Below are 63,991 nucleotides of genomic sequence, written 5' to 3'. Positions count from 1 at the left end.
TAATGTGCTGCGTATGTTCATCAGGTGGATTGGCGGCACATTTACTGTACATAGGCCCGATAATTGGGAAATTAGCGTTCTTAGCAATGTTCGTTCCCGATAGTCAAGCTGAAAATTGAGTGTAGAAAGCAGCCATTTAACCTAATAGACCTCCTGGGGGGGTATGGGCAAGGCAAGATTTTTGGAGCAAACGCTGCTCACATCTAGAGGAACCAACATCACTGCTGCTAATTGTGTTGGCCATTAAAAGGTATCGCACCTGCACGCCTCTTGTATCTCTTAAAGGGGCATTAATCTAGTTTTCTACGGGCTACATGGCACCAGACCTTTTCCTTTTAATCTAGAGGAACATCACTCATTAAATCTGCAGGAGGTTTAATAGAAGAGATCGGTTTCAACGTTCACTATGGGAGACTCTTCAATATCAGAACTGAGGTGAGACACTCAGAACTTTAACTGGAATGGCAGAACTGGCGGCCTCATTAAGAATAGCAGAAATAGGATACAAGTCCTATATTCCTCAACATAGGAGCAGTATTATAGTAGTTATATTCTTGTATATAGAAGGCAGTATTATAGTAGTTATATTCTTCAACATAGGAGCAGTATTATAGTAGTGATATTCCTGTATATAGGAGCAGTATTATAGTAGTTATATTCTTGTACATAGGAGGTAGTATTATAGTAGTTATAGTCTTGTACATAGGAGGCAGTATTATAGTAGTTATATTCTTCAACATAGGAGCAGTATTATAGTAGTGATATTCCTGTATATAGGAGCAGTATTATAGTAGTTATATTCTTGTACATAGAAGGCAGTATTATAGTAGTTATATTCCTGTACATAGGAGCAGTATTATAGCAGTTATATTCTTGTACATAGGAGCAGTATTATATTAGTTATATTCTTGTACATAGGAGGCAGTATTATAGTAGTTATATTCTTGTACATAGAAGGCAGTATTATAGTAGTTATATTCCTGTACATAGGAGCAGTATTATAGTAGTATATTCGTGTACATAGGAGCAGTATTCTATTAGTTATATTCTTGTACATAGGAGGCAGTATTATAGTAGTTATATTCTTGTACATAGAAGGCAGTATTATAGTAGTTATATTCCTGTACATAGGAGCAGTATTATAGTAGTTATATTCTTGTACATAGGAGCAGTATTATATTAGTTATATTCTTGTACATAGGAGGCAGTATTATAGTAGTTATATTCTTGTACATAGAAGGCAGTATTATAGTAGTTATATTCCTGTACATAGGAGCAGTATTATAGTAGTTATATTCTTGTACATAGGAAGCAGTATTATATTAGTTATATTCTTGTACATAGGAGGCAGTATTATAGTAGTTATATTCTTGTACATAGGAGGGCAGTATTATAGTAGTTATATTTCTTGTACATAGGAGCAGTATTATAGTAGTTATATTCCTGTACATAGGAGCAGTATTATAGTAGTTATATTCTTGTACATAGGAAGCAGTATTATATAGTTATATTCTTGTACATAGGAGCAGTACTTATATTATTATATTGTACATAGGAGCAGTATTATATTAGTTATATTCTTGTACATAGGAGGCAGTATTATAGTAGTTATATTCTTGTACATAGGAGCAGTATTATAGTGGTTATATTCTTGTACATAGGAGCAGTATTATAGTGGTTATATTCTTGTACATAGGAGCAGTATTATAGCGGTTATATTCTTGTACATAGGAGCAGTATTATAGCAGTTATATTCTTGTACATAGGAGCAGTATTATAGCAGTTATATTCCTGTACATAGGAGCAGTATTATAGCAGTTATATTCCTGTACATAGGAGGCAGTATTATAGTAGTTATATTCTTGTACATAGGAGCAGTATTATAGCAGTTATATTCTTGTACATAGGAGCAGTATTATAGCAGTTATATTCTTGTACATAGGAGCAGTATTATAGTAGTTATATTCTTGTACATAGGAGCAGTATTATAGTAGTTATATTCTTGTACATAGGAGCAGTATTATAGCAGTGATATTCCTGTATATAGGAGCAGTATTATAGTAGTTATATTCTTGTACATAGAAGGCAGTATTATAGTAGTTATATTCTTGTACATAGGAGCAGTATTATAGTAGTTATATTCTTGTACATAGGAGCAGTATTATAGTAGTTATATTCTTGTACATAGGAGCAGTATTATAGCAGTGATATTCCTGTATATAGGAGCAGTATTATAGCAGTTATATTCTTGTACATAGGAGCAGTATTATAGTAGTTATATTCTTGTACATAGGAGCAGTATTATAGTAGTTATATTCTTGTACATAGGAGCAGTATTATAGCAGTTATATTCTTGTACATAGGAGCAGTATTATAGTGGTTATATTCTTGTACATAGGAGGCAGTATTATAGTAGTTATATTCTTGTACATAGGAGCAGTATTATAGCAGTTATATTCTTGTACATAGGAGCAGTATTATAGTAGTTATATTCTTGTACATAGGAGCAGTATTATAGTAGTTATATTCTTGTACATAGGAGCAGTATTATAGTAGTTATATTCTTGTACATAGGAGCAGTATTATAGTAGTTATATTATTGTACATAGCAGTATTATAGCAGTTATATTCTTGTACATAGGAGCAGTATTATAGGAGTTATATTCTTGTACATAGGAGCAGTATTATAGTGGTTATATTCTTGTACTAGAGCAGTAATTATAGTGGTATTCTTGAGCATAGGATCAGTATTATAGCGGTTATATTCTTGTACATAGGAGCAGTATTATAGCAGTTATATTCTTGTACATAGGAGCAGTATTATAGCAGTTATATTCCTGTACATAGGAGCAGTATTATAGCAGTTATATTCCTGTACATAGGAGGCAGTATTATAGTAGTTATATTCTTGTACATAGGAGCATATTATAGCAGTTATATTCTTGTACATAGGAGCAGTATTATAGTAGTTATATTCTTGTACATAGGAGCAGTATTATAGTAGTTATATTCTTGTACATAGGAGCAGTATTATAGCAGTTATATTCTTGTACATAGGAGCAGTATTATAGTAGTTATATTCTTGTACATAGGAGCAGTATTATAGCAGTTATATTCTTGTACATAGGAGCAGTATTATAGTAGTTATATTCTTGTACATAGGAGCAGTATTATAGTAGTTATATTCTTGTACATAGGAGCAGTATTATAGTAGTTAGATTCTTGTACAGTATTATTTTTTTTTACATAACATATGTTGCTGTACAAAGGCCGCAGTATTGTATTTATATTTTTGTACATTGATGTACAGTATAGGTGTACGATATTTCATGAGATCGAGTCAAACATATCCCTGCATCTGAGCTGAACAGTCTCCAGAGACATCTGCGATCACTCGCGTAGCTGAGACTCCTCTGCAATATTTGGCATAACACATATATGATTTGCAGGAGGCAGAATACCTGCAGTGTGTACGTATCAGAGCTACAGTCAGTTATGGAAGGTAAAAATAACATGATGCATGGCATTACTTTTTCCACTTGTGTCTGGCGATCCTTGTACTTTTTGGGCCCCTGTGTAGTAAATAATAGAGAGAACGGCTTTGTTTATTGCTGGACAGCGTCCATTACACGGCCTGGCCTCCTGCCTCCTGATGTGTTCATCATCTAAGGAAGGGTTTGGCAACGTCCTAATTTACTGTTTAAATTTTTCATTGTTTCCAAGATTGTTGTCAGTGAATAAAATATTCAGATTTATCGTATCTGGTTGATAACCCGTAGAGAAGGAGTATTTTGCACAGCTGAGTGTTTGTTACAGTTGTAACCAACTTTTTGCGAGTTAAACCCCAATCTCTAACCACTTCACCAGCAGATATTACTCTATCAGTACTGTTACTTATTGCCCAAGTAAAACTCTTATCGTGTCTTTATGATACTGCAATACCATGCCTTGATAATACTGCTATATGTACTGGGCGTGCCTCTGTTTACCTAGAGACTACTGGTGCACCGTGGAGCCCAAAAACATGTTCTTCCAGGTCTTGGCCAGTTTTGCAGTTCCCTTTCCTTACACGGGCACAGTATTATGGGCATGTAGGCGTCTTTGGCTCCTGGGGGTAAAGCAAATAAGGCAATGAAGGAAATTTACCAAAACTGCCATTTCATACTGCATTGTTTGGTGACGTCAATGCGGCAAATTTATTAAGAAGCGCATTAATATGTAAGTGGCTTAGGTTAACCCTTGAATGGATTGACTTTCTGTCAAGTTTCAAGATGGGGGAGAGAAGAACTATAGTTCTATCCTAAGGCATCCTTGGTTGGTAGGCAGGTCCTACTTGATCTGCACGGTGGTCAGCAGGACCTAACCGCCCTTCCTGGTTATGTCCGCCTGGCCCGCCATCTACCCTGACATTGTGGTGAGGCCGAAAGTAACCAGCCATGCCAGCCCTGAGGGGAGCAGTATCTTCTGTCCTCTCTGGATGGTTAAGGCTATACATGTCTATCAGCAGAAGACCACCACCGCCATAAGTGATGACCCATCCGGAAAGACCTCCAGCGGTATGACCGACCAACCGTAAGTTCCCAACCTCCATTTCCGCTTTCATTAGCCTGTTATGATGACCGCATTGCCATATGTAATGTCCTTGAACAGTTCCTAGGGTGGCCATCTTTGGGGGCATGGCTTAAAGGGGTTGTCTCATCATGGACTTTGGGGGCATATTGCCAGGATATGCCCCCATTGTCTGATAGGTGCGGGTCCCACCTCTGCAGTAAATGCTGCGTCAGCCTTGTGTGAACAGTGTCATGAATGAGCGCTAATGGAGAAGCAAGCAACCGCAAAAGCCAGAAAAATCCCTTCCCTCCACCCATTCCACCAATGCCCCTGAACTGTGTGGACTTATGCAGGGGCCCAGTTTGCCCTGGTTTGTCATACTGGTTTGTTCTGTAAAACCAATAGTAGACAATGGTTTCTGGAGTTATATCTCAGGTTGTATGGCAGCTAGCATAGAGATGGTCTTGTTATAAAGTAGTTAATTTTTTTTAAAGAGACGTTGTCCCTGATGGTTCAGAGGAAGTTCACCAGTTGTGTATGATGTCTGTCCTATATATTACCCGTCATCTGGTGTCTGATCCGTAAATGGGGTTGTGTTCGGAGCCGAGCACCAATCAGAGATGTGTTTGCAGGCTGATGACTAATCAGATGTCCAGGCTCAGTCATGGGGAGGAGACAGCAAGAGGCAATTAAAGGGATATTCCTATCTCAGACAATGAGGGCGAATCGCTAGGATATGTCCCCATTGTCTGATAGGTGCAGGTCCCGCACCTACACTGAGAACAGAGCGGGGAAGGTTGTGGAGGGAGCACTGCGCATGTGCAGCCGTCCTCCATTCATTTCTATGGGACCACTATTTCCATCGGCCCCAAAGAAATAAATGGGGGCAGTGGGTGTGCAACTGTGGTGCGCTCCCATTAACTTCTATGGGGAGAACACTTGGCGGTGGCCGGACCCCGGAAAACCCAGGGTCTTCCAGCCACCACCTTCCCTGCTCCGTTCTCGGTGTAGGTGCGGGTCCCAGAGACCTATCCTAGTGATATGCGGTCATTGTCTGCGGTGGGAGTACCCCTTTAAGGGGAAGATGAGAGTTGGAAGTTGGGATGACAGAGCGTCGTCTGCCCTCCATGGCGGGGCCCTGACAAGAGAGCCCTGAGCCACATCTTGTTTAGTGTGAGTTGTCAGAGACTGTGGCCGAGTGCCCTCAGGTGAGATTTATAACCACAGGGCGGTGTGCCTCAGTGAGAGACTGAAACCATCAAGCTGTTTACCTGATGGACCGTTCAGCCGCCCATAGTAACCGCCAACTTATAACTGTACCAATGGTGACTGGAACCGCTAAGCACTGCGCCCCCTGCTGGAGTAAAGTCAGGATGTAAGTGTCCGCGTCCCATTGCTGCGCCATCCTCAAGTGGGGTCCCAGAGTAGGGTCAAGGGTCACACACCTAAATCAGTGGCTGTTAAAGTCCTCTTCATCCACTGTTATAGGACTTCTCAAAATATTAGGAGTTCTCAGCTATTTCTGGAAGTCCCATAGTGAATGGCGGGCGGCTTGCTCTCTGTTTTCTTCGGGAGCCCCATCCTGTCGATATGCCATAAATGCACCAGATCCCAAAAAAAACAAAAAAACTTTAAATAAGATTACTTATGAAATAACCCGACCTCCAGGCCCATTTTGTGCTCAAATTTGAGACTCTGCAGTTTTTAACGTTTACAACCTTTACCATTGCTTCCCAGGACTGTATTATGACGGCTGACAGTACCTTCCACTAGGGGGAGCTCCTGCTCACACCTGTCCCAAGCCACATGCAGTGAGCGCCTCCTAGTGGTGACTTCAAGCAGTGAGAAGTATGATTTATCCCCTATGCAGTTATTTTATGACACTTGCACAATGGCCGTCATGGATTTACTGGCACCTCTGAGGAGACCTTTTAAGTTGTGATCATTTGTATTTTTTTGCTGCTTCTTGTCCACGATTGTTCTGATTCCCGACCTTGTGGCGGCTGCAAAGCATCATGGGATGTAAAACTACTCCTAACCATCTTGCAAAATCGGTTGTCACAGCCCCGCCCCCTTTACCAGCCTGTAGGAAGGCTAATTTGACTTCTTAGCAAATTACTAAAGGATGGTCCCAGGTGGTGAAGGTTAGAAATTAGGCAGAGCCATTACCCACATGGGCGAGAGACCCCGACCATATAACGCCCAGGGTGTGAGGAAACGCAGGGTCCACTTCTAGGGACGTTCTCCACTTCATTAGGTTTGCAGACACCCCATCGAAACTGGCGCCGTGCCTCGAGCATTTCACTCTGGGTCCAGATGTAGCAGAGCTGAGTCAGTGCAATGGCTCACTTGTGTTCCTGACTTTTACATTCTACTTCTCAGTGACGGGTTCAGCTCTGCTACATCACTAGATGAAATCCTCTGTGGAGTAACCTGAAGTCTGTACCTGCAGGCGTTCATTACATTCCGATACGGGCGAGCGGGGAGAACAATGCTGGGCAGGAAGATGGGATTGTGTATGAAATTTTAGCCATTTCCTTCCTTTTCTTTAGAAAATAGAGAATAACAAAAAGACAAACACGACACAAACACCGTAACCATGGAAAAACGCCGCGTGCAAATACCCAAGTACCCCCCCCCCCCTCCCCAATTTATTTACATCTTGGTTCCCTCCTCTGCATGACCCGGCACATTGCCTCTTAAGGGTCGAGGAAAGCTTGGCCGACAACTCGCGTAGGGAGACCGGTCGTGCACAGATAGTTGTCAGACCCGGTTCCTGGTGTCAGAGGTCCCTTAACCCCCTCCACAAGAAGACGCCAGTATTATACATGGCACTTGGCAGATGGGGGTCCTGTTAGAATCTACATTGGGCGCAGGAGCTTTAGGCTACATCTGTGAAACTCTAAATACATCCACTAGAGAGTCGCAGCATAAGCGGTGTCAGTGTGTCAGTGGCATCCGTCAGAATTGTGAATGCTGCTCTGGAGTAGAATACAGGATGTCACTCATGATCAGTACAGGATAAGTAATGTATGTACACAGTGACTGCACCAGCAGAATAGTGAGTGCAGCTCTGGAGTATAATACAGGATGTAACTCAGGATCAGTACAGGATAAGTAATGTATGTACACAGTGACTGCACCAGCAGAATAGTGAGTGCAGCTCTGGGGTATAATACAGGATGTAACTCAGGATCAGTACAGGATAAGTAATGTATGTACACAGTGACCGCACCAGCAGAATAGTGAGTGCTGCTCTGGAGTATAATACAGGATATAACTCGGGATCAGTACAGGACAAGTAATGTATGTACACAGTGACTGCACCAGCAGAATAGTGAGTGCTGCTCTGGAGTATAATACAGGATATAACTCGGGATCAGTACAGGATAAGTAATGTATGTACACAGTGACCGCACCAGCAGAATAGTGCGTGCAGCTCTGGAGTATAATACAAGTCTAAGGCCTCTTTCACACAAGCGATACGGATTAGGTCCGGATGCGTTCAGTGAAAATCGCACCATTTTGCAAGCAAGTTCAGTCAGTTTTGTTTGTGATTGCGTTCAGTTTTTTCCGCACGGGTGCAATGCGTTTTGATGCGTTTTTCACGCGAGTGATAAAAAACACGGAAGGTTTACAAACATCATCTCTTGGCAACCATCAGTGAAAAACGCATCTGCACTTGCTTCCGGATGTAATGTGTTTTACAATAACACTCCATTCACTTCTATGGGGCCAAGGCTGCGTGAATATACAGAATATAGAACATGCTGCGATTTTCACGCAACACAGAACTGATGTGTGAAAAATAACACTCATGTACACATGGAAATAAATGGGTCAGGATTCAGTGCGGGTGCTATGCGTTCACGTCACGTAGTGCACCAGCGCAGAAAACTCGCCCGTGTGAAAGGGGCCTAACTCAGAGTGAGTGCAGGATAAATAGTGAGTGCAGCTCTGGAGTATAATACAGGATGTAACTCAGGATCAGTACAGGATAAGTAATGTATGTACACAGTGACTGCACCAGCAGAATAGTGAGTGCAGCTCTGGAGTATAATACAGGATGTAACTCAGGATCAGTACAGGATAAGTAATGTATGTACACAGTGACTGCACCAGCAGAATAGTGAGTGCGGCTCTGGAGTATAATACAGGATGTAACTCAGGATCAGTACAGGATAAGTAATGTATGTACACAGTGACTGCACCAGCAGAATAGTGAGTGCAGCTCTGGAGTATAATACAGGATGTAACTCAGGATCAGTACAGGATAAGTAATGTAATGTATGTACACAGTGACTGCCACCAGCAGAATAGTGAGTGCAGCTCTGGAGTATAATACAGGATGTAACTAAATGATTTTCCTATTTCATGACGTAAAGTCATAGTTTTATTAAAGACACGGAGGCGAGTATTGCTATCTCCTTCTTTACTTTCCACCAATAGCAGCAAAGAAGAAATTTACATAATCATAACAGTAAAGGACCCTCCCCTGATAGATCCTATAATAAGCAGTGTCCTCTTCATCAACTTCCTCTTTCTTGACAACCGCGACACCAACTGCAACCGCAACATGAACCGGAACTGGAACCGGAACTGGAACCGGAACTGGACCCGAGAACTGCAACCAACGGGATCCACGAACAGCAGAATCAGGCCAACCGGGCTAACACCTCAGGAAACCTGGAACCATGGAACAGACCACACACCGTGGAGAATTCAGCCTGAAACAGAGCAAACAATATAGCCAGTGTAAGAAACGGGTCAGGTAATGAACGAAAAACGACCCTGGAAACAGAAGCACACAGCCAGGTCGGTGAAAAACAGAGGACAATAAATAATAACATGATATACATCAATATATATAAATATCAACTAAAGACAATGTAAACAGTCCAACAATAACACCCCACAAAAAAGGGCGGGCAGAAGAAATATCCAGGGCGGGCAATACTCGCCTCCGTGTCTTTAATAAAACTATGACTTTACGTCATGAAATAGGAAAATCATTTAGTTTTACATCAAGACACGGAGGCTCATATTGCAAGTTCAAAGTTGACCAATAATGGAGGAGAACACATGAGGAGGCGGCCGGAAATAAAATTCCCGAAATGTGGAGGCCCTAGACCAATCCGCCAAACGCAAAATGTCCTCCAACCGAGCCCCCGAAACCGCCAGGGCAGTGGCAGCCGCGCCCCTGGCCGAATGAGCGGTAAAGACCGTTGTATCAATCCCAGCCAGGGACATGATCCACTTCATCCATCGCGCCAAAGTGGGGCTGGACACAGGGCCAAACGGATGGCGAATAGAGAGGAACAACTGTGGAACGGCCACAGAACGGTGAGCACGAGTGCGCAACTCATATTCCCGCAAGCAAGCCACAGGACATAGCGCCGGGGAAGACGGGAAACAGGGATAAGAGACAGACCGAATATTGGTCTTGGTGCGCCACGTAATGTTAAAGGTGACGCCCTCAGGAGAAAAGGACCGAGCATCATGGTCCAGAGCCCTGACGTCAGAAACCCGCTTACAGGAAATAAGGCAAAAGAGGGTCACCAACTTGGCCGAAAGCTGACGGAGGGAAAGAGACGCGTTCTCCGGCCACGCCGTGAGGAAAGAGAGGACCAGAGAAACATCCCAAGTGGTAGTGAAGCGCGGCCGAGGAGGCCGAGCCAAACGAGATCCACGCAGCAAGCGCGACACCAAAGGGTGCTGACCCGCCGGAACACCCTCAAAACCCAGGTGGGTGGAAGAAATTGCCGAACGGAACAGATTAATGGTCCGATACGCCTTTCCCGCCTCAAAAAGAGACGTAAGGAACTGCAATAAATGGGTCACAGGCGCCGAAACGGGATCAAGGTTCCGTTCCACGCACCAGTTAACCCAAGATCGCCAAGCTGCCCGGTAAGATTTTCGGGTGCCGGGAGCCCAAGCGTTATCCAGGAGGCGTCTAGTCGCCTCCGAAACTCCCAAGACCTCTCCGGGAGACCCGAGATCCGGCACGCCAGAAGCTGAAGGGATCCGTCGACCAGTAGGGGGTGGGGCACGCCCAGAGGGCCCTGGAGGAGATCCGTCCGACCCGGGAGGAGGAGAGGTACATCCACCAGGAGTTCCAGGAGCATCGGGTACCAGGCCTGAGTCCCCCAGAAGGGGACCACCACTACCAACTCCGCCATCTGACGGCGAGTCTGAAGCAGCATCCTCGGGATCATGGCAAAGGGTGGAAACGCATAGTGCAGAGCCGAAGTCCAGTCCTGGAGAAACGCATCCACCGCCTCCGCTTCCGGATCCGGGCGCCAGCTGAAGAACCTGGGAAGGTGGGTATTGAGCCGCGACGCAAAGAGGTCTATGGTGCAAGGGCCCCAGATGGCCGAAATCGAGCAGAACGTCTCTGGAGCGAGCCTCCAGTCGCTGCCGTCCGTGAAGTACCGGGAACTCCAATCCGCTCTGTAGTTGTGAAGACCCGGGAGATATTCCGCCTGCACCATGAGGTCCCTGGAGAGACAGTAGGACCAGAATTCCTTCGCGAGGCGAGCCAAAGTAGCCGACTGAGTGCCGCCCAGGTGATTGACATAGCGGACCGCCGACACATTGTCCATGCGCAAACGGATACACGCATGGGCCATGCCATTGGAGAAACTCCGGATTGCGAACGAGCCCGCCAGAAGCTCCAACGCGTTGATGTGAAGACGGCTCTCTTCCTCTGACCATCGACCACCCGTGGAAATGCCTTGGCAGTGGGCACCCCAGCCCTTGAGACTCGCGTCCGATTCTACCACGAAATCCGGTTGGAAACCGAAGATCGCTCTGCCGTTCCACGCCTCCAAGTTCTCTATCCACCACCGGAGCTCCTCCCGAGCCTCCTGATCCATGACCACCAGATCCGCAAAGGTGGCACCGGCCCGAAGATGGGCGATCTTCAGTCGTTGTAGAGCCCGATAGTAGAGAGGCGCCGGGAACACAGCTTGGATCGAAGATGCCAACAGGCCAATGATGCGGGCCAGATGGCGCAGCGACAGGGAGGTAGCCGCGAGAGCGTGTCTCAACTCCTTGCGGATCGCCCGCAATTTCGCCATCGGGAGGCTGAGGGACTCCGAAACCGAGTCCACTGTAAAGCCCAGGAACTCCATCTGACGAGATGGCGTGAGGATCGACTTCTCGGGGTTCAGCAGGAAACCCAGGTCTGTCAAGAGTTGTGAGGTCCACTGAAGGTGTTGCAGCAGCGTCGACTGACATTGATGCATAACGAGGATGTCGTCCAGATAGACGATTAGACGCACACCCCGACACCGCAGCCAGGCCATGACCGGACGCAACAGTTTGGTAAAGCACCAAGGCGCTGACGACAGGCCGAACGGGAGGCACGTGAAACGCCACACTTCGTCCCCCCAACGGAAACGCAGGAGATCTCTGGATGCCGCGGCAATCGGGACCGTCAGGTACGCATCCTTGAGGTCCAATTTTACCATCCAGTCCCCTGGAACTAATAAGTCCCGCAGGAGGTGGATCCCCTCCATTTTGAAATGGCGATATCGCACCACAGAGTTCAGGGTGCGGAGATTTATCACAGGACGCATCTGGCCACCCTTTTTCTGGACCAGAAATATGCTGCTGAGGACACCCCCGGAGGTAGGGGGAGCCCTCTCTATCGCCCTCTTTTGGAAAAGGGACCGGAGCTCGATGTCTACGAGTTCCCTGTGTGGTTGGGCCAGACCCAGTGGCGGGGGAGGAAGGATGAGCCCTGGGGAGCCTGTGAGCTCTATGTGAAACCCCCTCACCGTAGTCAGTACCCATGGGTCTGACGTAACCGTGGACCAAACATGGGAAAAATGACGGAGTCTGCCCCCGACACAAGTATCCAAAGAAATCCCCACTGGGGATAGACTTACCAAAGGATTTGCGAGGGTTCTGGTTTCCTCGAAACGACCTTGATCGCCATTGGCCGCCTCTGGCCGGGAAAAATGGAGGAGGAGGGCTTCTCTGCTCCTGGAAGGGTCGTCCTTGTGAATAGGAGCCTCTGCCCGAACTGCGGGCTTGGAATGCTGAACGGCCGGACAGACGGCCCCTACCACTGCCGGCCCTGGTGGAGACCCGACCCCGGAACACCCTACGCATGGAGGATTGGGCCTTGTCCAGCGCCGTAAATGCCCCCACATATCTACCGAGGTCCTTGATAAAGGAGTCCCCGAAAAGTAGACCATTAGCGTCCTTTCCTGCCTCGGTAAGAGCCAGATTAGCCAGTTTCGGGTCGATCTTAAAAAGTATGGCCTTGCGCCGTTCAATGGCCAGGGATGAGTTAGAGCTGCCCGCGATACAGATGGCTCTCTGTATCCACCCGGAAAGCTCCTCCGGGTCTATTGGAGAGCCGTCAATTCTGGCCGATTCGGCCATTTCAAAAATTTTGGCCAGAGGACCAAAGATGTCTAGGAGCTTGTCCTGGCAACTCCTAAGCGCTGAATCTAACCCTTTACGGGGATTCCAGCCGGTTTTGGCCAGGAACTGAGTCATCTTCGGATCCACCGAAGGCGTCTCACAGACCTTGCTAGGTACTAAGGGTCTGGGACATTCGGACCTAAGTTTACTGCGCGCCTCCTTACTGAGAGGACGACGCACCCAGTGCTCCAGATAGGTGCTCACGTGGGCCGTTGGCAGCCATTCTGATGACCTGGGGTGGTGAAGGGCATCAGGGTCAAACAAGGGGTTGCCCGAGGGATCCACCAGGGAAGGAGCCGCACTAGGGGCGGTGGCGGCAGGAGCCGCAGACCCAGAGGTGGAAGGCACGGGGTCAGTAGTGCCAGGGATGTCATAATCCATCTCCTCCCCAGAGTGGCCGCTCGCCTCCGCGTTAGCCTCCGCATCAGAATCCAACTCTGATTCTATATCACTGATTAGTGCTCTAGCACTTTTCCATGTACGCGCCCTTTCTGCCTGGCGCGGCAAGGCTCTTTTGCGCGATCTATGCGCGCTATCAATGGTGGCTGAGATCACACCGGTCTGTCTCTCCTGTACATGAGGAGTCTCACCAGCGGCAGGCTGCGGATGAGTCACAGGCGTCAGACTAGAAGGGCCAGGAGCATGGGCAGATAAGGCCTGGGCAATTGTTTGGGAAATCATGGATGACATGGATCCCATGGCCTCAATGATTGCGCTGGATACAGAGCGCTGTAATTCTAGGGCCTGCATGCTTGTATCAGACCTTCCAGGGTCCCCAGATGGTGGTGGGGTAGGCCCGGATGGGGATCGGTCAGAAGACATATTAGAGGTCTAAGGTGATACCAATAATAACAATAGGGCACCCTGTGAACCTAAGGGGAACTTAATTAGGGCAAGGGGAAAACTAACCAACCAAAACTACTAGACGAGGGGTTAGTCACCCCAGGAGCCGCAGAGAGAAGGAAGCGCTGCCGTCCGGTGCCGAAGCGAAGCCGAAATCCCGCGAGAGTACGCGCAGGGTATCCACAAAATGGCCGCCGAGATCTCGCGAGATCTCGCGGCCGCGGGAAAGCAAATCGGGACGTGCGCCGGAGCGACTGCGATGCCGTGGAGCGCAGCGAGAGGTAAGGGGGACAATACCAGGGCCTGGGAACGCTTCCGGACGCAGGACCCGGCCACAGGCAAAGCGGAGCAACAATGGGGGAAGCGCCAGTCACGAAATCACAGCCGGAGGAACCGGCACCCCACGATAGGGGAGAAATAAAGGATGGGTAGAAAGGAGGGGGGGGGGACCCCCCAAGGAGGTAAAGAGGGCCCAGAAGAAACCAAAAGGATACAAAGGCCCCAAGACTATAAAATAAGGACAGGGGATAAGAATCCCAATAAGCAAAAACGCATACAATATGGAATCCTGAGCGAACTAAAGCTCAGAAAATCAATCCTATAACCACAGCAAACAAGTAAAAAGCCTATAGCAAAATAGAGGTTACTTATCTTGGTGGAGCAGCAAAGAAAGAGGAAGTTGATGAAGAGGACACTGCTTATTATAGGATCTATCAGGGGAGGGTCCTTTACTGTTATGATTATGTAAATTTCTTCTTTGCTGCTATTGGTGGAAAGTAAAGAAGGAGATAGCAATATGAGCCTCCGTGTCTGGCTGTAAAACTCAGGATCAGTACAGGATAAGTAATGTATGTACACAGTGACTGCACCAGCAGAATAGTGAGTGCAGCTCTGGAGTATAATACAGGATGTAACTCAGGATCAGTACAGGATAAGTAATGTATGTACACAGTGACTCCACCAGCAGAATAGTGAGTGCAGCTCTGGAGTATAATACAGGATGTAACTCAGGATCAGTACAGGATAAGTAATGTATGTACACAGTGACTCCACCAGCAGAATAGTGAGTGCAGCTCTGGAGTATAATACAGGATGTAACTCAGGATCAGTACAGGATAAGTAATGTATGTACACAGTGACTGCACCAGCAGAATAGTGAGTGCAGCTCTGGAGTATAATACAGGATGTAACTCAGGATCAGTACAGGATAAGTAATGTATGTACACAGTGACTGCACCAGCAGAATAGTGAGTGCAGCTCTGGAGTATAATACAGGATGTAACTCAGGATCAGGACAGGATAAGTAATGTATGTACACAGTGACTGCACCAGCAGAATAGTGAGTGCAGCTCTGGAGTATAATACAGGATGTAACTCAGGATCAGTACAGGATAAGTAATGTATGTACACAGTGACTGCACCAGCAGAATAGTGAGTGCAGCTCTGGAGTATAATACAGGATGTAACTCAGGATCAGGACAGGATAAGTAATGTATGTACACAGTGACTGCACCAGCAGAATAGTGAGTGCAGCTCTGGAGTATAATACAGGATGTAACTCAGGATCAGTACAGGATAAGTAATGTATGTACACAGTGACTCCACCAGCAGAATAGTGAGTGCAGCTCTGGAGTATAATACAGGATGTAACTCAGGATCAGTACAGGATAAGTAATGTATGTACACAGTGACTTCACCAGCAGAATAGTGAGTGCAGCTCTGGAGTATAATACAGGATGTAACTCAGGATCAGTACAGGAGAAGTAATGGTAAAAAATATCTTTGGACCGTGTTAGCCGGTAAATTAAATATATAAAAATGAGGTTCTTTAGTGGTTGATACCATTTAATGGCTAACTAAAAAGATGGACATTCAGGCCTCTTTGTCAGGTGTCTTAACACAGTATCTGAAGATTCACATTATATACAGTTACTGCACTTTTTATGTAGATCTGGTTCCAAATCTGCTGCATAGAGAGAATGACAGTTTGACTGTAGCCACCTATAGGGGGAGCTTACTGCTTACACTGATCTCAATAAGGACACAGCATGCAGTGAGCTCCCCCTAGTGGTGGCTGCAAGCAGTTAGATTTGTATCATTTAACACTAGAGGGGAGATTTAGCAAACGGGTGTAAAGTAGAACTGGCGTAGCTGCCCACAGCAACCAATCAGATTCCACCTTTAATTTTTCAATGGAGCTCTGAAAAATGGAATCTTATTGGTTGCTTTGGGCAACTATGCCAGTTCTACTTTATCTTTTTTTATTGAATGTTTTGATAAACATTACATTATTCAATTTTCAATTTACAATTAAGGCAATCCACATATTAATTGCATAAGAGCTGAGCCTTTAGGAGTAATGGCAACGCCCCCATTGCTCCCAGAGGCTCATTTGCATATAATAAAACATCATATTTCTCAGTAATGCGGGCACATATGAACATGGGACCGACGCCGATGCCTTCAGCTGACGAGCGCACATGTAACAGGTGAGCCGGAGTCATAGGGACAAAACTGCTGACAGATGCCCTTTTAAATGTGTTGGCTGTGTCAAGAAATAGAAGCAGCGCCACTTCCATCCACAGGCGGTGTATGGTATTGCAGCCTTCAAGTCAGTCATGCTGCGATAACGGCTAGGGATGAGCGAATCTACTTCGGATGAGACATCCGAAGTCGATTCGCATAAAACTTTGTTCCAATACTGTACGGAGTGAGCGCTCCGCACCTTATTAGAATGTATTGGCTCCGATGAGCTGAAGTTATTACGTCAAGTCTTGCGAGTAATAACTTCATAAATTGATTTGTACTGTAAAGAAACACATTTCCCGATCTCGGGTTCGGTTCCCTAATAACCGCTATAGACGAGCTGTTCCGGGAAAGCGTGCTCCTTTTTATGTAATTCTTTATAATCCCTCAGTGTAGCTGGAAATGCAAAAATAGAAGTTCTATGGAATTAGCAATTAAGGGAAGTCTGGCGGCCTACCGGGCATCCTGCTGCCTCCTGCTGCCCGTCTTCCTGTGGGCACTGACTGCCAAGGAGGCCAATTTGCAGACGTTGAGCGATGGATGTTGCTTGGCCGCCACATGCACCTATCACTAGATGTGTTGGTTGTCAACAAGGTTAAGTAGTCAGAAGTTGTCAGACCAGTCCAGGTCACCCCAGTCTGTCATTGGCAGCACGGACTACGCGCCACCTGTAGCTAAAGTGGCGCAACACACTTAAAGGGTATGTACATCATAAAATAAAAAAAACTCAAAAAAAACTGCTAATTATCAGTTAACCCCTTTCTGCCCCTGACATACTATTACTATGCTGTATGAAAAAGGGAGAGGGTCGCCACCTGCCGTGTGCCCACCGTTCGCGGGTGCAGTCCACGATCACATGGGTCCACGATCTGCAAGATTCAGTCCGCACCGCAAACAAATAGAACCTGTTATATTTTTTCACTGTGCGGAGGCACGGACCGAGATCCCACGGCAGCGCTTCCATGGGCTTCCGCTCTGCACCGTATCTTGCGGATTGCGGACCCGTTCAAGTGAATGGATCTGCAGCCGTGGTACGGAGCACACCCGGCCGGTGCCCGTATATTGCGGACCCGCTGTTTGTGGCCGCGCACATTGCAGGAGCCCGCAGTGACAGATTTCCTGTACGTTCCTGGCGATATTAAACGTGCCTCCTGCTCTCGGAGAGCCCCTCGAAGAGTCCCGATTTACGGATCGGCTGCGGACACTTCTTGAGAATTTTTCCGGCTTCCCTGACTTTTATGAGAAACGTTCATGCGAAATGGATGAAAACCGCTGAAATTTACACTATAAATGAATGAGAAGTTTTACAGAATTTCCGTGACGTCCCGCAAGTGCATCTTAAAGGGATATCCTGGATCCATCTTGTTATGCCTTATGCCCAGGTTAGGGAATAACTACTTGAATAATATGGGCCTGACGCTGGGACCCTCGCCGATCTCATGAGAAGGCGGGCCCCGTCCCCCATGGGGACCCCTGAAATTAGCTGCGGGGAGAGCCTCATGTGCCATAGAGATGAATGGCGCTACGGTGCACATGCTCGGCCCACTGCTCCATTTCGGGGGCTCCTGTTCCCATCAGACCCTCACTGATCTAAGAGCTATCCCCTATCCTGTGGATGGAGGAAAAGTGGATGCAACCGGAATTCCCCTTTAATACAAAATATGTTCTTGAGATGCTCTACAAGACGTCAGATCGTTCTCCGAGGTCGGTGAGCGCTGTCTAAAAAAGGCCAGGGAGCGGAAATATCACAAGTTGTGGGGGTTATTGGCTCTCCTAAGGGAGACGAGCTGTGTATGCAGACTGTGGCAATGCTCCATGGGAAAATAATATGCAAATGAGATCCCCCCCCCCCCCCCTCACTTGTATTACACGGCTTGGATGGAGCCCGTTCACCTTGGAGCGATCCGGCTGGGGTAGGTAGTCTTACAGGCAATGCTCCATGGGAAAGATATGCAGATCAGGATGAAAGCAGACTCTCTAGTGCCCCCTATAGGTGCAACAAGCAACCTGTCACAATAGATGGATCTACAGACGTGGACAAAATTGTTGGTACCCTTTGGTCAATGAAAGAAAAAGTCACAATGGTCACAGAAATAACTTTAATCTGACAAAAGTAATAATAAATTAAAATTCTATAAATGTTAACCAATGAAAGTCAGACATTGTTTTTCAACCATGCTTCAACAGAATTATGTAAAAAAATAAACTCATGAAACAGGCATGGACAAAAATGATGGTACCCCTAACTTAATATTTTGTTGCGCAACCTTTTGAGGCAATCACTGCAATCAAACGCTTCCTGTAACTGTCAATGAGACATCTGCACCTCTCAGCAGGTATTTTGGCCCACTCCTCATGAGCAAACTGCTCCAGTTGTGTCCGGTTTGAAGGGTGCCTTTTCCAGACTGCATGTTTCAGCTCCTTCCAAAGATGCTCAATAGGATTGAGGTCAGGGCTCATAGAAGGCCACTTTAGAATAGTCCAATTTTTTCCTCTTAGCCATTCTTGGGTGTTTTTAGCGGTGTGTTTTGGGTCATTGTCCTGTTGCAAGACCCATGACCTGCGACTGAGACCAAGCTTTCTGACACTGGCTAGTACATTTCTCTCTAGAATTCCTTGATAGTCTTGAGATTTCATTGTACCCTGCACAGATTCAAGACACCCTGTGCCAGACGCAGCAAAGCAGCCCCAGAACATAACAGAGCCTCCTCCATGTTTCACAGTAGGGACAGTGTTCTTTTCTTGATATGCTTCATTTTTTCGTCTGTGAACATACAGCTGATGTGCCTTGGCAAAAACTTCGATTTTTGTCTCATCTGTCCACAGGACATTCTCCCAGAAGCTTTGTGGCTTGTCAACATGTAGTTTGGCATATTCCAGTCTTGCTTTTTTATGATTCGTTTTCAACAATGGTGTCCTCCTTGGTCGTCTCCCATGTAGTCCACTTTGGCTCAAACAACGACGGATGGTGCGATCTGACACTGATGTTCCTTGAGCATGAAGTTCACCTTGAATCTCTTTAGAAGTCTTTCTAGGCTCTTTTGTTACCATTCGGATTATCCGTCTCTTAGATTTGTCATCAATTTTCCTCCTGCGGCCACGTCCAGGGAGGTTGGCTACAGTCCCATGGATCTTAAACTTATGAATAATATGTGCAACTGTACTCACAGGAACATCTAGTTGCTTGGAGATGGTCTTATAGCCTTTACCTTTAACATGCTTGTCTATAATTTTCTTTCTGATCTCTTGAGACAGCTCTTTCCTTTGCTTCCTCTGGTCCATGTCGAGTGTGGTACACACCATATCACCAAACAACACAGTGATTACCTGGAGCCATATATATAGGCCCAATGGCTGATTACAAGGTTGTAGACACCTGTGATGCTAATTAGTGGACACACCTTGAATTAACATGTCCCTTTGGTCACATTATGTTCTGTGTTTTCTAGGGGTACCATCATTTTTGTCCATGCCTGTTTCATGAGTTTATTTTTTTACATAATTCTGTTGAAGCATGGTTGAAAAACAATGTCTGACTTTCATTGGTTAACATTTATAGAATTTTAATTTATTATTACTTTTGTCAGATTAAAGTTATTTCTGTGACCATTGTGACTTTTTCTTTCATTGACCAAAGGGTACCAACAATTTTGTCCACGTCTGTACACCTACAACCTTATGTGAAAAACCTAACTAGTTGTCTCCGAGATTCCTAACTTGTGACCTCCAAACAATTGAGTGGCAGGAAACGTATGCATTCCGGACTATGGATGTTACAGCCCTTTATACAAATATACAACTCGATCTTAGAAAGGGACCCCAACCTCAATGCAATTTCTGTTGGATAACCTACGATTCGTACTCGAGAACAACTACTTCATATACCATGGGACAACATAGCGCCAATGTGAAGGGACCGCGATGGGGACGAGAGTGGCGCCGTCATTCGCAAATCTATTTATGGGGGAATTTGAAAGCACTAACGTTGCCAACCGTCCCGTCTATAAAGATCATAGTGTGCACTTTAAAAGCTATATTGATGATATATTCATCATAGGGGACGGAGACGAAACATCCGCCAAATCCTTCAGCCAGTCCCTAAATTGCACCGACTGGGGCATCACGTTTAGCCCCAACTTCAGTAGAACAGAAATAGAATTTTTACACATCATCGTCTCCAGCCGGAACAAGACCATTTCCACAAAAACCGATTTCAAGCCCGTCGACACAAATGGCCATATCCGTTATTCCAGTTTCCATCATAAAAGAACGTACCCTACAGCCAATGCAAGCGCATAAGACGAAATTGCACCAACAAAAGTGACTTCATACAGCAAAGCCGGGTGATCAAAAAAGACTAGTCGATAAAGGCGACCCCACCGGGATTAAAAAAATGCCATAAAAAAGACTCTGCTATCATCACAGGAGGAAGGTCTAACGCAGGCATCCTCCAACTGCGGCCCTCCAGCGGTTGCAAAACTACAACTCCCAGCATGCCCGAACAGCCGACACTACATGTTTCAGCCTACAGCAGAGCATTGTGGGAGTTGTAGTTCTACAACAGCTGGAGGGCCGCAGGTTGAGGATGACTGGTCTTCATCACACAGTATAGACCCTCATACAAATACGTCAGAGAAACGCTGGCATAAACTGCTGCAGGATCCTCACCTGGCAAAATACCCTCACCCCCCCAAAAATCACACGAGGCGAGCCCCAACCGTTAGGAGCATCCTAGCCCCTAATAAACCAACACAACACCAAGGAAAACAGGCCCAATAGCATCACCCTGAAGAAACTGGGAGGTTCAGGTGCCAATCAAACAGATGGCTATGCTGCAAAATGGTTACCCATGAACAAACCTCTGTTACTTCGACACACACTGGCCTGACCTGTCCGATACAACACTTGACTTGCCAATCTGTGTGTGTTATATAGCTGACAGAATGCGGGTGCGGCCTGCAATCCGTGGGGCATTACATTGTCACGTGAATCGGCAAAGGTACCATATTCGACGCCACTATCAGAAGCATAGCCTCTCCAGACAATGCGCCACTACAATAGAGATAGAAAAACACCCCTTTAGGGTTACCTGCTTGGAGCATCTACCTGAAAGCCCTTAGAACCGATTCGATCACCTACAGAAACGAGAAGTCTTCTGGACTTATCACGACTCTGACGCCCCATGGTCTAAACGAGATGAAAGAAACGATTATATAATCGCCAGTATAAAACATCCACATATATATGATGCAGAATGCCCCCCACTGGGCAATGAGTCCCACCTATCCCCTTTATACTCTGAAGACGAGGATATAGGAATGCACGTACCTGCATACATAGACTGACATGGATGGATGCATACGGACAAGGGTCCAACTATAGACACATACCCTCTACTAACACCACCACAGCGGCGGATCCAGAGCCTGGTCTCGGGAGGGGCACTTCCAGATTATTTTCTGTCCGCCGCCACAAAACAATGGTGCTTATAGAACAGACTACACAGTGTAGCGGTATACTGTATATTGTGGGGCACAGTGTAGCGGTATACTGTATATTGTGGGGCACAGTGTAGAGGTTTACTGTATATTGTGTGGCACAGGGTAGAGGTATACTGTATATTGTGTGGCACAGTGTAGCGGTATACTGTATATTGTGTGGCACAGTGTAGCGGTATACTGTATATTGTGTGGCACAGTGTAGAGGTATACTGTATATTGTGTGGCACAGTGTAGCGGTATACTGTATATTGTGTGGCACAGTGTAGCGGTATACTGTATATTGTGTGGCACAGGGTAGAGGTATACTGTATATTGTGTGGCACAGTGTAGCGGTATACTGTATATTGTGTGGCACAGGGTAGAGGTATACTGTATATTGTGTGGCACAGGGTAGAGGTATACTGTATATTGTGTGGCACAGGGTAGAGGTATACTGTATATTGTGTGGCACAGGGTAGCGGTATACTGTATATTGTGTGGCACAGTGTAGAGGTATACTGTATATTGTGTGGCACAGTGTAGCGGTATACTGTATATTGTGTGGCACAGTGTAGCGGTATACTGTATATTGTGGGGCACAGTGTAGAGGTATACTGTATATTGTGGGGCACAGTGTAGAGGTATACTGTATATTGTGTGGGGCACAGTGTAGAGGTATACTGTATATTGTGGGGCACAGTGTAGAGGTATACTGTATATTGTGGGGCACAGTATAGAGGTATACTGTATATTGTGTTGCACAGTGTAGAGGTATACTGTATATTGTGGGGCACAGTGTAGCGGTATACTGTATATTGTGGGGCACAGTGTAGAGGTTTACTGTATATTGTGGGGCACAGTGTAGCGGTATACTGTATATTGTGGAGCACAGTGTAGAGGTATACTGTATATTGTGTGGTACAGTGTAGAGGCATACTGTATATTGTGGGGCACAGTGTAGCGGTATACTGTATATTGTGGGGCACAGTGTAGCGGTATACTGTATATTGTGGGGCACAGTGTAGCGGTATATTGTGTGGCACAGTGTAGAGGTATACTGTATATTGTGTGGCACAGTGTAGAGGTATACTGTATATTGTGTGGCACAGTGTAGTGGTATACTGTATATTGTGGGGCACAGTGTAGCGGTATACTGTATATTGTGTGGCACAGTGTAGAGGTATACTGTATATTGTGGGGCACAGTGTAGAGGTATACTGTATATTGTGTAGCACAGTGTAGAGGTATACTGTATATTGTGTGGTACAGTGTAGAGGCATACTGTATATTGTGGGGCACAGTGTAGCGGTATACTGTATATTGTGGGGCACAGTGTTGCGGTATACTGTATATTGTGGGTCACAGTGTTGCGGTATACTGTATATTGTGGGGCACAGTGTTGCGGTATACTGTATATTGTGCGGCACAGTGTAGAGGTATACTGTATATTGTGTAGCACGGTGTAGAGGTATACTGTATATTGTGGGGCATGGTGTAGAGGTATACTGTATATTGTGGGGCACGGTGTAGCGGTATACTGTATATTGTGGGGCACGGTGTAGCGGTATACTGTATATTGTGGGGTACGGTGTAGCGGTATACTGTATATTGTGTGGCACGGTGTAGCGGTATACTGTATATTGTGGGGCACGGTGTAGCGGTATACTGTATATTGTGGGGCACGGTGTAGCGGTATACTGTATATTGTGGGGCACGGTGTAGCGGTATACTGTATATTGTGGGGCACAGTGTAGAGGTATACTGTATATTGTGAGGCACAGTGTAGCGGTATACTGTATATTGTGGGGCACGGTGTAGCGGTATACTGTATATTGTGGGGCACGGTGTAGCGGTATACTGTATATTGTGGGGCACAGTGTAGGTGTACTGTATATTGTGGGGCACAGTGTAGCGGTATACTGTATATTGTGGGGCACGGTGTAGCGGTATACTGTATATTGTGGGCACGGTGTAGCGGTATACTGTATATTGTGGGGCACGGTGTAGAGGTATACTGTATATTGTGGGGCACGGTGTAGCGGTATACTGTATATTGTGGGGCACGGTGTAGCGGTATACTGTATATTGTGGGGCACGGTGTAGCGGTATACTGTATATTGTGGGGCACGGTGTAGAGGTATACTGTATATTGTGGGGCACGGTGTAGCGGTATACTGTATATTGTGGGGCACGGTGTAGCGGTATACTGTATATTGTGGGGCACGGTGTAGCGGTATACTGTATATTGTGGGGCACGGTGTAGAGGTATACTGTATATTGTGGGGCACGGTGTAGCGGTATACTGTATATTGTGGGGCACGGTGTAGCGGTATACTGTATATTGTGGGGCACGGTGTAGAGGTATACTGTATATTGTGGGGCACGGTGTAGCGGTATACTGTATATTGTGGGCACGGTGTAGCGGTATACTGTATATTGTGGGGCACGGTGTAGCGGTATACTGTATATTGTGGGGCACAGTGTAGAGGTATACTGTATATTGTGGGGCACAGTGTAGCGGTATACTGTATATTGTGGGGCACGGTGTAGCGGTATACTGTATATTGTGGGGCACGGTGTAGCGGTATACTGTATATTGTGGGCACAGTGTAGCGGTAGTACTGTAATTGTGGGGCACAGTGTAGCGGTATACTGTATATTGTGGGGCACGGTGTAGCGGTATACTGTATATTGTGGGGCACGGTGTAGCGGTATACTGTATATTGTGGGGCACGGTGTAGCGGTATACTGTATATTGTGGGGCACGGTGTAGCGGTATACTGTATATTGTGGGGCACGGGTGTAGCGGTATACTGTATATTGTGGGGCACGGTGTAGCGGTATACTGTATATTGTGGGGCACGGTGTAGAGGTATACTGTAGATTGTGGGGCACGGTGTAGCGGTATACTGTATATTGTGGGGCACGGTGTAGCGGTATACTGTCTATTGTGGGGCACGGTGTAGCGGCATACTGTCTATTGTGGGGCACGGTGTAGCGGCATACTGTCTATTGTGGGGCACGGTGTAGCGGCATACTGTCTATTGTGGGGCACGGTGTAGCGGCATACTGTCTATTGTGGGGCACGGTGTAGCGGCATACTGTCTATTGTGGGGCACGGTGTAGCGGCATACTGTATATTGTGGGGCACGGTGTAGCGGCATACTGTATATTGTGGGGCACGGTGTAGCGGCATACTGTATATTGTGGGGCACGGTGTAGCGGCATACTGTATATTGTGGGGCACGGTGTAGCGGCATACTGTATATTGTGGGCACGGTGTAGCGGCATACTGTATATTGTGGGGCACGGTGTAGCGGCATATTGTGGGGCACGGTGTAGCGGTATATTGTGGGGCACGGTGTAGCGGTATATTGTGGGGCACGGTGTAGCGGTATACTGTATATTGTGGGGCACGGTGTAGAGGTATACTGTATATTGTGGGGCACGGTGTAGAGGTATACTGTATATTGTGGGGCACGGTGTAGAGGTATACTGTATATTGTGGGGCACGGTGTAGAGGTATACTGTATATTGTGGGGCACGGTGTAGAGGTATACTGTATATTGTGGGGCACGGTGTAGCGGAAATATCAGAAGTTGTGGGGGGGGGGGGGGGGGTTATTGGCTCTCCTAAGGGAGACGAGCTGTGTATGGAGACTGTGGCAATGCTCCACGGGAAAATAATATGCAAATGAGACCCCCCCTCACTTATATTACACGGCTTGGATGGTGCCCGTTGACCTTGGAGTGATCCGGCTGGGGTAGGTAGTCTTACAGGCAATGCTCCATGGTAAAAATATGCAAATTAGCTCTCCTCCAGAAGGATGAAAGCGGACTCTCTAGTGCCCCCTATAGGTGCAACAAGCAACCTGTCACAATAGATGGATCTACACCTACAACCTTATGTGAAAAACCTAACTAGTTGTCTCCAAGGTTCCTAACTTGTGACCTCCAAACAATTGAGTGGCAGGAAACGTATGCATTCCGGACTATGGATGTTACAGCCCTTTATACAAATATACAACTCGATCTTAGAAAGGGACCCCAACCTCAAACCCCCACAAACCTACGATTCGTACTCGAGAACAACTACTTCATATACCGTGGGACAACATAGCGCCAATGTGAAGGGACCGCGATGGGGACGAGAGTGGCGCCGTCATTCACAAATCTATTTATGGGGGAATTACTATATATTGTGGGGCACAGTGTAGCGGTATACTGTATATTGTGGGGCACAGTGTAGCGGTATACTGTATATTGTGTGGGGCACAGTGTAGAGGTATACTGTATATTGTGGGGCACAGTGTAGCGGTATACTGTATAGTGTGGGGCACAGTGTAGAGGTATACTGTATATTGTGTGGCACAGTGTAGAGGTATACTGTATATTGTGGGGCACAGTGTAGAGGTATACTGTATAGTGTGGCACAGTGTAGAGGTATACTGTATATTGTGGGGCACAGTGTAGAGGTATACTGTATATTGTGTGGCACAGTGTAGAGGTATACTGTATATTGTGGGGCACAGTGTAGCGGTATACTGTATATTGTGGGGCACAGTGTAGCGGTATACTGTATATTGTGGGGCACAGTGTAGCGGTATATTGTGGGGCACAGTGTAGCGGTATACTGTATATTGTGGGGCACAGTGTAGCGGTATACTGTATATTGTGGGGCACAGTGTAGCGGTATACTGTATATTGTGGGGCACAGTGTATCGGTTTACTGTATATTGTGGGGCACAGTGTAGCGGTATACTGTATATTGTGGGGCACAGTGTAGCGGTATACTGTATATTGTGGGGCACAGTGTAGCGGTATACTGTATATTGTGGGGCACAGTGTAGCGGTATACTGTATATTGTGGGGCACAGTGTAGCGGTATACTGTATATTGTGGGGCACAGTGTAGCGGTTTACTGTATATTGTGGGGCACAGTGTAGCGGTTTACTGTATATTGTGGGGCACAGTGTAGCGGTTTACTGTATATTGTGGGGCACAGTGTAGCGGTTTACTGTATATTGTGGGGCACAGTGTAGCGGTTTACTGTATATTGTGGGGCACAGTGTAGCGGTTTACTGTATATTGTGGGGCACAGTGTAGCGGTTTACTGTATATTGTGGGGCACAGTGTAGCGGTTTACTGTATATTGTGGGGCACAGTGTAGCGGTATACTGTATATTGTGGGGCACAGTGTAGCGGTTTACTGTATATTGTGGGGCACAGTGTAGCGGTTTACTGTATATTGTGGGGCACAGTGTAGCGGTTTACTGTATATTGTGGGGCACAGTGTAGCGGTTTACTGTATATTGTGGGGCACAGTGTAGCGGTTTACTGTACATTGTGGGGCACAGTGTAGAGGTATACTATACAGTACAGACCAAAAGTTTGGACACACCTTCTCATTCAGAGTTTTCTTTATTTTCATGATTATGACAATTGTAGATTCACACTGAAGGCATCAAAACTATGAATTAACACATGTGGAATTATATACATAACAAAAGAGTGTGAAACAGAAAATATGTCATATTCTAGGTTCTTCAAAGTAGCCACCTTTTGCTTTGATTACTGCTTTGCACACTCTTGGCATTCTCTTGATGAGCTTCAAAAGGTAGTCACCTGAAATGGTCTTCCAACAGTCTTGAAGGAGTTCCCAGAGATGCTTAGCACTTGTTGGCCCTTTTGCCTTCACTCTGCGGTCCAGCTCACCCCAAACCATCTTGATTGGGTTCAGGTCCGGTGACTGTGGAGGCCAGGTCATCTGGCGCAGCACCCCATCACTCTACTTCAAGGTCAAATAGCCCTTACATGGCCTGGAGGTGTTTGGGGTCATTGTCCTGTTGAAAAAAAAATGATGGTCCAACTAAACGCAAACCGGATGGAATAGCATGCCGCTGCAAGATGCTGTGGTAGCCATGCTGGTTCAGTATGCCTTCAATTTGGAATAAATCCCCAACAGTGCCACCAGCAAAGCACCCCCACACCATCACACCTCCTCCTCCATGCTTCACGGTGGGAACCAGGCATGTAGAGTCCATGCGTTCACCTTTCCTGCATCGCACAAAGACACGGTGGTTGGAACCAAAGATCTCAAATTTGGACTCATCAGACCAAAGCACAGATCTCCACTGGTCTAATGTCCATTCCTTGTGTTCTTTAGCCCAAACAAGTCTCTTCTGCTTGTTGCCCGTCCTTAGCAGTGGTTTCCTAGCAGATATTCTACCATGAAGGCCTGATTCACACAGTCTCCTCTTAACAGTTGTTCTAGAGATGTGTCTGCTGCTAGAACTCTGTGTGGCATTGACCTGGTCTCTAATCTGAGCTGCTGTTAACCTGCGATTTCTGAGGCTGGTGACTCGGATGAACTTATCCTCCGCAGCAGAGGTGACTCTTGGTCTTCCTTTCCTGGGGCGGTCCGCATGTGAGCCAGTTTCTTTGTAGCGCTTGATGGTTTTTGTGACTGCACTTGGGGACATTTTCAACGTTTTCCCAATTTTTCGGACTGACTGACCTTAATTTCTTAAAGTAATGATGGCCACTCGTGTTTCTTTACTTAGCTGCTTTTTTCTTGCCATAATACAAATTCTAACAGTCTATTCAGTAGGACTATCAGCTGTGTATCCACCTGACTTCTCCACAACGCAACTGATGGTCCCAACCCCATTTATAAGGCAAGAAATCCCACTTATTAAACCTGACAGGGCACACCTGTGAAGTGAAGACCATTTCAGGTGACTACCTCTTGAAGCTCATCAAGAGAATGCCAAGAGTGTGCAAAGCAGTAATCAAAGCAAAAGGTGGCTACTTTGAAGAACCTAGAATATGACGCATTTTCAGTTGTTTCACACTTTTTTGTTATGTATATAATTCCACATGTGTTAATTCATAGTTTTGATGCCTTCAGTGAGAATCTACAATTTTCATAGTCATGAAAATAAAGAAAACTCTTTGAATGAGAAGGTGTGTCCAAACTTTTGGTCTGTACTGTATGAAAATAAATAAACACTTATACTTACCTCCATGTCAGGGATGCGATGCAGGTCTCTTCCGGCCTGTGTCCCGCGCTGTATGGCTCAGGCAGCGCGATGACGTCATTGCGACGCCTGTGCGGGCCTCTGATAGGCTGCCGGCCTAGTACCTGCAGCCTATCAGAGGAAGGCGAAGGGACACGCCTCTCCCTCCCCTACCGCAGCACAGCCATCTGTATCTCTGTATCACTGTCCTGAGGACGGCGATACAGATGACTATGGCGATGAGCGCTTACATTGTGGAAGCGCTCATCTCCCTGTGCCCCCCCCCCCCCCCCCCGATCAGCCACTGCACCACCATAACTATTAAAGAAGTGGGATGCATGTTATCTGTAAACCTATGGATGCGAGTGCGCGTCTACCTGTAGATCCGTTCCCTGCACCATCACGTCCTTCAGTTACAGTAACCTGGGTACAGCTCACACTCCATCAATCCTGTAACCCCCTATGTTTCCTATACATATTTCTTATGAATAATACTTTTAATAACACTTTTTTCTCTCTGATTCTCTTTTATTGTGTAGCACATTTGTATTCTTTGACCTTTATGCTCAATGTATCGATTTAATAAGAGAATCCCTGCCCTCTTTCCGCTCCCCCGTCTTTTTTTTGGGTGGGGGGGAGGGGGGCACGCCCCTCTTTAGCCACGCCCCCTGCAATAGCGCACCCAAATTGGATTTAAATACATGCGCTTTTTAAATAGTTGCATGTGAATATTGTCCTGATGAAGGCGGCTGCGAGATCTTGAAACTCATTGACCAAAATAAACCTTGTGTGAAAAGACGAGTCCTGCCTACAACATCGCGCTAGACGGCGCCGAAACAAGTGGTCCCAATACCTCCGGATTATTCTCGCCCCCTATAGGTAGCTACCCCTGTCAATGTCTGACCCAATCGAAAGCTGGTGGCTTCTGGTTTGGACCTGACATGGACTCATGGAGTTCCCTTCCTTCTGGAGGAGAGCTCATTTGCACCCTGTGACAGAAAGGGGCTCTCTAGGACTTTTAGTATTGATGACCTACTTTTAAAGAAGCACTCCAGCCTTTATTTATTGTTTTTTTATTCTTCCAGCCCTCGTTAAATGTAAGCAACTCCATTCAACTAAGTTACTTAAATAATGGAGGACTTCTTTAAGACGAGCTATGACTATTTGGTTGTTGGGGATCCGATTCTTGGTGTCCGCCTCCGCCTCCTCCAATCTGCTGAATTACACGGTGTGTCATATTTATTTTGTTACCCAGGCACAGCGCCATGCGTAAAATAGTGGTCGAGCTCAGTATTGCAGCTCAGCCCAAAGTGAACAGGACCGAGCTGCAGTACTGGGCATGGCCACATCACTATGTCAGGCGCTCTACCCGGGTAAACAACGCTGAAGAACGGGGCAGGTTTTTCCCACAAGGGACAGATGTGCCGACCCCTGGGAGAGCAGTAAACTGGGCCATGTTGGCTCTCACCCAGCTTTCCCAGAAGCGGATAATAAATTAGAAGATGCGGAGACTTGTGTTTACTTCTGATTTGTTTTATCTTGTGCTGAAAATCTGTCGTCGTCATCCCATCGCAGCTGTGGCCAGTGCTGTGCGGAGCAGATCTGATGCCGGGAAGGGGCCTCCTCTTCTTCCTTTGTACAATCAGACATTCTGCACCTTTCTAATTTGCTTTGCATTGCTGTCAGTGAATGACTATCTCCTTGTTTCTATTCAAAGTCTGGAAACCCATCCAGATCAATGGCTCTGTTCACATTAGCATCAAGACCCCATTTGCCACAGACAACATCTTATTTAAAGAGGACCTCTCCCCTCTCCTGACAATTCTGGAGCCTCTATTCTTATGTCTCTGTTGTGCCGTTCCTTTATTATTGCTACTAGAAGTCTGCAGTAAGGGTACAGAGGGGGGTAACCCGTTGGGGGGGGTGTAGTCTGAACATGGCAGCACTGATTGGGTAGAGGGAGTCTGTGCAGGGACACGCCCCCAACCGGTTACCCCACTCTGTACCCTTACTGAAGGCTAATACCAATTCCGGACCCTGAGGGACCGCAATGGGTCCTGTCAGACCCCAGTGTATTCCATAGTAGGACACGGTATGGTTCTGCTGTAAATGGACACCATGACACAAATGTGATCGGCGGATAGTACTTCTCACAGCTCAGGGTTTGCTACAACTGTATCCAGTCTAGAATGTTGTCAGCAGCAGAGCAAGTCTCTTTCCCGCTACATTTTACCTGCACTGATACATTGTATCCCTGTGGAGTTCAGACTTTTTACTGGAGCTGTAGTGGTTGGATACGTTGTAGCAAACCTTCAGAAACTCCTTTGAGCTTCAGGATGTTGACAAGAATGTCCCTATTCACAGACAGCAAGCAGAGATCTTGAAAAGTGTAAAAAAATAATACATTTTCATTTACTTACAATTGTACGCTGTCTTTTGGCGTAAAAATAGTTGCAAGACCCCTTTTGAGTGACTCTTTTTTTTAATGCGGTCCTTACCCGTTGGGAGTGGCAGGGGCCCTGGAATATTTACTTAACGTTTATATCAATTTTAGGCCGAAAAACCGAAAAACGACTCCACTCGGCTCCAGTTGTCTGATCTGACGCAAATGCTGGCTGTCAGCTGGACAAAAAAGTTCTATGCAATGGTTTTTGTCCTTCCGAAACCCGGCATTTGTGGCGGACCTCATTGCAGTCGGTGGGCATCTGAGGGTGAAGCAGAGGATCCGATAGGCTGCTGTGTGCCGGGACAGCCGGCCGGGTCTCCTAAATGGAGGTGGCAACGCGGCTCAAGTTTTTCATGACAGGCGCACAGAGCTGGAGGATGCACGTATTCTCATTATCAATTAGGCGCATCCTCCGCCGGCGCAAATGGACACTTGCGGTACTTTCCTTGTTGGGGCAGGTGGGGGTCATCACTGTGTAATTTTCCACCACCCGCTTGCATTGTTTTCTAGATTTTTCTTGATTACCCCGCCCTTTACTCTTGTGTCCTGCCGTGAATAGATATGACAGACGTGGCTGCGGTGTTTACAGACAGCGTTCTCGGGGACGGTCACTGCCTGCGTCGTGTTTATCTGGTCGCAGAGCTGCGCCCCCGATAACGCCTCACTGCTTGAACAAACTTCTGTCCTGATATGATAAGTGTGAAATCAGTAAAGGAACAGAAGTGTATGGGGGGGGGGGGGGGGAGAGTAAGAATCCGTGGGATAGTTCATACATGAGTTTTCAGCTTTGGAGAGCAGCAGTGCCTGGGCCCCCCTTATCTCTCCTGCCAGTTCTTTCCTAATCTGATGCATCATGACCACAAACAGCGCTGGGGTCTGGCTGCCATCTTATATGCCATGTCTCTTGTATACCATGCCCCTTACCCTGAGGGCATTGTTCTGTCTCCTATACAGTCATCTGGAGGTGTCGCCCCCTAGTGGCAGCCAGATGAACTTTAATTCTGCATTGCCTTCGGCTGGGGCTGCACGGTGAGGCTCCCCGCACACAAGTGCGACAAAACCTTTATTTATTTATTTTTTGTTGAGAAAGAAAAAGCAAACAAAATCTTTTTTCTATACAGTTTAGTCTTCAACATTATTAAATTTCTCATTTTAACCTCAATACTTACCCCCCCCCCTCCTCCCTTCCCATACCTTGCGATGCGTCTCCCATCCTGTCCATCACCGAAGACGGAGAAAGGATAACGGTGGGGTGAAGGCAGGAAAAACATTGTAATGCGTTTTGCACGCGCGTGAGAAAAATCGCGCATGTTTGGTACCCACTTCTTCACAGAAGTTCGGGCTTGGGATCGGTGTTCTGTAGATTGTATTATTTTCCCTTATAACATGGTTGTAAGGGAAAATAATAGTATTCTGAATACAGAATGCATAGTACAATAGCGCTGGAGGGGTTAAATAAAAAATAAAAAAAATGAACTTCCCTTAGTCCACCTGATCGCGAAGCCGGAATCTCTTCTGTCTTCTTTCTTTGCTGTGTGGAGGAACAGGACCTGTGGTGACGTCACTCCGGTCATCACATGGTCCATCACATGATCTTTTACCATGGTGACGGACCATGTGATGACCGGAGTGACGTCACCACAGGTCCTGTTCCTCCACACAGCTAAGATGAAGACAGAAGAGATGCCGGCTGCGCGATCAAGTGGATTAAGGTGAGTTAAAAATTATTATTTTTTAACCCCTCCAGCGCTATTGTACTATGCATTCTATATTTAGAATGCTATTATTTTCCCTTATAACCATGTTATAAGGGAAAATAATAATGATCGGGTCTCCATCCCAATCGTCTCCTAGCAACCGTGCGTGAAAATAGCACCGCATCCGCACTTGCTTGCGGATGCTTGCGATTTTCACGCAACCCCATTCATTTCTATGGGGCCTGCGTTACTTGAAAAACGCACAAAATAGAGCATGCTGCGATTTTCATGCAACGCATAAATGATGCGTGAAAATCACCGCTTGTGTGAACAGCCCCATAGAAATTAATGGGTCGGGATTCAGTGCGGGTGCAATGCGTTCACCTCACGCACCGCATCCGTGCGGAATACTCGCCCGTGTGAAAGGGCCTTTAATCTCATTGACCAGATTTAACCACGTAGTCAGACTAGAACCAACCTCACGCGATTAAACGTGTTGCCAAAAAGAGTATTTTTTAATCAAAAGGAATCTTCTATACTTGTCACAAATACTTTGGGGCAGATCTCCCAGAATCCAACATTTCACCGTATGTGGAATCACTATTTTTAGTTTTTGGGTAATAATTTTAGCCTTTTGTCCGGGGAACCATATACTAGTAAATAGTGTTCCAAGAAGCAATTTATAAAAGTGAGAAATGTTAAACTTCTGCCCCGACTTAAATCATTCAAAGGTGTCACCGTATCTATTTGTAACGGAAATCTCCTCTTTACACTAAAAAGTGCTGAACGTGGCGGCAACGACCTAAACCAAGATACATTATTTATTTGTTCGCTTTGTGTCAACTCCAAAAAAGGAAGCCGATCCCCATAACTCAGCACTTGTGCAACTCACAGAATATTGTTTTTCTGCCAGTATTTATCTTCAGCGAAATCATCCAACCCCTGTAGATAGTAATCCTGCCAACGAGGCGCAGACTGAAGAGATCCTTTTATTCCTATCCAACCTCTAACGCCCCTTTCACACGAGTTTTCTGTGATGCGTGATGCGAACGCACTGAATGTTTTTCACGCATCAGTTCTGCGTTGCATGAAAATCGCAGCATGTTCTGTATTCTGGGTTTTTCACGCAGCCCTGGCCCCATAGACGTGAATAAGGCTGCCTGAAAAACGCATTGCATCCGCAAGCAGGTGCGGGTGCGATGCGTTTTTCACTGATGGTTGCGAAGAGATGTTGTTGGTAAAACTTCAGTTTTTTATCACGCGCGTGAAAAACGCATCAAAGCGCATTGCACCCGTGCGATAAAAACTGAACCACTGAACGCAATCGCCGACAAAACCGACTGAACTTCCTTGCGAAATGGTGCGAGTTTTCCTGAACGTATCCGGACCTAATCCATATTGTTCATGTGAAAGGGGCCTCGTACTGCTCCACGTCTTACTAAATAATTTTCTAGATTCCCTATAATCCTGCGGAACTCTGGATAATGGCCCAGACTCTAGTAATGTAAACCTATTATCATCATGCGTAGATCTACTCCGCAAATTCCTACATCATGGACTCTCCTCCCAGCGATTATAAAGCTGTGAAGCTATAAAATAGGGAAGGTTCAGTCCTTCCTGTTCCATTGGCTGAGGGTCCATTCACACGTCCGCGGAACGGGTGCGGACCCATTCATTTTCAATAGGGCCGGAATTTGCTGTCCGCATTTGCGGATCCGTGTTTCCATTTCCGCAAAAAAAATAGAACATGTCCTATTCTTGTCCGCAATTGCAGACAAGGTTATGCATTTTCTATTATAGTGCCGGCGATGTGCGGTCCGCAAATTGCGGAATGCACATTGCCAGTGTCCGTGTTTTGCGGACCCTTATAGAGGTATTCCAATTTGAGCCTCATCCGCTTTCTTCGCCATCAGCAGATCATTAATAATTCTCTCAATTAACTTAAAGAACTTCTCCTCGATCCACACTGCGGAGTTCCTAAGAACATAGAGGAGTCGGGGTGATATCGCCATCTTCACCAGGACATTCTGTCCGCTCTACATCAGGGAAGTCCGCGCCAAACCGTCACTTTTGCCCTCAACTTACTTACCAATGGAATGAGATTTAGATGTAAATAATCTTCAACTTCAGGGGATCTAGTTCTGCCCAAATATTCAAATGAATCAGAAATCCTCAATACAATAGTCGGGTCTATCCAGAAATGGCGTCTTTTATCCACAGGCAGAAATGGCGTCTTTTATCCACAGGCAGAAATGGCGTCTTTTATCCACAGGCAGAAATGGCGTCTTTTATCCACAGGCAGAAATGGCGTCTTTTATCCACAGGCAGAAATGGCGTCTTTTATCCACAGGCAGAAATGGCGTCTTTGGCCAATTGATATCAAAACCCAAAACTGCACCAAAAACATTAACTATATAAAGAAGTTTGGGAAGTGAGGTATAAAAAACAACACGTCATCCGCGCATAAAGAAATACGATCCTCTACTCCTAATATCCCAAGCCCCTCAATCCCGGGGTCCTGCCTAACTCTAGCAGCGAGGGGCTCAATATAAATATTGAATATCAATGGCGAAAGTGGACAACCCTGACGGGTGCCTCTATTTAGAGAGAAGCTCCCATTGACATCCCCCCCGAGGACTGTATATTAGCAAAAAGACGATGTAAATTCTAATGAGTGCCCTTCTTGGGAATAAATGCATTTTGATCCGGGTGTATAATTGATGTAATGACCTTGTAGCCCGAGAAGCTTCATCTCTGTGACCGCGCGTCTAAGGGCCCCTTTCCTTTTTTTCAATATTTATTGTTATTACAGCGTGAAACAAAACTTCTGTGCCGGCGTTTTGTGCAGATTTCTGTGCGTTTCCACACAGTAAACCTCCCGCGTTACTTCCATGGACCGTGGGTCTGTGACGACGCCACTGAAGCATATCCTGTTGTAGTCCGTGGGTCTGTGAAAAACACGGATACTACACGGTGCCGTGGTTTTCAACAGACCATTGGCAGTTTTCCTTCGGCCAGCGGCTGTAGCGTCACAATAAAATGGGAAAATCCCGCTACAGAATGTATGAGCCTCAGCCTAAGGCCTCTTGCACACGAACGTGCCCACCGTGGGGCAGCCGCAGCGGATCGCGGACCCATTCACTTTAATGGGTCCGCGATCCAGCCGTTCCGCAAAAAGATAGGACATGTCCTATCTTTTTGCGGAACTGAAGTACGGGACGAAACCCCACGGAAGCCCTCCGTAGTGTTCCCGTGCCGTGCTTCCGTTCAGCACCATTCCGCATCTCTGGATTTGCGGACCCATTGAAGTGAATGGGTCCGCATCCGTGATCCATGTATTGCGGATCTGCAAAAGCGGTCCGCAATCCGGCCACGGAGCGCACACATTCGTGTAAGAGCTCATGCACACGGCTGTATGTATTTTGCGGTCCACAAAACCTGCATCTACAAAAAAAATTAAAAAAAAATCTGTGACGTCCGTGTTTTTTGCAGATTCATTGTAACACTGCCCGTCTTTGTCAGCAGAATGGACAAGAATAGGACGTGTTCTATTTTCTTCCGGGACGGAATGCACACGGGGTCATTTCCATTTTATTCAAGCCCTATTGAAATGAAAGTTTCCACATACGGACCTGTAAAAAAATTTTTAAAAAATAAATAAAAAAAGTTACGGAAACGAAAGGAAAATACGTTTGTGTGCATAAGCACTTAGCAAGCCCTGAACTCGCCATTAGGGTTACTGGTGATGGTCGTGTGTAATGTCCGCACTTCACAGCTAATTGCCGAGCTGCGTCTGGACCTGGAACCGCGGCGCCTCCAGCAGGTGGCGTTAAATCACGAGTGCCTTCCACGGCCCCTAATGCGCAGACGTGATCGCACCCTCAGCGCACTGGTCTGCAGCCTCTGCCCCTCCACCTGCTGTGGGAAAACCACAGCAGATTCTTAGCCCAGTTTATTTTTTTTTCTATAAATTATTATGACTATTTACACCGTGACATAAACGTGTGGAAAAAGTCCAAAAAATTACGCTAAAAAAAGACTGGAGCGAAGTGTACTGGGCTTATATGGCCAGAACTGTGCTCCAAGAACTTCTACGTGCTTTCAAGGTTTTTGCAGTAATCCAGCCAATAGAAGGTGTGACTTTAGTCGACCAGAGTTTAAAGACGCGCCCAATTTATTGTCAATCACGAGCCGCTCGGAGGATTTTACGGCTCCTTTAGGCTTCATGCACACGGCGGATCCGCAATATCCAGGCACCGGCCATGTGCACACTGTGTTCACTCGGATGGGTCTGCGATATACGGTGCATTACTTTTTTGCAGATGTGAGTTGCGGACTTGCTACTTTTTTTAACAAAATGAGCGGCCATAGCGGGAGAGCGCCGCGCCTGGCCTTGGATTTACGGAAGAAGCGGGTGTGAAGTTATAGCGTAGATCTATAACCGCTTATAGATTTGCATTTCTGGTGAACGGACATGCAAAGATGTGACCTGGTTATCGAGAGGACTGCGCCGTCCGAGAGAACGATGAATTCCATGATATATTACAACATTTTACAGGAGAATGTAAGGGCAGTGTCCGTGACCTCGCGCTGGAGGGAAATCGGGTGATGCAATAAGACAGCGGCCCAAATCCCACAGTAAGGCCTATTGCACACGACCGTATGGCTTTTTCAGTGTTTTGCGGTCCGTTTTTCACGGATCGGTAGTTTTGTTTTTTGTTTCCATTGTGTTTCTGTTTCCGTTCCGTTTTTCCATATGCCTCATACAGTAATTACATCGAAAAAATTGGGCTGGGCATAAAATATTCAATAGATGGTTCCACAAAAACGGAACGGATACGGAAGAAATACAGAGTGGACTTGAATGGAGCCACGGAACGTGATTTGTGGGCAATAATAGGACATGTTCTATGCTTCAACGGAACGGAAAAATGGAAATACGGAAACAGAATGCTAACTGAGTACATTCCGTTTTTTTTGCGGAACCATTGAAATGAATGGTTCTGTATACGGACTGCAGAAAACGGAACGTAAATGGGAAAAAAAAAGTTTATGTGCAAGAGGCCCAAATCGGCCCAAAAATTGTGGAAAAAGAAGAAAATTCATGTTTTGGAATGGAGATGATGTGACGGGACCTGAAGAAATGACGATGAATGGAGACCCAATTATAGGGAGAAATGGTCCAGAATTCCTCCTCAACATTGAGGATCCACAGGTTATTGGATTCAGGGGTTCACTTACTTTTGGCCTCTACACTCTGAATGCTTCCTCGATAACTGGTAATTATATTGTTAGTTGAGTCGTTACATTGTATTTGTCTGTAACCGTCCGACCACATATTTTATGTCATCAATGCAGAAACCCGTGTTATTCCAAAGGAATGCGCCAAGGGCGTGGCCAGCACTGGAAAGCTGAGGGGCACAGAGGAGTTAAGCCCCGCCCCTCAGTGCACACGGCCGTTGTCCCGTTTAACGTGTTTTTCTGCGGTCCCATTGACTTTCAATGGGTCTGTGGAAAAATCGGAAACTGCACCGTTAGGCAGCCGCATCCGTGATCCGTGTTTCCTGGCCGTGAAAAAAATATGACCTGTCCTATTTTTTTCACGGCCAACGGTTCACGGACCCATTCAAGTCAATGGGTCCATGAAAAATCACGGATGCACACAAGATTGTCATCCGCGTCCGTGATCCGTGTCCGTTTTTTCCTATCATTTCAATGGCAAACTTGACTTAGATTTTTTTTTTTTTCATTTTTCATGTCCGTGGATCCTCCAAAAATCACGGAAGACCCACGGAAGAAAAAACAGGCACGGATCATGGTACAACGGAACCACGTTTTGCGGACCGTGAAAAAATACTGTTGTGTGTATGAGGCCTAATGCCGCCCTTATTTGCACCTCAGTAGATTTTCACAAGGCAAGTATCATTTTAATCAGTAGGATCAACTCGACCAGGTTGCATGCCTGGACTAATGGGGTCGATCCTGCTGACAAGTGCTCTTTAAAATCAAACATGGCAGTAAGCAGGGACTTTATGATGAGGCCTGCACCATCAAGGCCGGGTGTAGCAGCCTTGATAAACTAGGGTCAGTTTCCTTGCAGCGCCACCCCAGGGGAAATGGAGCATTACATGGTGCTGTTCATACCAATGGGATGTCTGTGCAATGCAGGACTGGCCGGGTCCTCCAGAGGGAGAGACGCTCTTTGTAGCCGCTCCCCACTGTGGAAATGGAGCAGAGGACCCCACCCCTGTTTACCCCAAATTCTCTGAGCGGGTGTGTGAGGATGAGCTTTCTAAACGGGAAGATCCATTGTAAGGGCGAGGAGTGCACCACGCGCTCCTCATAATCGGCTGCTGACTTTGGCAACCATCTCTTCCTGTTTTGACATCTGAACTCATCACCTACCAGAAATACGTGGAATCGCTGCCGCTCGCCGTCGTGGCATTTCTGTACGCACCTCGCGCCCGCGGCTTCTGTGCCAGTCGTGCAGCAAACGCTTTTATGGTTTTGAATCAAAACAATTCAATGGGGATCGTATTCCAATAACCAAGAATGGGAGTTGTTGTACGATGGAGAGCAACTTTTCAATATACTTTGTATCCATTCCTTATTTGCAAGATCTCTTATTGCTGTCTGTGAGTGGAAGCGTTTGTGTTCACATGCAGAAAGCTGTTCGGATCCTGTCCAGTTGCCCCAGAGCGATCTCTGACACACTGTAACGAGCCATGCGCCTCGCTCTGTTGGCCGTGATTAGGACAGGTGTTCGGTAATTGAATGCAAATAACAATGTTTGTATTCACTGACAGCAAACAGAAATCTCTGAAGCAATAAGAGGTTGAAACAAAACTATCTTAGAATAAGTAAATTGGATATTCTGATTTCAGTTTATTTCATCATATAAAAAATTTCTCAATTTCTTGCAGTTTTCAAGATCTCTGCTTGCTGTCATTCAATTGTAGGTTCATTGCTTATCCACAGTGGATAGAAATCTGCCCTGGTCACGTATGTAATTTCATGGCCAAAAGCGGGATTTGACCGCAACATGTGACTAGACCGTGACTGCACTGTACATGACGAGCAGCACTGTAACTTTCTAATACATTTTTTTTTTTCAAGACCTCTGCTGGCTGTCAGTGAATGAGAGCATTTTTATTTCCACTCAGAGGCTGAAAATCTATACAGATCTAATACTTCTCACAGCTGAGAGTTTGCTACAGTTGTATCCAGTCTAGAGGACTGGCTGCGAGCTAAACAGTCGGGGTTCCTGGCTGACACATTGTAGCAAACGATCAGGACAGGACAGGTTTGCGCTGCTGATTTATTTTGCTTGTCTGGATACAATCAAAGCAAACCCTTAAGAGCTCATGCACACGATCGTAGCCTGTTCTGCAATCTGCGAATTGCGGATCCGCAAAACATGGATACCGTAAGTGTGCGTTCCGCATTTTGCAGAACTGAACGTCCTGCCCTCTCCTCCCCTGCCCCTAATACGGACAAAAATAGGACTTGTTCTGTTTTCTTGCGGGTGCCGTGAAACGGACATATGGATGCGGACAGCGCGTGGAATTGCTGTCCACATCTTTCGCGGCCCTGCTGAAGTGAATGGGTCTGCATCCGACCCGCAAAAAAAGGCGGATTGGATGCGGATAAAAAATCCGTTCCTGTGCATGAGCCCTTACTGTGAGACATGTTAGGTCTGTACAGATTTTCAGTTTATTGATGTAAAAAAAAAAAAAAGTTTCCATTCACTGGCAGCAAGCAGTGATTGTGACAGTGGTGGGGGGAAAAAAGCATACTAGAGTATATAGTAGATAACAGCCAGCCAATCCTCTGCACAGATCTCTACCCCTGTCCTGATGCATTATATCAGCCTGGAAGTCCGATGTATTAATTGACAGTCATCAGAGATCTTGAAAACCACAAGGAGTTGATTCAGAAAGTTCTACAGCTTTTCATCATACACTGAATAAGCTGCCTTTGCTGAATCGGGTGTGCCCCTTTAAGTTTTTTTTTATATAAAAGTAGAACCCCCCCCCCCCCCACCTCCTTTAAGGTTGGATCCATTCAGCTCACACCAGCATCTTATTGTCCCAGGGCCACGTTCTGTATAAAAGCCACGATGTGGTCCCTCCTCTCGTGCAGCCGAGGGAGTGATAAAGCAACTGAAGTCTTTGAGAGTCCAAAGCAGCAGAATCACAGGAGCCGGCGCGACACATCTCACGACTTCCAAGGTAAGTCCGCAGGAGACGCAGGAAATGAGGGAGCGATTCACAGGATGGAAGAGGAAAGTTCTGTCACCGGCACAGCAGAGCCGAGTGTGCGCTTCATAGCTATTCTGTTACCTTTATAGATGTAGCAGGGCTGAAGTTGTCTATTGCAGGAGCTGCATTGTGCTTGTGTGGACAGGAGAACGCACAACATGGTGCAAACCCCGTGGTTTTATTAAGGGGGTGCAAAAATCTCATGGTGAAGCTTTTTTTATTTTTATTTAATTTTTTGTAAAGGGGTCGTCTCAGTACAGCAAACTGCATTTATCATGTAGAGAAAGGCACTTACTAATGTATTGTGATTCTCCATATTGCCTCCTTTGCTGGCTGGATTCATTGTTCCAGTACATTATACACTGCTCGCATCCCGGTGACTGGGACAGGAGCCGCTGTGCATGCGTGTCTGTCTGTGCATGCTCCTACGGTTCCAGCCACCAGAGAGGCCGGCGCTTTTTCCTATAGGGTGCAAGCACGACCACTGATGGATTGCAGGGTGGTCTGTAACCATGGAAACGAGCAGCGTATAATGTGATGGGAAAATGAATCCGGCCAGCAGAGGAGGCAATATGGAGAATAGCAATACATTAGTAAGTGGCTTGTATTAACCTTCTCTACCTGATAAATGCCACCGGCTGAAGCGAGAGGACCCATCTAAGGAAGGAAAATAAAACCACCTCCATTTTTGACCATTTGGACGTTTGCCTCTGCCTTATCGTCATTACTAATTCTAACATTTTCATGGCTCTTATCTGTTGCCAGAATAATCTGCCAATTTGTTTCTTAGAACAATTTTACACAAAGCTGTGAGCAAAGCGAATCGCGCAGAAGCGAGTAGGTCGCGGGAGCAAGTACGAGAGATGAGTTTGTCATCTTGGCGCAGCTTCTCCTGATATCAACGTTATCTGTGGTTAGACATAAGACTTCGGGTAGGTTTACAGAGAACTCGCATTGCATAAAAGGGTGCGTTGTATGACCAACTCCGCGGCAACGTCTTTTACATCAGGCAATATTTTTCTGCAATCCTTTTGTTAATGTCAGTATATCTGGTGGTCTAGGGCAGTGAGGGGGATATTGTCAGAGTCCCTGGAGGTCTATTGATTGGGGGTAGTATACTTTGTGGTATAGGGCAGTGATGGGATATATGTCTAAATTTCTAGTGTTCTAGGCTATTGAAGGGGTTAATACCATGATCCCTGGTGGTCTAGAGCATCGACCAGGTTAAGCGATTAATAGTAGTATTTCAGGTAGTTTGGGGCAGTGAAGGGGCTGATGTCTGAATTCCTGGTTGTGTAGGTTATTGAAGGGGTTAATACCATAATCATTAGTGATCTATGGCATTGAAGGGGCTAATCATGCTATAATCGTTGGTGGGCTGAGACAGTGAAGGGGTTAATAGCACTATATCTGTAAGGATTCCAGGTGGTCTATGGCAAAGAAAGGGTTAAATTCCTAACCCTTGGTGGTCTAGATAAACAAGACAATAATTCTCCCAATTCCTATATAGTCTGTGTTTCAATTACTAATACTCGCCATATTCGAAATCACTGCTTGCTGTCAGTGGATGGAAACATTATTTTGTACATTCAGAAATTGATTGTACAGAGCGGATACTACTCGTAGCGGAGGATATTTTCCAGTTGTATCCAGTCTAGATAATCCTCTGTGAACAAGGAGATATATTTACCGGCACTGATACATTGTTGCAAATAATCAGGACAGGATAGAGATTTGTGCTACTGAGAGAAGTAATAGGTCTGCGGTTGTATTTATTTGTTTTATTGATGTTGTTTTTTTTCCCCTCATCTTTTTTGCTATTATCACTGGAGGTGCTCTTTAAGATGAGTATTACAGCTGGGCCCCATTCAGACTGATGGCGCGGAGCTATCCTGCGCTCAGTGTCAGGATAGATGTCGCCTGCCAGGGTTGTGTGGCATCATAAAGTCACTATAGATAATGCAGTCAAAGTAGATGTAGGCGGCAGAGTTACCATTATTTGCACAACTCGATATAATGGCCATGGTTTTGCATGGGACTGCGGGTAATTCTAAAATATTAATATAATAATGCTCTTCAGCATCTGTATATGGCTTTCTAACTTCCCAAGAGACTTTGTGGTAAGGGTGGGGGGTGGGCAATGCCGCCTGGTACTCGTCTCCTGTCACTTTTGGGCCCATTATTGAGCATAATTGTTCCAAGTGGTTTCAAGGGGATAAGACATTGATAATATATTGTATTCTAAAATACAGCAATACATTATATCCTGATCCTCTCCTATTACAACTTTTGATAACAGAAAAGAAAAAGGCGAGCCACTGTTTACATACGTTTAGTTACATCCTGTATTATACTTCGGAGCTGCACTCACTATTCTGCTGGTGCAGTCACTGTGTACATACATTACTTATCCTGTACTGATCCTAAGTTACATCATGTATTCTACTCCAGAGCTGCACTCACTATTCTGCTGTTGCAGTCACTGTGTGCATACAAGATGTGAATCGGGATAAGTAATGTATGTACACAGTGACTACAACAGCAGAATAGTGAGTGCAGCTCTGGAGTATAATACAGGATTTAACTCCGGATCAGTAATGTAATGTATGTACACAGTGACTGCACCAGCAGAATAGTGAGCACAGCTCTGGAGTATAATTCAGGATGTAACTCAGGATCCGTACAGAATAAGTAATGTATGTACACAGTGACTCCACTGGTAGAATAGTGAGCACAGCTCTGGAGTATAATACAGGATTTAACTCAGGATCAGTACAGGATAAGTAATGTATCTGACATTCTTAAGATACAGGAGATATTCAGGAGGTAATCTGGAGGTGGATACAATCTAAAAAAGTAAGATTTGTTTGTTTAAAATCGTTCTCCTCTTTACAATGGCAGACCTGGTTCTGTGCAGGAATTGTTGTGTTTTTATTTAAGGTTCCACTCTTCAGAGGTTTGGATGCTGTCTGACCTGTAGACCGCTCTCCATAATGCAGCAGGAAATTTCATTTTTGAAATCTGAGATTTGTAAATTAACCGTTAAACAAACTCAGGCTGAGAACATTGCAATGCCACTGCCACAGAGGCCCCCCTAGAAATGGAAGATGGGTTACTGCAGGTTCTGGTAGACTTAGAGTTGTTGATAGAAGACAAGTCCCACTGTCTGTGGCTCTCCATAATTCATTTGCAGCACTTTCAGAGCGCAAGAGCAACATGGAGGATGGCTCAAGCACAGTGGGTGAGAAACAATCATCTCCCATGACTAAAGTATGCAAGACTGCAGCCAAAGACAAAAAGGAGAAGGTGAGGACTGATAGTAAGCAACTGTTGGTGGGCGATTCTATCATAAGAGGTGTGAAGTTTGAGGAAAATGGTTTTGTGAGATGTCTCCCTGGTGCTACCGCTAGCAGCGATAGATGATGTATCCTTAATATTGTTAGGCAAGCAAAGCAGGAAAGGGAGGTGGATGTTATTGTCCATCTTGGTACAAATGATCTGGCTTGCAATAAGGTTTCAAAGGTGAAAGAAGCTTTTCACACACTTAGTAATGATATACGGGAGGTTGCATCGACTGTTTCATTCTCTGCAGTTTTGCCTGTGCATAACCTTCAGCATGACGGGAAGATGCGCATTAAGGAATTCAATGTATGGCTTGGTGAATGGTGTCTGAACCAAGGGTTTGGCTTTGTGTCTCATGTTAGCTCTCGTTGGAATGGAAAAGAACTGTACAAGAAATATGGTTTGCATCTTTCTCTCGAGGGAACGAATGTCCTCAGTGAACAGTTCCAAGTATTTGTTAAGGAGCATTTAAACTAAGAAAGGGGAGAAAAAGGGTGATAATCCAGCAGTCTGACTGCCCCCTGGAACAATGCTAGAAGATGCCAGTAGCACACAGGGTAAGAAATAACCAGCTCAGAGTCTTGTCTACAAATGCTCACAGTTTAGGGAATAAGATCAATGGCTGTTACTGAGACGTGGTTCAATGGGCGTAATGACTGGGATATAACAATACCAGGGTTCTCTCTATATAGATAAGACAGAGAAGGCAAAAAAAGGGGGAGGGGTGGTCCTGTATGTGAAAAATAGCATAAAATCTAATTTAATACAAGTTAGCGAGACCAATTTAGATTCAGTTTGGGTTACCTTGCAGCTTGATAATCATAAGGTAACTCATGTAGGTGTGATATATAGACCACCTAGCCAAGTCAAAGAATTAGATGATCTACTAGTTGAGGAAATAGCTAAAATGAAAGGGGAAGTTATCATTATGGGAGACGTTAATCTTCCTGATGTAAACTGGAAAACCAAAATAGCTAGTTCTGCCAGGAGTACAGATATTCTAAATTTCCTACTGGGATTATCTCTACAGCAAGTAGTGGAGGAGCCAACCCGGAAGAAGGCCATTTTAGATATAGAATTCACAAATGGGAATTTGGTATCGGGTATTACTGTAGGGGAAAGCTTGGGATCTAGTAATCACCAGTCAGTGTGGTTTACTATAAGTACAGTGACTGAGTCACACCACACAAAAACAAAAGTTTTAGATTTTAGAAAAAAAATATTTTCTAAAATTAGATTAGTGGTGTACGAGTCCCTATCCGATTGGAACAGTTTTAATGGAGTCCAGGAGAAATGGGACTACTTTAAAAGTGGCACTATTGAAGGCAACAGAAAATTGCATTAGGCTTGTCAGTAAAAGCAAAAAAAGAGACCACTGTGGTACTCAGCAGAAGTGGCCAAAATCAGTAAAAACAAAAAGATAGCATTTAGTAATTATAAAAAAAACTAAAAAAAAACAAGGATGACAGGCAAATTTATAAGATTAGGCAGAGAGAGGCCAAACAAGTTATAAGAGCTTCTAAAGCACAGGCAGAAGAGAAATTAGCTCAGTCAGTGAAAAAAGGCGATAAGACATTCTTCAGATACATAAATGAAAAAAGGAAACTAAAATAAGGAATTAACAAATTAAAAACAAAAGAAGGAAGGTATATGGAAGAAGATAAAGAACTAGCTGACTGCCTCAATGAATACTTCTGTTCAGTTTTTACAAAGGAAAATGAAGGAAAAGGACCTGAAGAAGACTAATGAATCTTTTGATGCATGTGTCTTTACAGAGGAAGAGGTTCTAAGTCAACTGTCTAACATTAATACAAATAAGTCCCAGGGGCCTGATGGGATACACCCAAAGCTATTAAAAGAGCTCAGCGGTGAACTAGCAAAACCATTACCAGATTTATTTAACCAATCACTGGCAACAGGAGTCGTCCCAGAAGATTGGAAATTAGCAAATGTTGTGCCCATTCACAAGAAAGGTAGTAGGGAGGAATCGGGCAACTATAGGCCAGTAAGCCTGACATCAATAGTGGGGAAATTAATGGAAACCATACTTAAGGATTGTGGAACATCTAAAATCCCATGGATTGAAAGATGAAAAACAGCATGGGTTTACTTCAGGGAGATCATGTCAAACTAATCTTATTGATTTTTTTGATTGGGTGACTAAAATAATAGATGGCGGAGGTGCAGTAGACATCGCTTATCTAGACTTTAGTAAGGCTTTTGATACTGTCCCACATAGAAGGCTTATCAATAAAGTGCAGTCTTTGGGCTTGGACTCCCATATTGTTGAATGGATTAGGCAGTGGCTGAGGGACAGACAACAGAGGGTTGTAGTCAATGGAGTATATTCAGACCAAGGTCTTGTTACCAGTGGGGTACCTCAGGGATCTGTTCTGGGACCCATATTGTTTAATATCTTTATCAGCGAAATTGCAGAAGGCCTCGATGGTAAGGTGGGTCTTTTTGCTGATGACACAAAGATTTGTAACAGGGTTGATGTTCCTGGAGGGATACACCAAATGGAAAAGGATTTAGGAAAACTAGAGGAATGGTCAAAAATCTGGCAACTAAAATTAAATGTTGATAAGTGCAAGATAAGGCACCTGGGACGTAAAAACCCAAGAGCAGAATATACAATCAGTGATACAGTCCTAACCCAGTGGCGTAGCTATAGGGGTCGCAATTGCGACCGGGCCCCTAAGTCAGGGGGGCCCATGGGGCCCCCCAGGGGATAAGCAGTAAATCCCTGGCCCGGGTAGTTTACAACACTTGCGCGCCGCAGGCGGCGCCGGCGGCTAAGTTCACAGAGGGGAGGAGGCTCAGCCAGAGGAGGGAGGAGGTTTTTTCCTTGTTGCTATGGTGACGGGGACGCTTCTGCAGTGCAGTCCCGGCTCCGCCTCCTTGAACCCGTGCGCAGGAAGTAGCCGTCTGATGTAAACGGATTGGACGCTGCAGGCAGCGCATATTCGGCCGCACCGCTACTGGCGGGAGCAGCTGTCACGGGATCTGGCGGCGGGCCTGAAGCAGGAAGCGACGAAATGGCGGCTGACTTGGTGATCGGCTGGAGCATTTTCGCGGTGGTGCTACTGGTAGGCGCTGTGTGGTATTAGGGGGCTAGAGGCGAGCTCTGGCATACGGTGCCCGCCCATCCAGGAAGTAGAAGGCGGTGTCGTACTGCAGCCTGTGCCATGGGGTAAACAATGCTGGGGAACCGATTGCGGTACCGCACACGCGTCTACTCATCTGAGTTTGTAGCTGTACTGAGCAGCTGGGTGTGGCTTCATACAAGTGGGCGTGACTTGACTGTGAACTGTACTTTGGTAGCAGCAATCTCCTTCAGGCAGCCTGAACCACTGTCCACTACTGATGACTCTCCAGTGCCCCCATAATAGTCCCCTAAGAGAATCCCGCACTGTCCACTACTGATGACTCTCCAGTGCCCCCATAATAGTCCCCTAAGAGAATCCCGCACTGTCCACTACTGATGACTCTCCAGTGCCCCCATAATAGTCCCCTAAGAGCATCTCGCACTGTCCACTACTGATGACTCTCCAGTGCGCTCAGGATTAGCACAGCATCAATGATGTGTTAATTTTTTTTCATGGGGGGGGTGATGCCGTGCTAATCCTGAGCGCCTCTGCTCTGGCACTAGTTTGTGTGACCGTGACACTGACATGATGGAGCCTGGAGGGAGGGCCGGGGGGGACAATGTAAATGTCTGTACTCTGTATGTGACATGGGAATGGGGCCAGGCCCCCCCCCCCCCCCCCCCCCCCCCGGCCGACCCTTCCTGGCGGCCTGGCCCCATTCCCATGAAAGGAAAAATAAGGTAAAAAAACATCTACCATATGCACAGGAGGTGGGTGCGGTAGGTGCATTGCGTGTTTGCGTGGGAGCTCTGGAAGGGGTGGTGGGAGGCCCGATAGATATGTGGGGGCTGGGGGGGCCCATAATTTTTTTTTGCTATGGGGCCCATGCATTTCTAGCTACGCCCCTGTCCTAACCTCAGTGTCTGAGGAAAGGGATTTAGGGGTCATTATTTCAGAAGACTTAAAGGTAGGCAGACCATGTCATAGAGCAGCAGGAAATGCTAGCAGAATGCTTGGGTGTATAGGGAGAGGCATTACCAGTAGACAGAGGGGGGCGCTCATGCCGCTCTACAGGGCACTAGTGAGACCTCATGTGGAGTATTGTGCGCAGTACTGGAGGCCATATCTCCAGAAGGATATAGATACTCTAGAGAGAGTTCAGAGAAGAGCTACTAAACTGGTCCATGGATTGCAGGATAAAACTTACCAGGAAAGATTAAAGGACCTTAATATGTAGAGCTTGGGAGAAAGACGAGACAGAGGGGAGATGAGAGAGACTGCTAAATACATAAAGGGAATCAACTCGGTAAAAGAGGAGAGAATATTTACAAGAAGAAAAACTGCTACAAGAGGACATAGTTGTAAATTAGAGGGGCAAAGGTTTAATAGTAATATCAGGAAGTATTACTTTACTGAGAGTAGTGGATGCATGGAATAGCCTTCCTGCAGAAGTGGTAGCTGCAAATACAGTAAAGGAGGAGTTTAAGCATGCATGGGATAGGCATAAGGCCATCCTTCATATAAGATAGGGCCAGGGGCTATCCATAGTATTCAGTATATTGGGCAGACTAGATGGGCCAAATGGTTCTTATCTGCCGACACATTCTATGTTTCTATTTATTATACTTCAGAGCTGCACTCACTACTCTGCTGGTGCAGTCACTGTGTATATACATTACTTATCCTGTACTGATCCTGAGTTACATCCTGTATTATACTCCAGAGCTGCACTCACTATTCTGCTGGTGCAGTCACTGTGTACATACATTACTTATCCTGTACTGATCCTGAGTTACATCCTGTATTATACTCCAGAGCTGCACTCACTATTCTGCTGGTGCAGTCACTGTGTACATACATTACTTATCCTGTACTGATCCTGAGTTACATCCTGTATTATACTCTAGAGCTGCACTCACTATTCTGCTGGTGCAGTCACTGTGTACATACATTACTTATCCTGTACTGATCCTGAGTTACATCCTGTATTATACTCCAGAGCTGCACTCACTATTCTGCTGGTGCAGTCACTGTGTACATACATTACTTATCCTGTACTGATCCTGAGTTACATCCTGTATTATACTCCAGAGCTGCACTCACTATTCTGCTGGTGCAGTCACTGTGTACATACATTACTTATCCTGTACTGATCCTGAGTTACATCCTGTATTATACTCTAGAGCTGCACTCACTATTCTGCTGGTGCAGTCACTGTGTACATACATTACTTATCCTGTACTGATCCTGAGTTACATCCTGTATTATACTCCAGAGCTGCACTCACTATTCTGCTGGTGCAGTCACTGTGTACATACATTACTTATCCTGTACTGATCCTGAGTTACATCCTGTATTATACTCCAGAGCTGCACTCACTGTTCTGCTGGTGCAGTCACTGTGTACATACATTACTTATCCTGTACTCATCCTGAGTTACATCCTGTATTATACTCCAGAGCTGCACTCACTATTCTGCTGGTGGAGTCACTGTGTACATACATTACTTATCCTGTACTGATCCTGAGTTACATCCTATATTATACTCCAGAGCTGCACTCACTATTCTGCTGGTGCAGTCACAGTGTACATACATTACTTATTCTGTACTGATCCTGAGTTACATCCTGTATTATACTCCAGAGCTGCACTCACTATTCTGCTGGTGGAGTCACTGTGTACATACATTACTTATTCTGTACTGATCCTGAGTTACATCCTGTATTATACTCCAGAGCTGCACTCACTATTCTGCTGGTGGAGTCACTGTGTACATACATTACTTATCCTGTACTGATCCTGAGTTACATCCTATATTATACTCCAGAGCTGCACTCACTATTCTGCTGGTGCAGTCACTGTGTACATACATTACTTATCCTGTACTGATCCTGAGTTACATCCTATATTATACTCCAGAGCTGCACTCACTATTCTGCTGGTGCAGTCACTGTGTACATACATTACTTATCCTGTACTGATCCTGAGTTACATCCTGTATTATACTCCAGAGCTGCACTCACTATTCTGCTGGTGGAGTCACAGTGTACATACATTACTTATCCTGTACTGATCCTGAGTTACATCCTGTATTATACTCCAGAGCTGCACTCACTATTCTGCTGGTGCAGTCACTGTGTACATACATTACTTATTCTGTACTGATCCTGAGTTACATCCTGTATTATACTCCAGAGCTGCACTCACTATTCTGCTGGTGGAGTCACTGTGTACATACATTACTTATCCTGTACTGATCCTGAGTTACATCCTGTATTATACTCCAGAGCTGCACTCACTATTCTGCTGGTGCAGTCACTGTGTACATACATTACTTATCCTGTACTGATCCTGAGTTACATCCTGTATTATACTCCAGAGCTGCACTCACTATTCTGCTGGTGCAGTCACTGTGTACATACATTACTTATCCTGTACTGATCCGGAGTTACCTCTTGTATTATACTCCAGAGCTGCACTCTCTCCTCTTCCCTCGTGCTCGGAGTACTAGGACGCAGGGGAATGTTTTGGATACTGGTTGGGTATACATAGTCCTTTTTACATTCCGCACTTAGACCGTTTCCCAGTCTCTTCATTACGTGGCTGCTGTCAGCCCTTTATTTACATATTGCGAGTGCCTCCGGTATTACATCACAGTGAACTCCAGTGTCTTAAATACGAACCCAAAGCTGGAAAAACAAACCTTTTCCTTTTTATTGGCCGTAAAACGTGTTTTCTCTCAGTTTTCAGGAAGATGCACATAACGTTCTAGCAGAGCTGAGTTTGTCATCTCACAGTGATAGGATGATGTGTCGTACAGTTTGTCTGGGAACCTAGTCAAGTGCAAATTATTGTCCCATAGGGATAACGTGCTGTCCAGGAGCGGGGCGATGTTTGTTCTTGATGCTTTCAGTTATATTTCCCAAAGTGAAATTCTGCAAATTGTCTTGAAACCATATTTTCTTCCGTTTAATGTATACAGCCTATATGCAGACCTATGTGTCTCCATGGGTTACCGACCGGCTGCAAACAAATCCCATGGGGGGAACTTTTAATATTCGAAGTCAGACTGCGTTGGCGTACTTTAGCAAATGTTACGTGTTTGAAAAATGTATCTCATCCTTAAACCTAAGGGCTCGTGCACACAAACATATTTTTGGGCCACATCCGATCCGCATTTTCTGGATGCCGACCCATTTACTTCAATGGGGCAGTAAAAGATGCATCCGTATGTCCGTTCCGCGGCCCTGCAAAAAAATAGAACATGTCCTACACTTGTCTGTTTTACTGACCAAGATAGGACAGTTCTATTGGGGGCAGGACGTTCTGTTCAAAATCTGTAACACACACATCCATGATCTGCAGACTTCAAAAATGCCACCAGCCGTGTGATTGAGCCCTAACACTTTCATTTAGAAAAGCGACTCCGGTTTTTCCCTCCTACTGGAGCGCGATTGGGCCTTTATATTTTTTTTATGTCCCATTGACAAATCTGGGGTGAAATTCATTCACATAGCCGATCGCACCCACTTTACCAAAACTGGAGCATCAATAAAATGCAATACCTCACTGCAGGCTCTGACTACAGGGTTTGTAGTCTGTTACCATGGAGACACAGAGACGCTGTTTATATACACAGAGCAGCGGGAGATTCATTGTGTCTATTTGCAGATCTGCTTCATGTTCCTATTTTTGATAAATCGGGGCTCAGTCAGAGGAGCGATGTTCACGTCTGGGCGCACACGGACTGATTGTTGACCCTTTATGGCCCTGTTCACATGTGCGATTCTTGACCTGTGCGGAGAAAGTCGCAGCATGCACCGTTTATTGATGGGTGCCTGATAAAAACGGACATTACATCGACGCCATCCGCATTCAGCTCGTTTAATACAAGGATGTTTTTTGCTGGTACAAGGACACAGTCGCTCAGAGCCTAAAAGCAATAAAAAATGGTTGCAAAATATACCCAGCCTTAAATGACCCCCCATCTCTATGCAGGACCTCTGCCATCATGGCGGTTGGAGCTGGTACGAGGCCGGTGCTCCTTAAATGTTACCGATGAGGCCATAATTACCAGGAAATGACATCGGCTCTTATGAAATTTGTAAAATTCCAATTGAAAGTATAAAACCTATAAACCGCGCAGTGAGGGGTTCGGCAGGTGGTCACTTACATCGCTTCTGTAGCCACAGATCCTGCAGTATGCGAGGACACACACATACATTCAACGTTAAAGGGGAACGCCACTTAGACTGGCAGAAAAGAGCCTAAGCTGCACATCTGGCCCTTTAACGTCAGAATCGGTAATGGTCCCATCTCACAGACCCTCAGCTATTTTCCCTGATGTCCACTACAGGTGGAGTGCCCCCTTAGATTTTACACTTATTCATCCCTTTCATATCCTGCTGTTAGTTTCCTTCTGTTTCTGAAGCCACGATGGGCACCTCTGTGTCTCTAAATGTCCAGTAGCTCGGCCCTCGCCTCCGTCCAGAGATTTATGAAGACCCCAGCTGTCCACGCTTGTCGTCCAGCTCCTGTGTCGGCTATTTCTAGTCGGTGACCCTCCTATTATCTATAGCAGCGTACCATGGCGTCTATCCGGACAGGCGCTGGCATCGGCCGGCTTGTCATGTAGGCGCTCGTACACATTAGTAAAGGCTGAACCCAGCAGTTTCTCCGGGGCAGACAACCAGCTAATGGCTTTTGGCTTCTCCACACTTTTCACCTCCCAATGGCAGATCTCAGAAGAAACGAATGATTGAGCAGGTTGTTTGATTTCGGCAAGTGGTGTCTCTTCAGTAGTGACGGGTGAAGCCGAGGAATCGCCCGAGACCTGGAGAGATGAGCTGCCGGTGCTGATCGTACATGAGCAGGAATACAAGGTCCTCCGGGGGTTGTAACATCCATTATGGTCCGGGAAACAACGGGACCTGTCTGTCCTAAATGAATCCATGTCGGGCCCGTGCCCATCTCCCGCCCGTGCCCATCTCCCACCCTTGCCCATCTCCCACCCTTGCCCATCTCCCACCCTTGCCCATCTCTCCAATGTCCCCCGCCTAGGGCCCACCGTACGGATACATTCCAATATTACCTGCTCACTCAGCAGCCAGATGCTACCAGATGATTGAATACGGGGGTCCCTGCAGCAACTTTGAGAAGGTATAAAAATAAATATCGGCACAGTCAGTGAAGATGTGGGTGCAATCACTCGGGGCCCTGGGCAATGGGGCCACTGAATATCCAGTAATAAAGAAAGACAAGGCTCCACTCCAGAATTCAGTGAAAAAGAAAAAGGGGGGGGGGTGGATCCGGTTTATTCCGCTGCAACGTTTCAGCCCAGCGCAGGCCTGCAGCTTTAGTTCTCCATCCGTGTACCTTCTTTGTGATTGGGTTTTGCCAACATGGAGACCTGCAGTGTGCCCTCGGGCACATCATGGACGCAGTCCACCTAACCGCTGATATCTGTATCACCTTCCACCAGGGACCGTGTCAATTACACTGCAGGAAAAGCTGCCCAGAAGCAATGATTTCAATGTCCACATCAACTGTGCTTTTATCCAATGAATAACCGTTTGCAGGTTCATCTGGTGATAAGCGGCGCCTTTATTCGGGCCACTTATCCGGAACGAGCATTTGTGCCTGATAACTGACACAAGTAATGGCCTTATTGACCCCTGGCCGGGGCCACATCTGGACTTATTGTAGCAATTTTGATTGATTTTGAAGAGGACCGGTCGCCCCTCCTGACAAATCCTTTGCACTTCATTGTAAATCAATTAAAAGTGCCAGCCCCGGGCCATAGAAATGGGTGGGGTCCAGTTTAGTTTAAGGGCTCGTGCTTGTGTGATGCCCGTTGCCGTATTGCGGACCGCATTTGCGGATCCGCAATACATGGGCACCATTCTGTGGATATTCCTATTTTTTTTATGGGTCCGCAAATCCGGAGATGCGGAACAGAACGGAACACTACGGAGTGCTTTCTGGGGTTCTGTTCTGTGCTTCCGCACCGCAAAAAGATAGAACTTGCTCTATCATTTTGTGGAATGGAAGGATCGCGGACCGATTCAAGTGAATGGGTCTGCGATGGCCATGTGTCTGCCCCACGGACGGTGCCCGTGCTTTGCGGACCGCAATTTGCGGTCCACAGCACGGGCATGGGCTTCACACGTTCGTGTGAACAAGCCCTAAGCCTCATTCACGCGTCTGTGCTCAAATCCGTGAGAAGGTGGTCAGTGATGCATCTGTGAAGGATCCGTGTTGGGTCCGTGTGTCCGTTTTTTGCTGTCCGTGTGCCATCCGTTTTTCACTGACACTGAACAGCAGAAAAATAATTTTCAAAGCATCTCTTCCTAATGAGGCTACTTTCACATCTACGCTTTCCCTTTCCGCTATTGAGATTCGTCATAGGATCCCAATAGCGGGGGGGGGGGGTCAGTTTTGTCCCCATTCATTGTTAATGGGGACAAAACTGAGCTGAACGGAGCGCTCCAGAATGTATTCCCTTCCGTTTGGTTGCGTCTCCATCGTGGACAGAATAACACTTCAAGCAGCGTTTTCTTTTCTGTCCATGATGTGGTGCGAAGCAAGACGGATCCGTCCTGACATACAATGTCCCCCATAGACTTTCAGTGGAGCTCATGACGGATCCGTCTTGGCTATGTTAGGGATAATACAGCCGGATCTGTTTAAAACGGATGCAGACGGTTGTATTATCAGTAACTGAAGCGTTTTCGCAAAACTCATACGGTCATGTGTATGAGTGTTGAGCCCCGCGGTGCACCCAGGGGTTATAGACAGAGAGGAGCAGGACTGCAGAGGAGCCGCCCAATGGTTACTTTGTATCAAACGTTTCCCAATGTTTTGATACAATTACTACAAAGTATCATCTGCTGCCTCCTTGTTTTCAACCCTCATGTCTGGGGCTCTGGCCAGAAAGATTAGCAATAAAATGTGTTATCTAAGACTTTCCCACTTGCGGCAGAGGATTCCGGCAATCCGGACGCAAACTGATGGCATTTGTCAGACAGATCCGGATGCGTATCCATCTGACAAATGCATTAAAATACCGGGTCCGTTTCTCCGGTGTCATCCGGAAAAACTGATCGGATATAACATTTTTTTTTTGCATTGTTAAAGGTCTGTGCATGCGCAGACCTGAAAGCCGAGTCCGTTTTGCCAGAACACTTAATGCCGGATCCTGTATTCCCTCAAGTGATCAGTTATTTTGGCCGGACAGAAAACTGAAGCTGCTGCGCTATTTTCTCCGTCCAAAAAACGTAAGAGAGACTGAACTGAGCGGATCGCTCTCCATTCAGAATGCATTAGGATAAAACTGATCAGTTCTTTTCCGGTATTGAGCCCCTGTGACTGAACTCAGCGCCGGAAAAGAAAACCGCTCGTGTGAAGGTGCCCTGAGGCTGTATTTCTGGAGTTCATTGTGTGCAGTCGGTGAATTCCTATTTGATCCTGGGCTGAGCCAATTCTTCATATTTCAGTGATTTTGTGTAAAACAGGGGTGCACAGCCTTTTCTGGTTAGGGGCCACATTGTCTGGCCTCATGCACACGACCGTTCCGTTTTTTGCAGTCCGCAAACCACGGATCCACAAAAAATGGAAGCCGCCCGCGTGCATTCTGCAATTCCCATTCTAGAAATGCCTATTCTTGTCCGCAAAACGGACAAGAATAGGATATGTTGTGGTTTTTTTTTTTGCGGGGCTACGGAACGGAGAAACGGATGCGGACAGCACACGCATCTTTTGTGGCCCCATTAAAGTGAATAGGTCCGCACCCGACCAGCAAAAACTGCAGTTCGGATGAGGACCCGAACAATGGTCGTGTGCATGAGGCCTCAGACTAAACCAACCATAAGGGCCGAAAATAAAATTTTAAAGGAGTATTACCAACTATAGTAATAATAATAACCTTTATGTAGCGCCAACATATTCCGCAGCGCTTTACAATTCAGGAAATACCGAATTTATGGCGTATTGAACGTACAATATAAACCATAAATGTCTCCCTTCCAAGACTCCCATCTAATGGGGGAATACATGAGAAATGAATGTGAGCAGCCGTCCGACTCCCATGTCGGTCAGCAGATGGTTGGGGGCCCCTTGGTGTAAAATGTCCTGATTGCGTTTGCAGCGGTGAGGTTGTCGTGCGTCCGGCGCAGCGAGGTAGATCCAGGGCTATTTGTTTGTCCCGTGAAGCTGCCAGCGTCTTCTCTGGGGAGGGGGCAGGATTCGCCTTTCCTTGTTTAGATGGAAACTCCATGTGTCTCTGAACGGGAACATTTCTGCAGGAGGATAAATAGTTCCGTGAAGTTTCTGGCACTGAGCTAGTGACAACCTTCTGAGGGGGGTCTTCTGACAACTGACACCCAGGTGCAGCAGCACAACCTCCTTGACCTTCAAAGTCAGGCATTGTGAGGATTATACAAAGCTAAAGAGATGAGTACGAGAAGACGTCTCGGTCCGTCCTCTGATGTTCTCACCTCACTGGGCCTGTGCTGGATGGGGACCCCCGGGACTGTCCCTGCAGGTCCTCGGATCAGCTACCTTCAGCTGCTGTGAAACTACAACTCCCAGCATGCAAACATACTTGGCTGTTCTTCTAATTCCCATAGAAGTGAACCTCTCTACCTCCCCAGAAATGAGAAGTTCGCTCAGTTTTCTCCCTCTTTATCCCTTTTACTTGAACCTTGGACCCATTCCCCACCTTTTGGGAATACATTCTCGCGTGTCGCACCCACCACCTGTTACACCCGTAGCCTAAAGGGGCTGTCTGAGATTAGGAAAAAAGGATGGATTTTCTTTCCGTAACCAGCGCCACTCTTGTTTACAGGCTGTGTTTGGTATTGCAGCTCATTCCAATTGACTTGAATGGGTCCTAGCTGCAATACCAAAGACAGCCACTAGACAAGAGTGGCGCTGCTGACCCTCATCTCCCAGCCCCTTTAATGTATGGCGGCCGCTCTATAGGTAGGCACCGGTCATTTTTAATGTAGTCTATCGATATGTGAGACGCAGTATATGTGAATGCCCCCCCCATCCACAGCAACTCTCATCGGGTTGGCGTGAGAGGTGGCTCCGATGAGAAGCGGCTGCAGATAAGAAGAGATGAGAGAACGCTTTCTGCCATATTAGGAAGCTGCTCAGTCCTCCCGGGCGCTGCGGTTCTGGCTCCATCCTCTGCTTTCCTGTGGGGAGGGTGGAAAAATTTAAAAAACAGCGCCACACTTGTCTACAGGTTGTACCTGGTATTGTACTTTATTGAAATTAATTGGGATGAGCTGCAATACCACATACAACCTGCGGCGCTGTTTTTGGAAGTAAAGCTGCCATGGACAATCCCTTTAAAGTGGCCCCCCCCCCCCCCCCCCCCCCGAGTGGCCAGCCTGAAGAGGATCTAGCAGAACAATTTGAGCAATGATTGTCGATATCTCTGGATCCATGTGAGGTGCAGGGCTGGTTCTAGCTTTAGTAGAAGAGTAACGTCATGTACTATATGATGTCTGATTATAATTTTTTACCTTCATCATGGAGCGGGGGGACCCCTTTAAGTTTTGCTTTAAAGCCTGAGACGTGTCTTGTAGTTGGAATGAAGTGGCCTGAGCGGAGAACAGACTGTGCCCGATCTGTAGACGTGTTTCACAATGGTCGGCCTTCCCGTGCGTGACGGGAACAATCTTATCCGAATGGTAACCAGATCATTCCTCATCCTTGGGTCAATACACTTCAGGACTTTCCCACCGCGGCAGGTACCGTCTGTGCAGTATCTCGAGCGTCCTGACCTACTTGGGTCGAAATAAAATGCCCACATTATTAAATTACCAAACGCCAATTAGTGAGGCTGAGCAGCAGAGCATCCTGGGAATGCTTAACTTTCTCCCACACAATGACATTTATCATATGGGCCTGGAGATGGTGGGAATCGTAACGCTTGGCTTCAAGGTGCGGCATTCAGTGCTGTTTTGGGTGGTCTTGTGTGGGGGAGCAGAAGTGACAACTACTCTGACAATGTCCTGGAGGATATTGTATAGTACACCCCCCCCCCCCCCCCCCCCACGTGTTCCTGGTCACAACAGCAGAGTGCAAAATCAGATTTAAATGGGTTCCTTCTAAAGCGGCACCACACCTGTCTACAGGTCGTATGCAGTATTGAAGTGGAGCAGAGATGCTATAACAGTACCAGTTGGCCATGGTGCCAGCTAGCCACAATCTCCTCGTAATAGGCCCAGATATCCACAATGCCCCCTAACCACTGTTCCCCCAACAAGAGCTGATGTATATGGTGCTGGAAAGATTGGGTGGGGGTGGGAGAAGAAATATGGGGCCACCTCCTAGAATAGAATTGGCAGGGTTATGAAGGGATCTAGGTGTTTGTGTTAAGACTACATTGCTCAACTTATATACGTTCATGTCAATGGTCACTGTATCCTGAGCGGCCACCGCTTGACCAAGGTACAGTATGGGCTACTCGTGTCAAGCCCCTTTAGATAATCTGAGGTCTCTGTAGAGATGCAGGGCTGGTGGGCAGTCAGAGTCTTCCATGTCCACAGGCAGGAGTCTGATGGATGGCAGTATACCAGTACCGGAGACTCTTATTGAATGCCCGTGGTCATTTTTGGATGTTCCCATATCATACATGCATTCACAAACGTTGCTGTAGCTGTTGAGCGTTACATATTTTGTACTTGGACAATATTGACTGCATTGATGAAGATTAATTTGTTTCTGTGTTTCCAACAGGAGCCCGAGCATACTGAACTCAAGATGATGGGAGAAGATCCCAACTCAACGATGACCATGGTTATTAACACCAAAGCATCTCCAAAAAATGAATGCGTAGACTTGGAACAGTTTCAATGGCTCTTTACCTACCAACCCCCGTACATGTGGTTCATCTTCGTCTTGGGCTTCATAGAAAACTTTTTTGTCATCTCAGTCTTTATCCTTCACAAGAGTCGCTCCACAGTGGCCGAGATCTACCTGGGGAATATGGCAGCTGCCGATTTGATTTTTGTCAGCGGCCTACCATTCTGGGCTATATACATCACCAACCATTTCTACTGGCCATTTGGAGCCTTTATGTGTGTGGCCGTCAACTCACTGATCCAAATCAACCTTTACAGCAGCATTTATTTCCTCATGATGGTTAGTGTTGACAGATATCTGGCTCTGGTGAAGACCATGTCTGTTGGTCGCTTGAGAAGACCCTGGTGGGCAAAGGTGAACTGTGCAATCATCTGGATTTTCTCATTTGTGTTAAGCATGCCCACCATGGTGTTCCGAAAGGTGATGTTCATCGAAGACTTTAATACCACTGCCTGTATTACAAAACTACCGTCTCCAGACTGGTACATTGCCATAAATATCATTATGAATGTTCTTGGCTTCTTGGTGCCGTTGGTCGTCATCGCCTTCTGTACATTGCAAATTATTTGTGTTTTGAGGAACAACGCAATGCAGCAGTTCAAGGATGTCAACAAGGAGAAGAAGGCCACTTGGCTGGTCTTGTCCGTGCTCTTGGTCTTCATAGTGTGCTGGCTTCCCTTCCATATTTGCACCTTTATTGACACATTGGAACGGTTTGGCGCCTTCCCTACGTGTGTGGTGAGATCCGTTAATCATATTTTTAACCAGATCTCAACTTACATTGGATTCAGTAACAGCTGTATCAATCCGGTCCTGTACATCATGGTTGGGAATAACTTTAGGCAAAAAGCTGTTGATGTCTACTGTGGGCTTCTACGTAAAGGAGGATATAACAGAAGGAAGTCATCATTCCCGACAGATGAAACCACCGTCAACTCAACACAGACTTCACTCCCCATGGGATTTAACAAGAAATAATCAATTGCTTGAATCTCCTATCGCAACTTTTTGACTTCAGTGTTTTTAGCCTTATTTCATATTTATTTGATTGCCTTGAAGGGAAGCAGTCTACACTGTGTGAAGATCACATCTGAGGACATATTGTACTTGGAACATTTGACCAGAGGACCAATTCAGTTAAAGGATCCACAAATGTTCAGGACCCCCTGAGAGTTGAAAAACCAAAATGACCTGCAAGTGCAGCAGGAGCCTGACCCAGTGGCCCACAGCTCTAATTTTCCCACGTGGATTTTGTGTCTTGCTATGTTTAGTGATCATTGCCACTTAAATCCTTCCTCTGAAGGTTCAGAAGATGATATAGGTGGGTATGGAGGTTTCTAATACATAGTAACATAGTACATAAGGCCGAAAAAAGACATTTGTCCATCCAGTTCGGCCTGTTATCCTGCAAGTTGATCCAGAGGAAGGCAAAAAAAAAAAACTGTGAGGTAGAAGCCAATTTTCCCCACTTTAGGGGAAAAAAATTCCTTCCCGTCTCCAATCAGGCATCAGAATAACTCCCTGGACCAACGACCCCTCTCTAGTAGCTATAGCCTGTAATATTATTACGCTCCAGAAATACATCCAGGCCCCTCCTGAATTCCGTTATTGTACTCACCATCACCACCTCCTCAGGCAGAGAGCTCCATAGTCTCACTGCTCTTATCGTAAAGAATCCTCTTCTATGTTTGTGTACAAACCTTCTTTCCTCCAGACGTAGAGGATGTCCCCTCGTCACAGGTCACCATCCTGGGGATAAATAGATGATGGGAGTGATCTCTGTACTGACCCCTGATATATTTATACATAGTAATTAGATCTCCCCTCAGTCGTCTTTTTTCTAAAGTGAATAACCCTAATGTTGATAATCTTTTAGGGTCCTGTAGTTGCCCCATTCCAGTTATTACTTTAGTTGCCCTCCTCTGTACCCTCTCCAGCTCTGCTATGTCTGCCTTGTTCACAGGAGCCCAGAACTGTACACAGTCCTCCATGTGTGGTCTGACTAGTGATTTGTAAAGTGGCAGGACTATGTTCTCATCACCGCCATCTATGCCCCTTTTGATGCAACCCATTATCTTATTGGCCTTGGCAGCAGCTGCCAGACACTGGTTTTTGCAGCTTAGTTTGCTGTTTACTAAAATTCCTAGATCATTTTCCATGTCTGTGTTACCGAGTGTTTTACCATTTTTAGTATGTACGGGTGACTTGCATTATTCCTTCCCATGTGTATAACTTTACATTTGTCAGTGTTAAACCTCATCTGCCACTTCTCTGCCCAAGGCTCCAAACTATCCAGATCCCTCTGTAGTAGTATACAGTCCTCTTATATATACAGTATACTGTCATCTTCAGTGTAAATTACTTTACACAGTTTAGTGTCATCTGCGAAAATTGATAATGAGAGAAGTGACTAAGTTCCACCAAAGAAAGCTCCTTCAAATCGGGAACCAGACGCCAGGGTGTACATACCATGGAGGCAGGCCATGCAGAAGCTATGACACCCTTGAAGAAAGGGGGCTCAGCCCTGGTCAACTCAACCCCTTTGTTATTCGATTATTACAAACTGTGAAGGACTCTTCCAGAAGCTCAGAGGAGGAATTTTGTCATGGAAAGGGGATATCAGGTGAAGCAAACAGGCCCTTCTGTCCTGGCACCATGATGGGGGCCTACTTTTAGTCTATTCTTTGGCGCCCCTCTCCTATGTACACCACTAATTAGGAAGTGTTATTAACGGGACGCACACCTTATGTGTTTACATTGTGGTTTTATTTGCTTGGTGAATTTAAGCCAAGTATATACAAAATTCATCTTCTTCCCTGGCACCATTTGGTGGGTGTAGATGCCCCTGTGGTCCCATAGATGTCTTCTGACCAATGTTATTTTTATTTTGTAAGATCTTTTATCTAATGCAGATTTTTTTTTTTATGCTGTTTTTGTATATATTGCGCAACTTCCAGGCAATCTCATACCACATGTATGCTTGTGGTCATGTCTGGATGAGGGCAGTGAGGAGATAGGAACTGCACTCTATATAAACGCCTCTTTAAGCTTGGCTACCACATCCAAGAATCCTTGTATGACCCAGGCTCTAGTAGGTCTACCGAAGTATTCTCTTAGGCCAGTAATAGTATTAGGGCAGAACTCCATAGGTGGTCTGTCCAAGCTGCAGTCAGTCTTCTCTATGACCAGAGTCCTGGTGATTGCTCCTAACGCCATTGCTTTTGTGACCCTCGCCCTATCGAAGCAACCATGTATATCATATTAGATGCCTGGTTTGAATACTTCCTTTCTTCTGATGACCACTTGTTCCAGTCTTGCCCTCTGTAAGGTCTCTGATGTGGTGTTAATGACTCTGAGTGACGAATAAAATGTATATTTGACGACCTATGAAGTGTGGTTGCAATTTATGGAAACATTACAGGTATTTTCTTAGAAGCAAAAGCAAAACGGACCTCAAAGTGTGAATCCTGGAATCCCCCAACAATTACATAATTATCGTGGGGCTCCAGATGCAGCAGCTGCTCTCGGGGCCCATCAGCTGAGGAGGCCTCCTATGATACTTGCTGGTGATATAACGGGACAGTGCCCCACCTGTCCACCAGTGGTATTGCAGGCCGGCTGAGCTGTAATACCAGACACAACCCAGGAATAGGTCTGGCCTAGTGTGCAGAAGAAAACCGCCAATAAGTCTCATCATCCATTATTTGACTGATACAAGGTAAGAAATGACTGGTTTTCTAGCTCCATAGAGCAGTGCATTGTGGGGCCTCTGGTGTTCTACGGAGGTCACATGACTGACAACAGTGTGGCGCTGTCTGTTTCCAAGGGCAACCAGCAGTATTTTAAAAGCTATAAGGGATATAAATGGAGAATATGACCCGAAATAACCTAAAATCTAAAAACGGAAAGAGTATTCCAACCCATGTTCCAAATGTTTTAAAGATATTTGGATTAGATATATCCTGGTTAGAAAATTCCGCCTCAGGAAATCCGTTATTGCAAAAAGTAGGGATGATCTGACACTAAACCACTCAAGGAGGAAGCCACCGAGTGCCTGGAGTGAAGTAAGGTACTTACCGCCTCTTGAAGCTCAATTTCCAGCATCCCGGAACATCAGACCTTGGTTTCCAGACTATATTTGAAATGCCGTGGTCTGCAGCCGACAGCCCCTGTAGTTGTTGTGATGGATTTCGGGGCATGTTGGGAGTTGTAGTTTCATGAATGATGGAGGCCACAGGTTGCAGACCACTGGTAGTTTGAAACAACTTTTTTTTGTTGTCCAGAAACAGCGCCACCCTTGTCCCTATGGCTGTGTCTGGTATTACAGCCCAACCCCATTCACATGAACTGCAATACCATAAAAGAGGGTAAAAAAAAACCTCTTACAACCAATTTAATATATATTTTTCTCTTTCTATTCCTATT

General features: G+C 46.0%; 1 protein-coding gene across 3 annotated transcripts; it reads left to right on the top strand.

Moving 5' to 3' along the window:
• The first annotated feature begins 4,397 nt into the window (after positions 1–4,397).
• Positions 4,398–61,017, top strand: LOC122921832 (B2 bradykinin receptor-like). Of its 3 annotated transcripts, XM_044272092.1 has the most exons (3): positions 4,398–4,572; positions 41,092–41,228; positions 59,441–61,017. In XM_044272092.1, the coding sequence occupies exon 3, from the start codon at positions 59,465–59,467 to the stop codon at positions 60,542–60,544; it is 1,080 nt and encodes a 359-aa protein (XP_044128027.1). In that variant the 5' UTR covers positions 4,398–4,572; positions 41,092–41,228; positions 59,441–59,464; the 3' UTR covers positions 60,545–61,017. The 3 variants fall into 3 exon arrangements, with proteins under 3 accessions (XP_044128027.1, XP_044128028.1, XP_044128029.1); XM_044272093.1 differs by lacking the exon at positions 41,092–41,228; XM_044272094.1 differs by lacking the exons at positions 4,398–4,572; positions 41,092–41,228 and adding an exon at positions 42,053–42,190.
• The last annotated feature ends 2,974 nt before the right edge of the window (positions 61,018–63,991 follow it).

The sequence above is a fragment of the Bufo gargarizans genome, chromosome 11 (genome assembly GCF_014858855.1).
Source record: "Bufo gargarizans isolate SCDJY-AF-19 chromosome 11, ASM1485885v1, whole genome shotgun sequence".
NCBI classification, from domain to species: Eukaryota; Metazoa; Chordata; class Amphibia; order Anura; family Bufonidae; genus Bufo; species Bufo gargarizans.
This window is presented reverse-complemented; position numbering and strand designations above follow the sequence as displayed.

Bases quoted from the DNA above. Each gene is read 5' to 3' on its own strand.
- LOC122921832 (XM_044272093.1), top strand. From the start codon at position 59,465: ATGATGGGAGAAGATCCCAACTCAACGATGACCATGGTTATTAACACC.